The sequence below is a fragment of the Cryptomeria japonica genome, chromosome 4 (assembly GCF_030272615.1).
Source record: "Cryptomeria japonica chromosome 4, Sugi_1.0, whole genome shotgun sequence".
NCBI lineage: Eukaryota > Viridiplantae > Streptophyta > Pinopsida > Cupressales > Cupressaceae > Cryptomeria > Cryptomeria japonica.
The window spans coordinates 288328838-288400926 of NC_081408.1; the positions used below are offsets into that span (position 1 = coordinate 288328838).

The 72089-nt window shown below is 35.4% G+C and overlaps 1 pseudogene; it reads left to right on the forward strand.

The window, feature by feature from the left end:
- Positions 1 to 44849: 44849 nt before the first annotated feature.
- LOC131071702 (acidic endochitinase-like) lies at positions 44850 to 49166 on the forward strand (annotated as a pseudogene).
- The last annotated feature ends 22923 nt before the right edge of the window (positions 49167 to 72089 follow it).

Below are 72089 nucleotides of genomic sequence, written 5' to 3' on the forward strand. Positions count from 1 at the left end.
CATTGTTATCCCCCATTTTTAACCTAATTGAATGTAAACAATCAAATTTAGTTAACAAATTTAAACAATTAGGTATTTGATTTTTAAAAAAACCTAGTTTTCATGAAAAAAACCATATTTTCAATGAAAAATCAAATAAACATTAACAAAAAATACAAAAAATGATAGAAAATGATTGAAAATTATTGAAAACAATAAAATTCTTACCTTTCAATCTATTTTTTAGCAATTTTTTACCAAAACACCGGGATCGGGTGCACTGAATATCGAATTTTAATAAAATCATGCAGCCCGTGAGTTAAAAATGACTCACGGGCTGTCACTGTCGAAATATATTTGTCTCAAAAAATCGGATATCCGATTTTTATACTTAAATTGTTTTAAAATAACATATATTATATAATACATATTGTATTATATTATAAAATATAATTATATATTATATATATTATAATATAATATAATATTATATTATATTATATTATATATATTATAACATATAATATTATATTATATTATATTATACGTATTAAATAATATATTATATTATATTATATATTATATTATAATATATATTATATTATAATATATATAATATAATATTATATATTATATAATACGTATTATATAATATATAATATTATATTATATTATGTATTATATAATATATTATAATATATAATTATATTTTACAATATAATACAATACATATAATATAATATAATAATATTATTATATTATATTATACGTATTGTATTATATTATAAAATATAATTATATATTATATAATACGTATTATATTATATTGTAAAATATAATTATATATTATATAATATATAATATAATATAATATTTTATTATATAATACGTATTATATAATATATAATATTATTTATATTATATATTATATAATATAATATTTTTAATATAATACGTATTATATTATATTATATTATATATTATATTATATAATATGTATTATGTTATATATTATTATATTATATAATATATTATTACATTATATATATTATATAATATAATAATATATTGTATATTATATAATATGTAATATATAATATATAATATATTTTTTAAATTAAAATTACAAATAAAAATTGGATATCCGATTTGCATAGGTAATTACCAAGCCAAGGTTTACTGACACCCAGGCCAAGCAAAAAGTCAACACAGATTTTTGCATTTTTAGGCGAGTGAAGAAGGCTATTTTTTTCACATCGCCACTTTTTGGCCCCCTTGATCCTGCACTAACCCACTTCTTCAGGGTAAGATACAATACTTCTAATAGAAAGCCATCAATAAGGATGAACCATAAAGATATGCACCCATTGAAATGTTGATCATAGTTCACAATTAAAAATACATTAGAAATTATCTACATCACTGCTTTGATACACTTCTGGACCACTACATTGCTTCACATTCACTTAACACAAATTACACAGCTTATCAATCTCTTTCCACAATGATTTTTTCCTTTATATACCAATCACAACCTCAATTATATTAATTAGTTCAACCTAATTAGATGTAACCTACAAATACAACACCGTTGACCAAAAAAAAACTCTAATGCAATGTGAACGTAAAAATGAGAGATGTGTGGCACCATACCATGTTGCAACACTTTCTTGTTTATCCAAAATCATAACCTAGAGATCTGCATGTCATTGTACATATTGAAATATTATAGGTTAGGTGTAGAACATGATATTGTCAAAGCACACAATCAAAACTTTGCACAAACTCCAATGTAGATAGCTATGAGTACTTGGAGATGCTCGAGACAGAATTAAAAAATATAAACAATGCTAAACAATTGAGCCACATTAAAAATTACTAGCAGGTATTGGAATGCAACACATTCCTCTACATTAGCATCGAAACAGTCACACTAGAGTGAAAATCAGTTATGGATATTAGAAACCAACACCAAAGCTATAGAAACTTCAAGATACATCATTATAAGCATTAAAAAAACAACTACAAATAGATTATACAAATTTAAATAGTCATATATCTATCCCAGTGTAACTACATTGTACCAAACCACATCCAAATTGAGGAATGTAACTAGGTTGTACATCTGGATCTTGACAAATTTGACATCAATGACAACAAGAACTCATATTTGCAACACTAAGTATGTAGACCATGTGCTTGTAAATGAAAAAGTATAATTACAAAGGTTCACTTTGTTAACTTCTTTATTTTTATTTTAAATATAGTTATGTTTGGTTTTGTCAAGGTTGTAGTGTTTTTAATTGTAGTGGGTATGTGCCCTATTTGATTAGAGAAAAGGGATTAGTGTTCTCTTTCGGTTTGTGCCCTAAATCAACTTTCTTTGTAAGAGGAAATTAGTGTTTCTTGAAGTATGGTGCCTTCAAATTGAATCTTCTTGTGAGGTTGGATTTTGGGTAGTAGATCCAAACAAATTGCTCACTGTGTTTTTTCCCATCTTAGGGTTTCCACGTAAATCCTATGTGACTGTTTTCATTATTTACATGCTTTCAGATTAATTTTAATGATATGTGAATGGTTGAAAAGTTTAAAAAATTAGGAGATTTGAAGATACACTAATTCATCCCCCCTCTCAGTGTATTGGTGTGTTCAACAATTTTGTCCCTATGGCGGTCATCTCAATCACAATTTCGCACATGATATTTATATTAATTCTTAGTAACTATTTCATGGCCTTTTGGAAGTTAATTTTTTTTGTCTATTTTTCTCACAACCTGTGCACTCCTAAGGTTTTTCAATATTTTCAACCATACTTGTTAGGTCTTCAAGTTCAGCTACTAAAATTTACTATTTTTTCTCATTGCTCATGTTCCCCTTATCTTATTGTCTTCTTCTTCTTCTTCGTCAACATATTTGTTGAGAATATTAAGCCCTTTTAGGGATTCTACTAGTGAGTATTTTAGGGAGGGGAATGGCCAAGAGCAGGAAGCGATTGGAACCCATAAATTGTGATGAACTCAAGAAGAATGAGACCATTTAGAGAATCCTTGATAAGGGGGGTGTTATGCCCTTTTTGAAGTAATGATTCCTCCATTATTTTCTCACTTTTATCACTTCCTCATTAAATGTGGAATCCTCTAAATGTTCCTCATTTTCTTCTTTAAGGGTTATTTTTCCATGTGTCACTACAATATTTTCCACAACCATAAGCTAGGATACTCTAATAGATCTCCTTTCCCATAAGGAGATTGTGATATCTTCCTTTACACATTGTCCAACAAAAATATCAATGATTGAAGAAGGGGGGAGTGATGTTGTCAATTTGTTTTCATGATTAATTTTATTAGTTTTCACCGAACCCACATTATTTTTTTTGCTACTACCTAGGGGGTGTAGTTCCTTTTTGCATTTATTGTGGGGTCAATTACGTGATGTATAGGGCCTAATTCAACAATTACAAGACAGGTTTCAACACCTAGGCTTAACTTCTATTTTAAGGAGTACACATCCAATTTAAGTGGATAATGACTATATTAGTGTAAGTACATCAATAAATGAATAGATAAGGTGATTTCATGAAAATTTGTGTGTCAAAGAATAAGGTGTGGCATAATTTTATAGGAATAATTTAATAGGAATATATGCATATAGATAAGTTAAAGATATCAAAATGAGGTCAAACTTTACATAAGATTATGCCACTAATTGATTTATGCATATATCTAGATATATCCTCGAAATGGGCAACAAACTAAATTAGAAAAAGCATGTGTATAAAATTTTCACCATTGTACTTGTCTAATATATCACAATAATAACATATTTATGAAAAATAACAATGGATTTTGAAGAGATTCTTGATCTTTTTCTTTATCAAGATAAATAATTTACTTTTAAACTAGTTATTAGTCCTTGTACCTTCCAACCAATCTAAATTTGATAGTCTGCTCTACCAATACTAAGATTAATTTAAGTTTCCTTAGTGAACATGTACATTTATTAATAATTCATTTTTATAAATTAACATATAAAATAAATAAAATATAATATAATAGTTATAATACATCTTTGGTGAGTTTCTCCATTTACCTTTGTCCTTAACTTAATGAAATATCTTAATACATTTAGAAAGTTATAAATGTCACACTTTTATAAATAGTAAGACCTATTTACCTAATCTTGTATGAAAGTAGGCATGTGATTATTTTTTATCCTTACTCTTATATGCACACAATCCATATCTATTGGGCCCACTTGTCTATTTTTTATTATTTATCTAAAACCATAATCTAATCTTATTGGATATAGATCTATCTTAGTTGTCTATTTTAGTTTTTGTCTTGAACACAAGGTTATCATTGTAGCCTTAATTTGATCCTTTCAATTAGAAAATTAAAATATATTTTTTTACTAACCTAACCTTAGACATTGATCATAAAATAATGATGCATAAATTTTTAGAACTTTTTATTATTTTATGTATAAAAAGACATTCATTGTATTCAATTGTATCAAAAGAATAACAATTCATAATTTTCACATTAGATCACAAAAAAATTCTAATGCATATCTGTCATTTAGAAAATATTATAGAATATGTGTACATGTTTGAAGTTTAGTTTTTATCAAAATATTTTATGTACTACTAATTTGACAAAAACCCAAATAGTGGGATAAAAAAATCACTATCCAACACTATATTTTTCAAGAGTTTACAAGTTGGACTTTTGAGTTCTCATTATAGATCAAATTTACATGCATTGAGTGAGTTCACATGTGTGAACTAGTTCTCAAAACACAAGGCAACAAGCATAGATCAAAATGAAATATTCTAATTGTAAGCCATATATAATAAACTATTTTTAGATTCCATGGAATGTAGATCGCATTGTCTTTACAAAATGAAAATCATTCTATAGTCACAAATCCAAGCGAACACCTCTTCATTTACCATTGTTGATAATATAATTGCACTTTCTATCAAATATTCGTTGCTTTGGTCCCTATCAATCTACTGTCCACAACTTAGTCAAATTTTATTTGTTTTTAAATGTTTAATTATTTATTTTATTCTTTTAAAATTTTCTAGATTGGATTGTGTGTATTTATTTTAATTTATATTTTTACTTTTTGAAGAGATATTTTACTATACTATGTTTATTTTTAGGCAAAGTTTGTAAATTTTAACAAAAAAAAATTAATATTCTGAAAGACAAATATAATGTTATGATATTGTTGGTAAACCGATTTGTCACTATGGTCGTTTATCTGAAACTGGCCATGTTTGCTCAATGAGCAGTGAAAAACGTTCCAACTGTTGGAGAGATTGAAGTGAAACCACAATCTTCCTCTACAGTTGAGAGGGGCAGCTCCCTCATATGATAGGGGTAATTAGGATTTTTGTGTACTTTCAACCTGAAAGTACATAAAGGAGGAAACATAAAACTAAAAAAGAAATAAATATAGAAACCCTTAACAATAGACATACGACCATCAACTGATATTTCTCAACATTAGCAACAAATTACAAGGGGAGTTTATAAGGTAATATGCTTAGCAATGAGATGACGATAAAGAAGAATGACAAATCCTAACATACGAAGAGATAAGATACTTCAACACATTCAAACTGAGATACCAAAGGTTGCTTGTGCATCATCACATCAATTGTACAAATTACATATGCATAAAAAGACTACCAATTTGACATACAAGAAATCAGCAATGATAACACATGAATACATTTAGAACACACGAACTAAGACGTATTCTTCATTATCCTTTTAGAAATATACAAGTCCAAAATCCTTTCTATACATAGTGAAAATCAAAATGTAATTACAAGTTTCTCTTAGAATTCCAACAGAGTTTTCCCCTCTGTAAAAAGTCCCCCTTACATTACAAATAGCCTTGTATTTATAGGCTTCTCAGAATAACCACCTTAGTAACTAACTTGGATAAGTTAATAACTAACTCATTTTTATGCAAAAAGAGCTTAGTTAGAAACTACATCACTTTTGCATGAATAAGGTTCACTTTCTAATCTTTAGTTACAATGAGTGACAAAAGTCACATTTACAAAAAGAACCACTTGAAACATTGTAATTTTCAAGTTATGGATCTTGCTGAAGTAGTTCTCCATCATCATTTGCTTCATTCGCTGTCATCTAATCACTTAAGGATACAAAACATATATATTCATTTGAAAAGAAAATAGAACTTTGAGCCTCTTCATAAGGATGGAAAAGGATCATGTGTTGTAAGTATCCATAACTTGAGCTATATCCATTGTAGACGCCTAAAATTGTCCAATCTAATTAAATAAATATCTTTATTTATTTAATTATCTTAGCCTAATTCTTCTATTAATTGAATAAATCTTTATTTATTTAATTCATTCATTTATCCTCTTCTAGCCTTATTTCTCATTTAAATAAATACATTTATTTATTTAAATTATCCTATTCCCAAATTAAATAAATATCTTATTTATTTAATTGATCCCACTTCCTCTATTAATTAAATAAATCTTTATTTATTTAATTAATTCATTAGCCTTTTCTACCCATGACACATGTCATTCATCTCTTAATTCCTACACTACCTACCCTTTCATTATTTTATTATTTCTTCTACCTACCCTTTAATCATAGCCGACCTCTTTTACACCTCTCAATCTTATCCCTCCATTTCATATAGTGTCTTCTATATAAGGAGATGCTTCCTTCATTATAAAACCCTGACAAAAACTCACTATACATTCAGCCCTGACTACACTTTCGAACTTGCATATGCAATCAAGCCTACTTGCAACCACATTTCCGTTCTTTGTTGAGCTCTTGTGCACACATAAAATCTGAGAGCAAATATATCAAGCAAGATCAATGGAGATAGGAAGAATGGAGATCCAAACCCTATTAGACATGTGATGGTATAATCTTTGTTATTTCATTTGATTTGCATTGTCTTAGGTAATCTTCATATGTTATGGTGGATCTTTGTTATTGTTAGGCTAGGGTTTTGTGGTTGAATTCATTTAGTCTTTCAACATTGTTGTTATCCATTTTCACCATATACATTTTGGCAGGCCCGGTGGGACATGGATTTTTGTTAGATCTGTATTTTTTTGCAGGTTTTTCTAACCCTATATTGTTGTTTTGTAAAACAATTTGGAGAATAACCTTGTGCAGCTAGGGTTTTGGACACAAAATCAAGATCTTGGAGAGATTCAAGCATATCTCACAAACGGCTTGGAAATTTTGCACCAAATTTTTTTTACAAGTAGAAGATAGTATTGAAAGCTCTCAAAGAAAAATTCAGATCTATTAGAGCATATTTTAATTTTCTATGAATTTTTTATGAATTTTCATAAAAAATTATTTTTGAGAGAAAATGAGCGAATTTTTCAGATTTTCTTATATTTTTGGAAATCTCTCATAATTATACATAGGATCTATTCTTTGTGATTTTAATTTTGATGCAAAATATTTACCTAAAAATTAGATCTTTAAAAATTAGGGTTTTTCCTTATTTTGATCAGATCTCACAAACGGCTATGACTTTTGGTATCAAATTGTTTTTCAGCTCAGGAAAAGTATCATAAATGTTCAGTAAAAATTTCAGATTTTTTGGATCAAAGTTTCATTTTATATGAATTTTTTATGATTTTTCATAAAAAATTAATTTTGAGAGAAAAGTAGCGAATTTTTCAGATTTTCTTACATTTTTGGAAAGCTCTCAGAATTATACATAGGATCTATTCTTTGTGATTTTAAATTTGATGCAAAATCTTTCCTCAAAAATTGGATCTTTGAAAATTAGGGATTTACATTATTTTACTCATATCTCACAAACTACTTGGATTTATTGTAGAAATGTTTTTATGTAGGTTTGGAAGACCATCAAGACTGTCTAGTAAAATTTTCAGATTTTTTGGATCGATTTTGCATTTTATATGAATTGTTTATGATTTTTCATAAAAAATTAATTTTTGGAGCAAATTAGCAAGTTTTTTGGATTTTCTTACATTTCTGGAAATCTCTTGAAATTTTACAAGTGGGATTTTTTTATGATGAATCAGATCTTTGAATTGGTCAACAAAATGCATTGTTGAAGGCCCCTATTTCACAAAGTCTTTTGGATCTAAAATTTACCTAACTTGTGTGCTTGCAGGAAGGGGTGATTATTTGAAACAATTCAAACTACTAATAGATCTTTGTTGCAGGACCTTGGCAAGGGTTTTTGATATTTTTTGTGTGCTTTGTTTTCATAGACTAGAAAATACTTCCATTGGTGCACTAAAATTGAACTATTGTCTTTTGCGTCTTGAGCAATAGGCTCTTTTTGTTTCATATTTAGAGGGCCTGTCTCCCCGTGTGGTCATTAGGACTACTAGTGAGGAAAGAAAGACCCAAGTGATAGAAAAAGAAAAGCCATCTTCTTCCAAACCACTATAAATAACTGTATTCATGGTGAAAACTATGGATAACGTGTGTTGATTAGTTCATACCGACACTATGTCTCCCCATAAACCCGTTTGATCAAATTTATTTGATCATTTGTAGGGCGTAACCTCTACCAGCTGGGAGCCTTCTATATTTATAGAGCTGAAAGTGCCGCATGTATGGCCACACGAGCGGATGCCCTTACTAGCACCTTTTTGTTTTAGAAGCCAAAATCCTTCTAGTTGTTGAGGCAGGAGGTCGGACCTCTGGTAGCGGCCCACACACATACGGTTCTTAGTAGAGATACAAAGTTTGCCATGAGGAGTTTTTGTGGGGACTGATGTTTGGCTGCCTTGAGAAGTGAGTGCCGAGGGTGGAGTCAGTGGGGTCAAGCATCTAAGTATCCGCTCTGAATAGCATAGCCTCGGGGGAAACTCCATGTGGGATCTGTATATGGTGAAAATGGATAACAATAATAACAATATTGAAAGGCTAAATGAATTCAACCACTAAACCCTAGCCTAACAATCAACAAAGATCCACCATAACATATGAAGATTACCTAAGACAATGCAAATCACATGAAATCACAAAGATTATACCATCACATGCCCAATAGGGTTTTGATCTCCATTCTTCCTATCTCCATTGATCTTGCTTGATATATTTGCTCTCAGATTTTATATGCACAAGAGCTCAACAAAGAACGGAATGTGGTTGCAAGTAGGATCGTAGTGTAGCCAAGTCCTCCAAATTAGGTCATTAGCATGAGTGATTAGGGTGCATAGAATGATTAGGATCATTGATTAGAATGCATAGAATGATTAGAAATGATTGATTAGGAATGAATGATTAGGGTTTGATAATGAAGAAGGCATCTCCTTAAATAGAAGACACAATATGAAATTGAGGGATAAGATTGAGAGGTGTAAAAAGGAGGTCGGCTAGGATTAGAGGGTAGGTAAAGGAAATAATAAAATAATGAAAGGGGTAGGTAGTGTATGAATTAAGAGATGAATGACATGTGTCATGGGTAGAAAAAGCTAATGAATTAATTAAATAAATAAAGATTTATTTAATAAATAGAAGAAGTAGGATAATTAAATAAATAAAAATATTTATTTAATTTAGGAAAAGGATAATTTAAATAAATAAATGTATTTATTTAAATGAGAAATAAGGCTAGAAGAGGATAAATGAATTAATTAAATAAATAAAGATTTATTTAATTAATAGAAGAATTAGGCTTAGGTAATTAAATAAATAAAATATTTATTTAATTAGACTGGACAATTTTAGGTGTCTACATTTTGCCCCTCTTTGAGACAATGCGGCTTGTCGCGTTGTTTCAAAGAAGATAAGATGAACTAATATAGAGTTGCCCCAGAATGGGAATGATATGCCCCCTCGAGAGATTGGATGAAAATGTCTGAAAAGATTGCAGACAATCTCTCGATAAGAAAGAGAGGCTAGAATGGACTGACCGGATAAAGTGACAAAGTCACAGGATAAAGAAGACTGACTCGGGAAACGAAGGCTAGGGGTAGTCTATAAGATAGACCATGGGAGAAAATACATCCTCATTGTCATCTACACATCCACAAGAGCATAGTGCAGAGCGAAAATAAAGCAGCAACAGTCAGCAGCGATGGCTTTTGTGCATAGATTCGACCGTGTTCATCGATTTCAGAGGCCAGCAGAGGCAGGAGAGCCAGTAAGTACCACAAAACCTCCTTGTACTTTGATGCATTTATTGTTGTCATTAATGCATACTAGGTAATGTAATAAATGCACGTTTATGTCAGGAAAGCGCATTTGCATTTGAAAAGTATGAATTTACATCTTCTAGGTCAAATCGACAGTTCTGTGATGAACATACGCTGTCAATTGGATAAGCTGCTGAGAGGATACACTCAAGAAGGTCCTCTAGGAAGACTAGGATAGATCAAGGCACTTTGTGATGAACAGTGAGTACCAAGATAAAGTACTTTGTGATGAACAGGGAGTACTAAAATATGAGCAGCACTTTGTGATGAACAGGGAGTGCAAATGTGAGTAACACTTTGTGATGAATAGTGAGTGTCACGCACGTAGTACTTTGTGATGAACAGGGAGTACTACTAGGATAGATAGCAACACTTTGTGATGAACAGTGAGTGTCACTAGGATAAATAGCTATGTGCATTTAGATAGCGAGTAGCATTTTGTGATAAATAGTGAATGCCACTATGACTGACATGATTTGATTTGCTTGACTGCAGGAGTACTTGCCGATGTTGGAGTCACGGGAGAGATTCCCATTGACTCAGAGGTTGCGACCTGAGTTGACAGCCGAGGACTAAGCTGCGATTGAGGTTATGGAATTGAGATACATTCTGTATGTGCCTGAGTTTCGGGTGAACATGGGATTGTTGACTACACTGGCTGAGAGATGGCACTCAGAGACTTGTAGTTTGTATTTGCCGATGGGTGAGATGACAGTCACCTTGGAGGATGTATATAGGATTCTACGGATACCGATCGATGGGGAGTTAGTACCCTATGATCGAGACGGAGATAGGGATGCACTGAGACGAGTGTTCTAGGATCCAGGACTGGAGATGAGGGTGGGACACGTGGCATGGGATACCATGACATGGATAGGATTAGCACTACCAATAGTGTTGGCAGGAGTGATCAGTGAGTTCCTCTGTATCAGTTTTGTACCATTTTGTATAATGATGTAGACACCTATGGGTGATTGTAGCCATATGATTTTGACATCATTGTATCATGACACTTTATATATATATGAGATGATGCATCTTTGCGGAAGCTATATGCATGTGTACCTATGTGATGAGATGTTCTTATGTGATGCTTATGATATGGATGCAAATATGTATATGATGCAATGCAATATTTTTTTTTTGTTCGTTTATGTTTTATATGTGTATGCATGATGCAAATGTGAATGTATGTAATGCAGATGAATATGATAATGCAGATGTAAATTGTGCTAATAGGTGTTGTGTGCAGGATGTGATGCAGTTGTGATATCTATATGTATGTATGAAATACTTATATGTGGTAATGTAGGTGCAACTACATGAAATGCAAATGTTTTTGGTGTGTCATTATACTCAGTCATGTGATAGGAGGCTACGCGGACTCGAGAAGGACGATGGAAGTCAATCAAGAAAGGGGGATGAAAGATAGAAGATATGAACGTGAAAGAGCTTCTTGTGCGTTATCATCATTGAGCTTTATTATGGCAAGTAGGTTATGACAATCGAGGCATATGTTTGACCCAGAAAGTCATTGTACCCGTTTGCATGGAGATAAGACAGTCACAAACAAGGAATGTCCCAGTTCATACTAGACTCACAGTGTTCTCATATCCTTGGACAAGTCATAGCATTACTAAGAGACAATCCACAGACAGCAAATGCAAATAGGTGACGATACCCCATCCTCGCCTTTCTAGTCAAAGACATCCTGGAGATAGAAGCTCTAGTCAGAGACATCCCGGAAAAGCTAAAAGACATGTCACCAAAAAAGATGAAATCAAAAGAAAACCAAGACTCGACACCAACATCCACTGTAGTCCTCAAGTTTAGTGTCTCTTGTCACCTGTATAAGTCTTATTTGATTGTGGTCACAATGTTTACTTTCACAAAAAGGATAGATAGCACTGAACCATAATGTTGTCTGAGTCTGTTGAAAGATTTGATTTGTTGAAGCCCATTGTTTTTGCTATCTCATCTGAAATTGACTGAATCCATGAAACTGATACTTTATTGCGGAGAAGATGAAACTTTATTGCGGATCTGTGATGCAGATGTTGCTTTATTGCGGATTGTGCGCAGATAGACTGAAGAAAGCTGGAAGAAACTGTACTCCTCGAAACATGTGACATTCTCAGTTCCACCCCCATCACTAGACGTAGGATTTGCCTTAGCCACAGATAGGATCTGATTTATTATGGATGGAAAGGGATGTGAAAAGGGAGATTTATTATGAATGGCTAACCAATCTTGGGTAGATCAATAACAAGCCATGATGGGACTGGGTAAGTTTATTATGGATGAATAGGTTGTGAGTGTGTGCGAAGTGAAAGGATGAAAGTGAATCCTGAAGGAGGGAGGAGCAATGTCTCTACGCATGGCACTGGTGACCCAGTTTTCACCATGGTACTTGCCCAGGGCGCCACCGAAGTGGTTTTCACCATTGGACGAAATTATTTCTCTTTACTTTTTTTGATTTTTCAATGTTTTTTGTGTCACAAGGTGCCTGTTTGCCAGGTTTTCACCAAGTAATGATTTTTTTGTTTGTTTTATAAATTTTTTTGTATTTTTGAAAATTTTGATTTTTTTGTGTTTTTGAATTAGGATACTCTGAAGAGCCATGTGTAAAACCTGTGAAGGTGCATGCTATTGATAGGATCCTCCAAAGGTTCACCTTCTGTAGTTGAGAGCTGATATGCCCAGAGCCATATACTACTGTAATAATGTAAGGACCAAGCCAGTTTGGTTCAAACTTGCCCTTCTTCTCTCTGTCTTGCTGATTCTTGGGGTTTTCTTGGAGAACCAAGTCACCTACCTCAAATGTGCGAGGCTTGACTTTTTGATTGTAGTTGTATTGTTTCTTGACTGAATGATGTGTAGCTTGAGTGTCTGTCTTCCTTGATAAAGGAACTAAGATAGGATTACTAATGTGTGGACTACACAGGCCCGTATGCGTGTCACTTGAAGAAGTCTGGGCATCCCTGATAACAAAGTCCTTCGAGGAAGCTCCATTAAAGGTCCATGATGTATCGCTAGAAGGGGATGGATGTGTGGAACAAGTGGAAGAGTTATGAAGGCTTATGATTGTGAAAAGAAGTGAAAGTAGGATAGCATGATGGAGACTTAGGATCAACAAGTATGCTTTTTGACTTAAAATTGTAGAACTTTTGCCCCCAGTTATTTTGATATTAGGGGAGATCAACTCTTTCTCTTTTTGCTTCATATGAGTTTTATCCTTGACTTTGATTTTTGTAGAGTCCAATAGCTTTTGATTTTGATTTGGACTGAAGCACTTTTCTTTATTTTTGACTTTTAAATTTTTCTTTTCAAAGCTTGATTTTTGATCCCTAATGAGTAAGGGCTTTTGTGATTCTTGTTGATCCAAGTCTGGGAGTGGAGTGGAAATGGAATGAGTGGATGAAATGGTAAAGCTATGTGAGTTCTCAAGAGGGTTGGCGATACGCTCAATAGATTCTTTGTTGGAACCATTCTTAGGACTATTGATATCAAGAGATGCTTGCACCACTAGAGGAGATTTGCATTCAGACTTAGTAGCCACAACACTAGGTGGTTCACACCCAATTCCTTGCAAATTGTTTATAGATTGTTCTTGTAGACTGAATGTCTTAGGAGACAGTGGGAGTTGATCAACATGAAAGATATACTCACCACATCCCGTGTCTTTAATCTTGAACTTGTCTTTGAGCTCTGCTTGTTTGGATGTAGAAGCTTTTAAGGATTCAGGATCCACATATGCTGATGAAGGAACAGCTTCGCGATTGACTCGGATTGTTATTTCTGATTGAGGTTGCAGATTGTTGCAATATATGAATGGATTTGGATCTGCTTTGATGGTCACTTCAACTCCATTGTGTGGAAACTTGATACATCGATGATATGTAGATGGGACTGCGCTCATCTCATGAATCCATGGACGTCCCAAGAGTATGTTGTATGTGAGATCTAGATCAAGGATTTGACAAACCACATCCTTTGTAACTGGCCCAACTCTGAGAGGTAAGGTGACTATGCCCTTGGATGAACGCTCTTCACCATCATATGCCTTGATGGTGATTTTGTTTGTAGAATTCATAGCTTTATCAGAATATCCCAATTGTTTAATGGTGTTCAATGTACAAATGTTTAGACCAGCTCCTCCATCTAGCAGGACTCGCTTTATTCGATGTTTGTGTATGAAGGCTTCAATATGTAATGGTGCATTATGTGGCTAACTTACAGAGGCGTCATCGGCTTCTGTGAATGTAAGGGAGTGTGGAATGGAAAGGTATCCCACCATGGCTTGAAACTGGTCCACGTTCAGATCAGTAGGAACAGCAGTATCTCTCAAGATTTTGTCAAGAATAGCTTTATGAGCGGGGGATATACGTAAGAGCTCAAGTATGGAGATTAGTGCGGGTGTCTTCCCTAACTGTTCTACAAGGTCATACTCAGGTTTGGTTGATGAAGAAGCGGTGTTTTTAGTTGAAGCACCTGGCAAAGTAATTTTACCTCGACGGGTTGTAACATGACATTCAGAGGTAGGTTCAGAAGAAGATCCAACACCTTTTAGAACAATCTTGGGTCTTTGGGTAGAATTCTCAGACGCTTTGTCCTTGATGATAATAGTAGAGACATAATTGTCCGTCGAGATGTGATTGATAGTTGAATCATAGTTATAAGATGCTCTTGTATAGTTGGTTTGGTCATCTATGGCTTTAGCTTTTCCCTTGTCATGCTTTGGGAATGGTTCCTTAAACATCTCATGTTCTTGATTAGACGAATGTCCCTCAATCTCAATGTCACCTCTATCAATGAGATCTTGTATGATGTTCTTCAGTCGATGACAATTTCCTATCTTATGACCCTTGCTCTTATGAAATTCACAATACTCATCATCATTCCACCAATTCGGCTTAACCTTTGGTTCATATGGTAGGAAATCTGGAATTGTGATCACCTTGTTTGCCACAAGCTTCTTGAAAACTGACTCAAGTGGTTCTCCCAATGGAGTGTACTTCCTTCGTGATCTGGAAGTTGTTTGAGTATTTACTTGATTGTTTGTAGAACTTGATCCTGAAAAGATGAATTTGGGTTGCACTGTGTTGGCATCAACAACACCATCATTGACTGTATTCTTGTTTTTATTCCAAAATCTTGGCTTGTCTTTTCCTTTAAAGTCATCTTTGTTTTCCTTAAATATCTTAATGACTCCTTGTTCAATTAGGACCTTTTCTATTGCTAAGCCTTTTTTGATAACGTCCTTGAAGGTAGACAAACAAGCTTTCCTGAGATCATAGCCAATATCCTTGTTAACGTTTTGAGTGAACATTTCTACCATTTGTTTCTGTCGGATTTCACAAGAGCATCTGCTAGCTAGATTTCTCCATCTTTGTAAAAATGACGCAAAAGATTCTCCCTCTTTTTGCTTAGTATTGCATAGAGTAGTGACTGAGATATCTGTTTCTATATTGTAGGAGAAATGCTGAATGAATGCCTCTGCTAAGTCACCCCATGACTTAATACCTGGAGGTAATTGAGAAAACCATTCCATAGCTTGATCTCCTAAGCTCTGCGGGAACAACCTCATCAAATATGTTTCTTCTGCCGCTACCTCAATGCAAGCTGTGAAAAATTGTCTTATGTGTGCCTTGGGGTCTCCTTTTCCTCTATACTTATCAAATTTTGGTGTCACAAAGTGTGCAGGAAATGGAGGCATTGGGATGCTCTTATCAAATGGATAAGGACATATATCTCTCATAGTGTATGTTGGTTTTGGTGTACTCATGTCCTCCATTTTCTTTTGTAAATCTCTTATTTGTTGCTCCAAATTGCTCTTGGGAGGAGATCTATTTCTTGTAACATACCCCGTGTTTGAAACACCCATTTGAGGAGGAGCTTGTTGCATGTATGGATGATACTGATCGTAGACATGTCTATATGGAGGTCTATATTGATGCGGCATATAGGGAGCACTTGGCATAGCTTCATGTTGAGGAACCCCATATCTATTTTGTGCATATATACCATATTCAATAGCCACGTCATGTTCTATTGTGTTGCCCCCAAATTTGACATGAGGTTTCCTTATGTCCAAATTTTGAGGATGCCTTTGAGTATCCACTTGTTTTGATTGATCCATAGCTAGAGCATGTGATTGAGCATATCTATCTGCATAAGGCTTCCATAATGGTCTTCGAAGGTAAGTATCATATGTTTGAGCTTGTGTATGTGGGACCTCTAGTTTTTGAAGCAAAGCTGATGGTGATTCAGGTACCATATGCGGTCCTCTATTTCCTCCACTATTTGGTCTCCTTTGATCCATGTTGGATTGAGTTTGTTGCGAGGGTCGATTTTCCATAAGTTGAGACATGTCAAAGTCATGAGGTATTTTAGCTCCACTTTGTGCCATCATGTGTAAGAAGTATTGTCTATCTCTCCTCATTATCTCTTCAACCAATCTATTGAAATGAGGATTCATTATGAATTCTTCTACATATGTTGATTGTATTGAAAAGTTGTCCACATTGTCATTGTGTGTAGCCTTGTTGTTTGTAGTGTCTGTGTTTTCCACATTTGGAATGTGTCTATAAACATCCATGTCAGGCAATGTAGTGTGCTCAGGATTGAAGAATAAATCATTGTCATACTCATAAGAACTCATGTTTGCGGATTCTTGAGCTTCTTTAGCTTTTCTCCTAGATTTTTGAAGGCGGGTTTCAACCATGAACTAGGTGTTTGACCAAGATGTGAGAGACTAGATGAAAAATGAAAAGAGTATGGAAGACCAAGAGTTGTATGGAATGTAAATGAATCTTGAGGTGTACTTGCAATGTCCAAAGTGTAAGACCAAGTATGTATGTAGTAGAGCAGGTGTGACTTCCAAAGAGAGGATAGTTTCTCTTGATGAGGTAAGCTGACCTTGACTCTAAGTAAAACCAAATGAGACCCAAAGGTAAGAAACCTTGATGAGGGACCACGTAGCAAAGTGTTGTTGTATGTAGTGTGTTGACAAAGTATGATGAGGACAAGCAAGTGACCTTTTGACTCAAGTTTAGACAAATGTGAATGTAATGTAAGGTGTAAAGCAATGATGGACTGTATGAGACCCAAGGACAGGTTGAATGCTAGATGAAACCTGAAGAAACAACCTAGGAAGCTCAAGTATTCCGAAACTGATTTCTTGTGTTTGCTGGACTGTGAAATTTTTCTTGCAATTTCTAACACAGACTCGACTATATACTGCACAGACGCGATTCCTAGACACAAACGTGTCTCTGTTCGACACAGACGCTTCTAAAAACACAGACGATATTCTGCCCTTCACAGACGCGCTTAGATTACCCAGACACGGTTAAAACAGACACAGACGCGTTTCTGTAAACTTCGTGCAATTTTTCCAATCTGTGAAGTTGTTTTGTTGTGACCAAATCCAACTGTTTGACTGTTTTTCGTGACAAGAGGACACAATGTTGATGAGGACTCAATGTTTGCAAGTGTTTAGACTCCAAAATGACTCCAAGAAAAGTGTGTTGTTTGATGTAAAATATTTTGCATACACTTGAAGGCACAAAAGACACAATGTTTTGTTGTTTGGTCTTGATTTGTTTTGAATGTTTAACATAAGTCAAGCACAATTCTTATGGCTGGCCAAGACAATAGTTGTTGATCCCACATGGGGTTTTACCCCCGAGGCTACGCTATTCAGAGCGGATACTTAGATGCTTGACCTCACTGGCTCCACCCTCGGCACTCACTTCTCGGGTCAGCCAAGCATCAATCCCCATGAAAACTCCCCATGGCGAACTTTGTATCTCTACTAAGAACCGTATGTGTGTGGGCCGCTACCAGAGGTCCGACCTCCTGCCCCAACAACTAGAAGGATTTGGGCCTCTAAAACCAAATGGTGCTAGTAAGGGCATCCGCTCGTGTGGCCATACATGCGGCACTTTTAGCTCTGTAAATACAGAAGGCTCCCAGCCGGTAGGGGTTACGCCCTACAAATGATCAAATAAATTTGATCAAACGGGTTTATGGGGAGACATAGTGTCGATATGAACTAATCAGCACACGTTATCCATAGTTTTCACCATGAATACATTTGATTATAGTGGTTCAGAAGAGGTGGGTTTTCCTCGCTACCACTTGGGTCATTCTCTTCTCACTAGTAGTCCTAATGACCACACGGGAAGACAGGCCCTCTAAAGATTGAACAAAAAGAGCCTATTGCTCAAGACACAAAAGACAATGATTCAATTTTAGTGCACCAATTGAAGTGTTTGCTAGTCTATGAAAACAAGGCACACAATAAAAATCCAAAAACCCTTGCCAAGGATCTGTAGCAAAGATTTATTAGTAGTTTGGATTGTTTGAAATAATCACCCCTTCCTGCAAGCACACAAGTTAGGTAAATTTTAGATCCAAAGACTTTGTGAAATAGGGGCCTTCAATAATGCGTTTTATTGACCAATTCAAAGATTTGATTCATCATAAAAAAAGACCACCTGTAAAATTTCAAGAGATTTCTAGAAATGTAAGAAAATCCAAAAAATTTGCTAATTTGCTCCAAAAATTAATTTTTTATGAAAAATCATAAAAAATTCATATAAAATGCAAAATTGATCCAAAAAATCTGAAATTTTTATTGGAGAGTCTTGATGGTCTTCCAAACTTGCACAAAAAATTTTCTGCAACAAATCCAAACAGTTTGTGAGATATGAGTAAAATAATGCAAAACCCTAATTTTCAAAGATCTGATTTTTTAGGAATGATTTTGCATCAAATTTAAAATAACAAAGAACAGATCCTGTGTATAATTTTGAGAGATTTCCAAAAATGTAAGAAAATCCGAAAAATTTGCTAATTTTCTCTCAAAATTAATTTTTTATGAAAAATCATAAAAAATTCATACAAAATGAAAAATAGATCCAAAAAATCTAAAATTTTTACTGAATCTTTCTGATACGTATCCTGACCTGCACAAAAATTTTATGTCAAAATTAGAAATGGTTTGTGAGATCTGATCAAAATAAGGAAAAACCCTAATTTTTAAAGATCCGATTTTTAGGGAAATATTTTGCATCAAAATTAAAATCACAAAGAACAGATCCTATGTATAATTATGAGAAATTTCCAAAAATGTAAGAAAATCCAAAAAAGTCTCTCATTTTCTCTCAAAATTAATTTTTTATGAAAAATCATAAAAAATTCATAGAAAATGAAAATGTGCTCCAAAAATTCTGAATTTTGGCTTGAGAGCTCCTGATACTTTCTTCAACCTGCAAAAAAAATTTGGTGCAAGATTTTGTAGCCGTTTGTGAGATATGATCAAATCTCTCCAAGATCTTGATTTTGTGTCCAAAACCCTAGCTGCACAAGGTTATTCTCCAAATTGTTTTACAAAATAGCAATATAGGGTTAGAAAAATCTGCAAAAAAAACATAGATCTAAGAAAAATCCATGTCCCACCGGGCATGCCAAAATGTATATGGTGAAAATGGATAACAATAATAACAATATTGAAAGGCTAAACGAATTCAACCACTAAACCCTAGCTTAACAATCAACAAAGATCCACCATAACATATGAAGATTACCTAAGACAATGCAAATCACATGAAATCACAAAGATTATACCATCACATGCCCAATAGGGTTTTGATCTCCATTCTTCAATCTCCATTGATCTTGTTTGATATATTTGCTCTCAGATTTTATATGCACAAGAGTTCAACAAAGAACGGAATGTGGTTGCAAGTAGGATCGTAGTGTAGCCAAGTCCTCCAAATTAGGTCATTAGCATGAGTGATTAGGGTGCATAGAATGATTAGGATCATTGATTAGAATGCATAGAATGATTAGAAATGATTGATTAGGAATGAATGATTAGGGTTTGATAATGAAGAAGGCATCTCCTTAAATAGAAGACACAATATGAAATGGAGGGATAAGATTGAGAGGTGTAAAAAGGAGGTCGGCTAGGATTAGAGGGTAGGTAAAGGAAATAATAAAATAATGAAAGGGGTAGGTAGTGTATGAATTAAGAGATGAATGACATGTGTCATGGGTAGAAAAAACTAATGAATTAATTAAATAAATAAAGATTTATTTAATAAATAGAAGAAGTAGGATAATTAAATAAATAAAAATATTTATTTAATTTAGGAAAAGGATAATTTAAATAAATAAATGTATATATTTAAATGAGAAATAAGGCTAGAAGAGGATAAATGAATTAATTAAATAAATAAAGATTTATTTAATTAATAGAAGAATTAGGCTTAGGTAATTAAATAAATAAAATATTTATTTAATTAGACTGGACAATTTTAGGTGTCTACAGGATCAACAACTATTGTCTTGGCCAACCATAAGAATTGTGCTTGTCTTATTTTGAACTATCAAACATTCAAGACCAAACATTAAAACATTGTGTCTTTTGTGTCTTCAAGTGTATGCAAAACAAATTTTTACATCAAACAACACATTTTTCTTTGAGTCATTTTGAGTCTAGATACTTGCAAACATTGAGTCTTCATCAACATTGTGTCCTCTTGTCACGGAAATACAGTCAAAATTTCAAATTGGGTCACAACAAAACAACTTCACAAATTGGAAAAATTTACAATCCAACAAACAAGAGCAATCAGTTTCAGAATTCTTGAGCTTCCTAAGTTATTTCTCTATATTTTCATCTAGCATTCAACCTATCGTTGGGTCTCACAAAGTCCATCATTGCTTTACACCTTGCATTACATTCACATTTGTCTAAACTTGAGTCAAAAGGTCACTTGCTTGTCCTCATCATACTTTGTCAACACACTGCATACAACAACATTTTGCTAAGTGGTCCCTCATCAAGGTCTATCACCTTTGGGTCTCATTTGGTCTTACTTAGAGTCAAGGTCAACTTACCTCATCAAGAGAAACTATCATCTCTTTGGAAGCCACACCTACTCTACTACATGCATACTTAGTCTTATACTTTGGACATTGCAAGTACACCTCAGATTCATTTACATTCCATCCAAACTCTTGGTCTTCCATACTCTTTCCATTTTCATCTAGTCTCACACATCTTGGTCAATACCTAGTTCATGGTTGAAACTCATTCCCAAAAGTCTAGGAGAGAAGCTAAAGAGGCTCAAGAGTCCACAAACATGAGTGTCTATGAGTATGACAATGATGTCTTTTTCAATTCTGATCATACTACATTACCTGACATGGATGCCTATAGAAACATTCCAAATATTGAGAACATGGACACTACAAACAACAATGATACACACAATGACAATATGGACAACATTTCAATACATTCAGCAGAAGTGGAAGACTCCATTATGGATCCCCGTTTCAATCGATTGGTTGAGGAAATAATAAGGAGAGATAGACAATATTTCTTACAAGTGATGGCACAAAGTGGAGCCAAGATACCTCATGATTTTGACATGTCTCAAATAATGGAAAATCGACCTTTGCAAAAAACTCACTCCAACATGGATCAAAGGAGGCCTAATAGTGGAGGCAATAGAGGACCGCATCTTGTGCCTGAATCACCATCATCTTTGTTTCAAAAACTAGAGGTACCACATACACATGGTCAAGGATATGATACTCACCTTCGCAGACCATTATGGAAGTCTTATGCAGAAAAATATAATCAATCACATACCAATGCTAAGGACCAACCACCAAAGCAATTGGATATACAAAGGCATGATCAAAATTTGGACACAAGGAAACCCCGCGTCAAATTTGGGGGCAACACACTAGAACAAACTCATGACATTCATGTAGAGTATGGTATACATGGACAAAGCAGATATTCCATTCCTCACCATGACTCTATATCAAATGGTCCATATACGCAGCATCATTATAGACCTCCTCCATATGAACATGTGTATGATCAATATCATCCATATATGCAACAGGCTGCTCCTCCACACATTGGTTCAAGCATGGGGTATGGTCCAAGAACTCGGTCTCCATCTAAGAACAATTTGGAATAGCAAATTAAGGACTTACAAAAGAAAATGGAGGACATAAATACACTGAAGCCAACTTACACAATGAGAGACATATGTCCCTATCCATTTGACAAGAGCATTCCAATGCCTCCATTTCCTACACACTTTCTGACACCTAAGTTTGATAAGTATAGAGGCAAAGGGGATCCTAAGGCACATATAAGATAGTTTTTCATAGCTTGCATTGAGGTAGCAGCAGAAGAGACATATGTGATGAGATTACTCCCACAAAGCTTAGGTGATCAAGCTATGGAATGGTTCTCCCAACTTCCACCTGGTATTAAGTCATGGGGTGACTTAGCAGAGGCATTTATTCAACATTTCTCCTACAACATAGAGACAGACATATCAGTCACTACTTTGTGCAACACCAAGCAAAAAGATGGAGAGTCTTTTTCATCATTTTTACAAAGATGGAGGAATCTAGCTAACAGATGCTCTTGTGAAATTCCACAAAAACAAATGGTAGAGATGTTCACCCAAAATGTTAACAAAGACATTGGTTATGACTTAAGAAAAGTTTGTTTGTCCACCTTCAAGGACGTCATTGAAAAAGGCTTAGCGATAGAAAAGGTCCTAATTGAGCAAGGCATCGTCAAAATATTCAAGGAAAACAAAGATGACTTTAAAGGAAAAGATAAGCCAAGATTTTGGAATAAAAACAAGAACACAGTCAATGATGGTGTTGTTGATGTCAATACGGTATGACCCAAAATCATTTTTTCTGGATCAAGTTTTACAAACAATCAAGTGAATACTCAAACAACTTCCAAATCACGAAGGAAGTACACCCCATTGGGAGAACCACTTGAATCAATTTTCAAGAAGCTAGTGGAAAACAAGGTAATCACAATTCCAGATTTTCCTCCATATGAACCAAAGGTCAAACCAAATTGGTGGAATGATGATGAATATTTTGAATTTCATAATAGCAAGGGTCATAAGACAGGAAATTGCCATCGACTAAAGAACATCATACAAGATCTCATTGATAGAGGTGACATTGAGATTGAAGGACACTCATCCAATCAAGAACATGAGATGTTTAAGGAACCATTCCCAAAATATGACAAGGGAAAAGCTAAAGCCACAGATGGCCAAACCAACTATACCAGAGCATCTTATAACTATGATTTAACTATCAATCACATCTCAATGGACAATTATGTCTCTACCATTATCATCAAGGACAAAACACCTGAGAATTCTACCCAAAGACCCAAGATTGTCCTAAAAGGCATTGGATCTTCTTCCGAACCTACCCCTGAATGTAATGTCACAACCCGTCAAGGTAAATTCACCTTGCAAGGTGCTCCAGCTAAAAACACCGCTTCCTCATCAACCAAGCCTGAGTATGACCTTGTAGAACAGTTAGGGAAGACACCCGCGCTCATCTCAATCCTTGAGCTCTTACGCATATCCCCCGCACATAAAGCCATTCTTGACAAAATCTTGAGAGACACTTTTGTCCCTACTAATTTGAACGTGGACCAGTTTCAAGCCATGGTGGGATACCTTTCCATTCCACACTCTCTCCTATTTACAAAAGTCGATGACGCCTTTGTAAGTTAGCCACATAATGCACCTTTACACATTGAAGCCTTCCTACACAAACATCGAATAAAACGAGTTCTGATAGATGGAGGAGTAGGTCTGAACATTTGTACATTGAGCACTATTAAACAATTGGGATATTCTGACAAAGTTGTGAATTCTACAAACAAAATTACCATCAAAGCATATGATGATGAAGAGCGTTCATCCAAAGGCATATTCACCTTACCTCTCAGAGTTGGGCCGATTACAAAAGATGTGGTTTGTCAAGTCCTAGACCTCGATCTCACATACAACATACTTTTGGGACGTCCATGGATTCATGAGATGAGCGTAGTCCCATCTACATATCATCTGTGTATCAAGTTTCCACACAATGGAGTTGAAGTGACCATCAAAGTTGACCCAAATCCGTTTATATATTGCAATAACCTATGCCATAGATTAGAAATAACAATCCTAGTCAATCAAGAAGCTATTCCTTCATCAGCATATGTGGATCCAGAATCAGTGAAAGCTTCTACACCAAAACAAGCAGAGATCAAAGAAAAGTTCAAGATTAAAGACCTGGGATGCGGTGAGTATATCTTTCATGTTGATCAACTCCCACTATCTCCTAAGGTATTCAGTCAACATGAACAATCTATAAACAATTTGCAAGGAATTGGGTATGAACCACCTAGTGTTGTGGCTACTAAGTCTGAATGCAAATCTCCTCTAGTGGTGCAAGCATCTCTTGATATTAATAGTCCTAAGAGTGGTTCCAACAAAGAGTCTATTGAGCATATCACCAGCCCTCTTGAGAGCTCACATAGCTTTACCATTTCATCCACTCATTCCATTTCCACTTCTCTCCCAGACTTGGATCAACAAGAATCACAAAAGCCCTTACTAATTGGGGATGAAAAATCAAGCTTTGAAAAGAAAAATCTAAAATTCAAAACTAAAGAGAAGTCCTTTAGTCCAAATCAAAATCAAAAGCTATTGGACTCTGCAAAAATCAAAGTCAAGGATAAAAATCCTATAAATGAAAAAGAATAAGAGTTGATCTCCCCTAATATCAAAATAACTGGGGGCAAAAGTTCTAAAATTTCAAGTCATAAAGCATACTTATTGATCCTAAGTCTCCATCATGCTATCCTACTTTCACTTCTTTTCACAATCATAAGCCTTCATCACTCATCTACTTGTTCCACACATCCATCCCCTTTTGGTGATACATCATGGACCTTTAATGGAGCTTCCTCAAGGGACTTTGTTATCAGGGGTGCCCAAACTTCTTTAGGTGACATGCATATGGGCCTTTGTAGTCCACACACTAGTAATTCTATCTCAGTTCCTTTATCAAGGAAGATAGTCACTCAAGCTACACATCATTCAGTCAAGGAGCATGCAGTTACAATCATAAAGTCAAGCCTCGCACATTTGAGGTGGGTACCTTAGTTCTCAAAGAAAATCCTAAAAATCAATAAGACAGAGAGAAGAAGGGCAAGTTCGAACCGAACTGGCTTGGTCCTTACATCATCATAGCAGCATATGGATTTGGTACATATCAGCTCTCAACTATAGACGGTGAACCTTTGGAGGATCCTATCAACAACATGCACCTTCGCATGTTTTACACATAGCTCTTTAGAGTATCATAATATCAAAAATACAAAAAAAAAAAAATTAAAAATCAAAAATACAAAAAAATCATAAAACATAAAAAATCGTTACTTGGTGAAAACTTGGCAAACAGGCGCCTTATGACACAAAAAAAAAATTGAAAAACAAAAAAAAAAAAAAAAAATTCGTCCAACGGTGAAAACCACTTCGGTGGCTCCCTGGGCAAGTACCATGGTGAAAAGTGGGTTACCAGCGGCATGTGTAGAGACATTGCTCCTCCCTCCTTCAGGATTCCATTTCATCCTTTCACTTTGCACAACCTCACATCCTATCCATCCATAATAAACTTACATATTCCCATCATGGCTTGTTATTGATCTACCTAAGATTGGTTAGCCATTCATAATAAACCTTCCTTTTCACCCCTTTCCATTCACAATAAATCAGCTCCTATCGATGGCTAAGGCTAATCCTAAGTCTAGTAATGGGTGTGGAACTGAGAGCATCACATGTTTCAAGGAGTACAGTTTCTTCCACTTTTCTTCAGTCTATCCGCACACAATCCACAATAAAGCATCATTTGTATCACAATCCGTAATAAAGTTTCATCTTCTCCACAATAAAGTATCAGCTGCATGGATTCAGTCAGTTTCAGATGAGGCACAGCAGCAACAATGGGCATCAACAAATCAAATCTTTCAACAAACTCAAACAACATTATGGTTCAGTGTTATCTACCCTTTTTGTGCAAGTAAACATTGTGACCACAATCAAATAAGACTTATACAAGTGACAAGAGACACTAAACTTGAGGACTACAGTGGATGTTGGTGTCTAGTCTTGGTTTTCTTTTGATTTTATCTTTTTGGTGACATGTCTTTTAGCTTTTCCAGGATGTCTCTGACTAGAGATTTTATCTCCAGGATGTCTTTGACTAGAAAGGTGAGGATGGGGCATCATCACCTATTTTTCTTTGTTGTCTGTGGATTGTCTCTTAGTAATGCTATGACTTGTCCAAGGATATGAGGACACTGTGAGTCTAGTATGACCTGGGCCTTCTTTGTTTGCAACTGTCTTATCTCCATGCAAACAGGTACAATGACTTTCTCGGTCGAACATATGCCTCGATTGTCATAACCTATTTTACCATAATAAAGCTCAATAATGATAACGCACAAGAAGCTCTTTCACTTCCATATCTTCTATCTTCCATCCCCCTTTCTTGATTGACTTTCATCATCCTTCTTGAGTCCATGTAGCCTGCTATCACATGACTGAGTATAATGACACACCAAAAACATTTGCATTTCATGTAGTTGCACCTACATTACCACATATAAGCATTTCATACACACATATAGATATCACAATTGCACCACATCCTACACACAACACACGTTAGCAATCTTACATTTTAATCATGTAAATAGTTCTTTGCATTATCATATTCATTTGTGTTTCATACATTCACATTTGCATTGGCATAACATTTATAAAACATAAAAGAACAAAAATATTGCATTTCATCATATACATATTTGCATCCATATCATAATCATCACATAGAAACATACATTATAAAACATCTCATCACATAGGTACACATGCATATAGCTACCGCAAAGATGAATCATCTCATATATATATATATATATATATATCATAAGTGTCATGATATAATGATGTCAAAATACATATAGCTACAGCCAATCCTCATGTCACCCTATCCGGACAAAGGAACCCACTGATCACTCCTGCCAATACTGCTGGTAGTGCTAATCATGTCCGTGTCATGGTGTCCTAAGCCATGTGTCCATCCCTCATCTCCAATCCTAGATCTTGAAACACTCATCTCAGTGCATCCCTATCTCTGTCTCGATCGTAAGGAACTAACTCCCCATCGATCGGTATCCTCAGAATCCTGTACACATCCTCCAAGGTGACTGTCATCTCACCCATCGACAAATGGAAAGTACAAGTCTCTGAGCACCATCTCTCAGCTAGCGTAGTCAGTAATCCCATGTTCGCCCAAAACTCAGGCACATACAAAATATGTCGCAAGCCCATAACCTCAATCGCGGCTCTGTCCTCAAATATCAGCTCTGGTCATAACCTCTGAGTTGATGGGAGTCTCTCTCGTGACTCCAACATAGGTAGATACTCCTGCAGTCAAGCAAATCAATCACGTCAGTCATAGTGCCATTCACTGTTCATCACAAAATGTTGCTTTTTATCTAAGTGCTTATGATACTCTATCCTAGTGACGCTCACTGTTCATCACAAAGTGTTGTTGTTTATCCTAGTGGTACTCCCTGTTCATCACAAAGTACTACGTGTTTTTGCACTCCCTGTTCATCACAAAGTGCTGCTCATAATTGCACTCCCTGTTCATCACAAAGTGTTGCTCATATTAGTACTCCCTGTTCATCACAAAGTACTATGTCTTGGTACTCACTGCTCATCACAAAGTGCCTTGATCTATCCTGGTCTTCCCTAGAGGACCTACTTGAGTGTATCCTCTCAGCAGCTTATCCAGTCGACAGCGTATGTTTATCACAGAACTGTTGATTCGACCTTGAAGACATAAACGTGCAATCATGACGCAGACACGCCTTGACGTTTTTACCCGCTTCACATTTTTCTAGACATACCTAATGCATTTATTATGCTACCTAGCATGCATTTATTGTGCTACCTAAGATGCATTAATTACAACATTTATTGCAACAAAAATGTACAAGGAGGTTATGTGGTACTCACCAGCTCTCTGCATCTGCTGGCCTCTAAAATCAGCGAACGTGATCGAATCTATGCACCAATGCCATCGCTGCTGACTGTTGCTGCTCTATTCTCTCTCTGCACTTTGATCTCTTGGATGTGTGGATGACAATGAGGATGTTTTTCCCTCGTGATCTATCTTATAGACTACCCTAGCCTTAGCCCTAGCCCTCGCCCGAGTCAGTCTTCATTATCCTGTGACTCTGTCACTCTATTCTATCCGGTAAATCCATTCTAGCCTTTCTTTCTTATCAAGAGATTGTCTGTGACCTTTCCAGACATTTTCATCCAATCTCTTGAGGGGGCATATCATTCCCATCTTGGGGCAACTTTGTATCAGTTCATCTTATCTTCTTTGAAACAATGCGACAAGTTGCATTGTCTCAAAGAGGGGCAAAATGTAGACACCTAAAATTGTCCAGTCTAATTAAATAAATATCTTTATTTATTTAATTATCTTAGCCTAGTTCTTCTATTAATTAAATAAATCTTTATTTATTTAATTAATTCATTTATCCTCTTCTAGCCTTATTTCTCATTTAAATAAATACATTTATTTATTTAAATTATTCTTTTCCTGAATTAAATAAATATCTTATTTATTTAATTGATCCCACTTCCTCTATTAATTAAATAAATCTTTATTTATTTAATTAATTCATTAGCCTTTTCTACCCATGACACATGTTATTCATCTCTTAATCCCTACACTACCTACCCTTTCATTATTTTATTATTTCTTCTACCTACCCTCTAATCATAGCTGACCTCTTTTACACCTCTCAATCTTATCCCTCCATTTCATATAGTGTCTTCTATATAAGGAGATGCTTCCTTCATTATAAAACCCTGACAAAAACTCACTATGCATTCAGCCTCGACTACGCTTTCGAACTTGCATATGCAATCAAGCCTACTTGCAACCACATTTCCATTCTTTGTTGAGCTCTTGTGCACACATAAAATCTGAGAGCAAATATATCAAGCAAGATCAATGGAGATAGGAAGAATGGAGATCCAAACCCTATTGGACATGTGATGGTATAATCTTTGTTATTTCATTTGATTTGCATTGTCTTAGGTAATCTTCATATGTTATGGTGGATCTTTGTTGTTGTTAGGCTAGGGTTTTGTGGTTGAATTCATTTATTCTTTCAACATTGTTGTTATCCATTTTCACCATATACATCCATCATTGACATAAATTATCCTTTCACCAACATGCTGCTACTTCATTACACTTAGACATGCACATTGTATGTGTGATGTAGCAACCTATCAATCCTTTACATTGAACATATTCTAAAATAAAGGTGGTCTTCTTTGATTTAGAGTAGCTTCTATTTGAAATATGCACATTCATTCCTATCAGAGATAACTCTATCTGGCCACTTTCATTCTAGTCACAAAATTATCTCCTCGCTATATTTTGTCTAGCTCTCGTCATGCATTGTCAACATCTTCACATTTCACACATAGGCCACTTATGAATATCAAGTACTTTCACTAGATAACTATTACCAACTTCTTCACCAACATTTGAAGAGATTTTCACTTGTCAAGAATCATTACCATTATATTTTGATTAGTACTTTAAACAAATCCTCCAAGATGGTGCTTTATGATTTTCCTTTCATTGGTATTTTGGAAGTTCTTCGAAACTTTGTAAGGTTTACTTGCATTTTTAGTAAACCGTTATCTACTTTTGAACTTTCATTCACACTTCACACAAAGCTTACAATATCAAAGGTCATATTTCTTTGAGGCTCTTTGTCCAACAGTTCATGGATTTTGGTTTATATTTCTGCAATTTACATACATTAATACCCCATTTCCCATATGTTTTGCAATAAGATCGCAATCATAAGATGACATCACTTCAGGGCATTCTGTCATATAGTTCACTTGCCTTGTGTGAGCTTCCATGATGTGCAACATTATCTACCAGAGAAGCTGTGACTACAATATCTAACGCAATTCCTCCACCCTTTAATCTTTGATAAATGCCCATACCACGTAAGGAACTGGCAAAGATTATTGCGTTCAAATTTACACCTGTCGTTTTGAATTTGAAAGCATTTTCAAGAAATCCATTTTCTGCATATCCTGCAATCATTGCATTACATGAAATGATACCTCTTTGAAACATTCTCTCAAACGGTTTGCTTGCCTTGGCTACACTCCCATGATTTGCATTTGTCCAACGCATCATGGCATTGTGTATGCTTCCATAATCTGCATTCATATCTACGAGGTGTCTTCAAGGTAGCTGACATGGGCATAAGACAAGTTCGTTCTCAATGAACTAATATGCATTCATTCTGAGAAAGTAACAAATTCTTGAACAAACACATTTTGTGAATTCTTCTTTCAAAATAATGAAGAGGGAAAAATAGATTTGAAAGGTAAACTGATCAAAACATAATGAAATAAACATGCAAAATGCTAAAATATCATAAAAGACCATTTCACCTTGCTATTTTACCTTCTCCCTCAGATTGAGCTTGATGAAGTGAAGGTGCCCCTTGATAATGCTCCACTTGATGTGCTCCTTTGATTGCTGGATGTGGATGGCTCTCTAATATTGTGCACAAATGATAAGGATGAATGATAAGGATGAGATGATCAAGTTGCCAAGATGATTTCCTGGGCTCAAAAGGGTAGCATAAGTTTACTGGATTTCAAGATGTTTTGAATGAAGGGATGGAACCCTATTTTATAGGAAGAGGAGAGGAAAACAGATGGCTAGGATGAATTCGAGATGAAGGGCTAAGATTTACTTGTGAGGTCACACGGTCCAAGAGAGGGTGTAGAGACCAAGAAATATGCCTTAAAGGCATTTCGTATCTCCACACTCTACAAGATGCATTGGAGGAATTAAAAATTCTCCAAAAACCAATATTATGGGGATTAGAAGAATAAAAAGGAATTAAAAATTCTTTGGGAGAGGGAAATGCCTAGAGGAATGTGAGATTTTGAAAATCTTACATTCATCTAGAAAAAGAGCATTTAAAGGTAGTGGCTGGATGAAAGGACAAAGAGTTGACTTTGTGGCTAATCATGATGATTAGCCATTAACGACTCATTAGGAGGGGAATTAGAGGAAATGTTAGGTGGGATTTATATTTGTAGGAGAATTTGACTAGGAGAGAGAATGAGTGGAGGGATTAAAAAATTAGAAGAATAATGTTAAGTGAGTTTAGGGAGTTTCTAGAAGAATTATTAGGTTAATGATGAATTAAGAAGATGATTTGTAGGAATCATGTAAGTTAACTAATTAATTGAAATTAATTAGCTAAGAGGAAGATTTGTGAGGATTTAATTTTTTAGAAGAATAAAGAAAGGGATTGATTTATTAAATAAATCAATCATATGCTATAGTGACAATATTAATTATATTTAATTAATATTGAGAAGAATTTTAATTAACATAATTAATTAATTAATTATGTGAGGAATTAAAAATAATTAAAATAATTATTTAAGTGTCTACATTTTGCCTTTCTTTGAAGCGAGGTGTAATGACGCATTGATTCAAAGAATAATCTTGTTTTGATGTTGATATTGGTTTGATAGGATGCCCCGGCTCTTGATTTATAGATTACGGTATGGTGATGCCCCCTCTGGAGATCAATTGAGGTATTTGATCTTTGGAGTTTTGCGAAATTGATATCTTGATAGATTTTATTTGATTTGATTGATAAGATCTAGATTCAGTCTGGTTTCAAGAAGAATTCATCCTGTATAAGACATGATTGATCATAACGTCTGGTTTCAGAAAGGATTCATCCTGTATAAGACATGATAAGAGCGTCTGGTTTCAGGAAGGATTCATCCTGTATAAGACATGATTGATCACAACCTCTAGTTTCAGAAAGTATTCATCTTGTATAAGACATGATAAGAGTGTCTGGTTTCAGGAAGGATTCATCCTGTATAAGACATGATTGATCACAACGTCTGGTTTCAGAAAGGATTCATCCTGTATAAGACATGATCGATCACAACGAATGTCTGGTTTCAGGAAGGATTCATCCTATATAAGACATGATCAGAGCGTCTGGTTTCAGGAAGGATTCATCCTGTATAAGACATGATCAGCTCGTCTGGTTTCAGGAAGGATTCATCCTGTATAAGACATGATCAGATCACAACGTCTAGTTTCAGGAAGGATTCATCCTGTATAAGACATGATCAGATCACAACGTCTGGTTTCAGGAAGGATACATCCTGTATAAGACATGATCAATCACAATGTCTAGTTTTAGGAAGGATTCATCCTGTATAAGACATGATCAGATCACAACGTTTGGTTTCAGGAAGGATTCATCCTGTATAAGACATGATCAAAATCAGAATTGATTATGTGAGGAAAAAAAAGAAAAATAGAGGAAGAAAAATTAGGGTGGAAGGGATAAATGAGGAAGATATATGAAGTAGTCGTGAGGTATTTGGAAAGAAGAATAAGAGATGCGAGACTGTGGAGGAAAATGGGGGCAATTGAGAACTCTATGGGATTGTTGAGTTTAGGATTTGATGGAATGATGGTGAGATTTTGTGCACAAAAAATGTGGAGAGCCAACCTAGTTTGATGTTGCCCTGAGTGACTTGCACCACTACTTATAGAAATTAGGATGCCATGAGAAACCTAGGGTGTGGACTGACTCTGCAGACAAACGGGAATTTCTTGCACACAACAATGCAAGTGTTAAGAAACACTAATACAAAGTTGTGGGTTCATGCAAGGGAACCCTCAAACACACCGATACCTCTTGTACATGAGAAGGTAAGTGTTGATAAACACTAGTACCAGGTCACCAGTTTATACAAGAAGGATCCAAAACATGCCATACTATGAAATATGCCCCAGTATGCACCTATCATAACATACCTGGATATGGAAGAACCCAGGCACTCGTAAATAGTGGCAGTTGTAGGGAAAAAGATGCAAGCCTATATGAAAAGATCTAACAAAATCTAACAAGTCTCTTCCTTGCGACCAAATGATACCTCTTGCCAAGAGTAGAACTAGGATGGACTTGGGATTGTTTCTCAAGACTTCTTGAAGCTTATACAGAGGCATAAAAGCTCAGTTTCACTGGGACATTTCTTGTTCATGACTTAGGCGAAGACTCATCATCATACGCATGTTTTATTGGGAGGCGGAAAAGAAGGAATGTTGTGCATGGGTGGGCTGGATGGCAGATGATTTGTAGTATCGACATGATAGACAGTGGATCCGGTTATTTACCTTGGCACCTGCACAGAGGTTTTCATCAAGATACTTGCCCATAGCGCCACGAATTGTTTTCTTTCTTTTTCTGATTTTTTCTTTTTTTCTTAATTTTTTTGTATCATAAGGTTCCTGTTTGCCAAGTTTGCACCAAAGTGACAATTTTTTCAAGATCTTTTTTTTTCATTTTTTTTATTTTTTTGACAATTTAAGACTTTCTGAGGACTAAGCATAAAACCTTTTGAGGTGCATGATATTCATCGGATCATCCAAAGGATCGCCTTTAGGAGTAGCCAACTGATAAGCTCCTGATCCATATTTCGCTATGATTACATATGGTCCAAGCCAATTAGGCTCAAACTTGCCTTTCTTTTCTCTTTCTTGTAGATTTTTCTGATTCTCCATGAGGTCAAGATCACCAACTTGGAATTCTTGGGTTCTGACTTTTTTATGATAACTCATGTGCAGACGGTTTTGATATACCCAGAGATGATTCAATGCCTTGAGGCGCCTTTCATCTAACAATTCTAGCTCTTGTAAGCAGGCAATTTTGTATTCTTCCTCTGGTAGGATGTTTTGCAGTGATACCCTTAGAGAGGGGATCTCGATCTCAAGGGGAAGGATAGCTTCAGAACCAAATACTAGGGAATAAGGAGTGGCACCTGTGGGGGTGTAGATGGAGGTGTGGTAGGCCCACAATGCAGGATGGATTTGGAGGTGCCAATCACGGCCTGCTTCATTGACTGTCTTTTTGAGGATTTTTATTAGGGTTTTATTAGAAGCCTCAGCTTGGCCATTGCCTTGGGGATAATATGGAGTGGAGAAGCGGTGTTGGATGTTGAATTTTTGGTAGAGTTCTTTGACATCCTAGTTTTTAAATTGTTTACCATTATCTGTGATGATAACTTTTGGGATGCCATATCGGCAAATTAGGTAGTTCAGGATGAATTTGGATATTTTCTTACCGGTGGTGAAAGTAAGAGGGATAGCCTCTACCCACTTGGTGAAGTATTCGGTGGCGATGATAATGAATTTATGTCCGTTGGAAGATGAAGGGTGGATTTTCCCAATGAGATCGAGCCCCCACTGCGAGAAGGGCCATGGTGTAATGAATGGCTACAATTCTTGTGATGGTGCATGAATCTTGTCACCATGCTACTGGTAAGGGATGCATTTCTTCACATAGTTGTATGCATCACCTTCCATTTTAGGCCAATAGTATCCTGTTCTCAAAAGTTTTTTAGCCAATGTGAGTCCACTTGAGTGTGCCCCACAGATGCCCTCATGTACTTTGCGTAATGCCCATTCGGCTTCTTGTTTATCTAAACACCTTAGGAGGGAACCATCAAAATGCCTTCTGAACAAGGTGTCTGCAAGGATGGTGTAACGGGCACATCGGCGGATGAAAGTTTGTTGTTGGGTTTTGGTGAGATGTGGGGGAATGGTGTTGTCTTTGAGGAAAGCGAAGGTTTCTTGGTACCAAGGGGACTCGGGACCAACGAGAACACACACCATTTCAGATTCTGGTAGGTTGTATGCCGATATAAACAATTGCTTGACCAAGAACTCGCACTTCTGATTGTGTACTGGCATTTGAAGGAGGGAGTCAATGGTGGCCATTGCATCTACAACCCTGTTGCTTGTTCGTGGGATTTGATCAAACTTGATTGCCATGAAATGTTGCTTAAGATCTTCAACCATGGTACGGTAGGGAAGGAGTTTATCATCTTTTGTCTGGTATTCATCATTGACTTATTTTATGATGAGCTGGGAATCGCCATAGACTTGTAATTCCTTTATTTTCCAATGAATAGCCAAGCGTAAACCTGTGATGAGGGCCTTGTATTCTGCTATGTTATTAGTACATGCAAAGGCTATCTTGTATGATTTGGGGATGCCATCACCTTGAGGTGTGACCAATAATATTCCTGCCCCCGATCCATTTTGAGTGTAGGAGCCATCAAAATACAATTTCCATGTGGAGGATGTGGCAACAGTCATAATGAACTCATCTGGTAATTCTGTGAGAAGAGGATGGTCGCCTGGAAGTGGAGCTTCAGCCAACTGATCTGCAATAACTTGTCCCTTGATTGCTTTTCTGTCCACATATTCGATGTCAAACTCACTTAGAAGCATGACCCATTTAGCCGTTCTGCCAGTGAGAGTAGCTTTTGACAGGAGATATTTAAGTGGATCAATTTTAGCAATTAATTGTGTCTTGTTGTTTAGCATATAGTATTGTAGTTTCTATGTGCTGAATACTAATGCCAAACATGCTCTTTCAATGCGGGTGTAGTTGAGTTCATATCCTACCAACGTCCGACTGATGTAGTAAATGACGGGTTCCTTCCCTTGATCATCTGTTTGCGCCAATAATGCCCCCAATGCCACTGTAGTAGCACATATGTACAAAATGAGGGGTTTTCCAGGGGTAGGTGGCATCAAAACTGGAGGTGATGCTAGATATTCTTTTAATTTTTCAAAGGCCTTTTGATAGAGGCAATCCCATTTGAATTTTGTGTCTTTACGTAACAAATGTGCAAATGGATGGCACTTGTCGGCTAGCTATGAAGTGAAATGCCTGACAGACTGGAGTTTTCCCTAGAGACTGCGTAGTTGTTTGAGAGTTTTTGGTGGAGGCATTTCCATAATAGCTTTTACTTTTGCGGGATCAACCTCGATGCCTTTGCGGGAAACAATGAATCCTAGTAGATTTCCCGATGTGACGCCAAACACACACTTTTTGGGATTTAGGCGCAGCTTCTATTTTTCCAATCTTTCGAAGATCTGTTTTAGAATAGGGATGTGCTCTTGTCTTGTCTTGGATTTGCCTAGCAAATCATCCACATAGTCCTCCATAATTTTGTGCAAGAGGTCATGAAAAATTGTTGTCATTGCCCATTGATATGTAGCTCCAGCATTTTTAAGGCCAAAAGGCATGACCCGATAACAGAAAGTACCCCATGGTGTTGTGAATGCAGTTTTATGTTGATCCTCATCTGCTATCCTGATTTGGTTGTATCCAGAAAACCCATCCATTAGCGATAGCATTTCATGTCCTGCTGTAAGATCCACAATCATATCTATGTTTGGGAGCGGTAAATCGTCTTTAGGACAAGCTATATTTAGATCTCAAAAATTTGTGCAAATGTGGATGCCCCCAGCAGGTTTGCCAACAGGCACAATGTTGGAGACCCATTCAGCATAGTCTATGGGCTTGATAAATTCTGCGTCTAACAACTTTTGAATTTCTGCCTTGACCAAGAGAGCAATATGCGGGTGCATTTTGCGGAGTTTTTGTTTTACAAGTTTTGCATCTGGGTGGATGGCGAGATTGTGAACCACCAAAGCAGGATCTAACCCTAGCATATCGGAATAGGACCATGCAAAATTGATTTTAACCTCTGTAAAAAAGTTGATGAAGTCTTGTTTCTCGATTTCGGTGAGGGATTTGGCAATGAGCACATTTTTTGGAATGACTTTGGTGCCCATGTTGATGTTGTCTGTTTCTTCTATCAACAAATTTGATTTGTCCTATGGAAGATAACTAATGGTAGGGAAGTCAAATCCCTCATCGTCAAGTGCCTTTTCTAGGTTTTCACTTTCAGATACGCCCTTTGTTTTTATTTCTTGTTCATCCAAAGGCGCCTCAGGGAGGTTTTCACCTAGGAAATCATATCTTTTTCTTTTACTATCTTTTTTGTGGATAAGGGCATTGACTTGACTACCAAAGTATCCCTTTTCGTGTAGTTGAATACCCTCAATTCTATTAGTCTTCCATATTTTGCGTTGTTAGGAGAGTAATGAGAGCATTATCGTCGACGCAGATATCTAAATTGGGTTTGTCTCGTTGGCCCCAGTCAATGAGTTCAGGATGGACAAGATGTAGCTCATGTGAAGTGGGAGGGGTTACGGGGGTGATGGTATTGATGTAAGCATCGAAGAAGGTATCTTTCTCATATTCATAAGGCATTTCGTGGAATTCCTCTTTGTCAGTGCTTTTGATATCCAAAGAAGGACTAGAAGGGGCACCGGCGATAGTGATCTTAGGCACCGGGGTGTACCCCAAGCCTTTGTTGTATCTGTAGGAGATAGGATTTATGGGTGCTTTTCTTCCTTTCTCCTCTGGTCCCAGACCGTGTCCTTTGTAACCCATTTTTTCAACTATGGCAAATGTTTTTGGATACATTTCTTTGGATATTCTTGTTGGATCATCATCCTCTTCTTGATACAGCCGTGAAGAGATATCTGCTTCGAGGTTCTCGTTATCAAGTGGGCCCCATTACTGGAAGGTGGTGTTTTGGCATTGCATAACTGGTTTCGGGTCCTTTTTTAGCTCTTTTGGTTTGCCAAATGACTTAGGAGAGAGAGGGAGGTTGCCTATTAATAAGATGTCCTCCAATTTGTATTCTCCCCAGCCATTGTCTAAGATATTGATTTGATTATTTGGTTGGGATGATATGGAGGCAACATTCGATGTGTCAGATGGAGGCATTGGCGAAGGTCTATTTAGTGGCCAATGATACGGATGCTTCCCTTCTAATAGTTTGCAATATTGAAAAGGTTGGGGATCACCTTTGATAGTGATCACTTTTCCATTATAGGGGAATTTGATGCATTGGTGATAGGTGGAGGGTACGGCCTACAAGGAATGAATCCATGGCCTCCTGAGGAGAATGTTGTAGGGGAGATCAAGATCGAGTACTTGGCAAGGGGTTTCAATTGTAATGGGGCCCACTTGAAGAGGTAAGGTGATCACGCCCTTTGAAATTCTTTCCGCATCATCATATGCCTTTATTGTGATCCTTCCTGATGTGTCTATCAGATCCTCAGAAAGTCTCAATTGTTTTATTAATTTGTATGTACACAGATTAAGCCCGGATCCACCGTCTATCAGGATATGTTTGACCTTATGCTTGTGGATGAGAGTTTCGATGTGCAAAGGTTTGTTATGGTCCTCATCTGCGGGAGCATCTTGGGAGTTAAATACAATGTGTTGTTGGGCAGCAAGGTTTCTAGTGAGGGTTTGAAATTGAGTGGTGTTGATGTTATCAAGAATGCGTGATTGGAGAAGGGCTTGTTCCAAAATTTCTTTATGGACCAGAGAAGTCTTGAGAAGTTCCAAAATGGAGATCTGCGCGGGTGTCTTCCCAAGTTGATCAAGGAGGTCATATCGGTGGGTGGAAGACATGGGTGGGGGGTTTGGTGGGGGAGGAACTCCTTGGATGGTGACTCTTCCTCGACGTGTAGTTGCATTACAGTCATTCTGGAAATGGGAGGTGGAAGGCGTGGCACCTTGAATGACTATTCTAGCCGGATTTGGTCTGCTTTGGGAAGAAGGAGGATTAACTCCTTGGATGGTTATGACATTGACATGATTGTCTGCAGGTTCAATGCAACTTGCTAAAAAATCAAAACCGATTACGTGATTAGCGTAGTCATAATCCATTGTGTTAGATGATGGGCCTTTTCCTTTATCATGCTTTGGGAAGGGTTCCTGGTACATTTTGAGTTTGTCATTGTTATTACCAGGTTTTGCATTTGCTACCTCAATCTCACCTCTATCAATGAGATCTTGTATGTAGATCTTCAGTTTCATACACTTTCATGTATCATGTCCCTTGATACGATGGTATTCACAATACTCCTTTTCATTATACCATCTTGGTTTAGGTTGATTGGGATCAAATGGGCGAGTGATTGGAAAAACCACTATACCTGCTTGGACAAGTTTTTGAAACACCACTTCAATAGGCTTGGCAAGAGGAGTGAAATCTCTTGGAGTCTTGTTATTCGATTGGGGTGGTCGTCCTTAGATTGAGACATTGTTGTGAGGTTTTTTAGATTGATTTGAATTGTTTTGATTGTTGAATTGATGAATATTGGTGGTGGATTTTGGGGGAGCAGCCACAGTTTGGACCCGCTTTGCATCAGTTACACCATCATTGACCACATTTTTATTTTTAGCCCAAAATTTTGGCTTGTCGTTATGATAAGAGGAAGAACTTTGTGATGACTTCTGGTAATGTTTCAAGGTTCCTTCCTCCAACAAGACACGTTCGAGGGTGAGGCCCTTATCGGTCAATTTTTGGAAGGATTTGATACATTGAGATATTAAAGGTCTTGAAAGTTCAAGCACCAAGTTCTTTTGAAATAGTTCAATTTGATGTTGTTCTGGCATGTCCCACTGGAATTTTTTGATAAGATGTCACCATCTTTGTAGGAAATTGGCAAAGCTTTCTCTAGGCCTTTGTTTTGTACTACATAGGTCCATCATAGAAACATCATTACCCATGTTGTATGCATAGTGGGCCACAAATTTTTCTAACAAATTTGGAAAAGAGATGATGGAACCTTGTGGTAAAGATGAGAACCATGTCAGGGCGTCTCCCGTGAGACTCTTGGGAAAGAGTCTGCGAAGATAAAGGTCACTATAGGAGACTTCTTGGCATAAGATGTGGAATTCTCGGACATGGTCGCGGGGGTCTCCTTTGCCTTCATACTTGGTGAATTCAGGGATCTCAAATCTCAGGGGATATGGTGCAACTAATATAGATGGGTTGTAAGGACAAGGGAAAAACTCTTCGAATGAGTGAGCTTTCCTTTTATTAGTCTTTTCTTTCATGTTTTTGATGATATTCTTCATGTCTTGAATTTCCTTGATGAGGTCTTGTTGTGGACTTTGATATTGATGAATTATATCTGCCCCAAGAATTGGATGAACTAAAGAAGGTGCACCACCACCAATATATTGATATGATGAGGAGGTGGGAACATGGGATGTGATGACCAATGTCACTGGGGTTCGTGTGATGGTTGGTTGCGGTCTGCCAACTGTTGTGACGGGATTGAATGCGGTTTGGATAAAATTTGCGACATTGTTGGGAGAAAAGGAAGTTTGTGGAATAAAAATATGTGGTTGAATAGAAGGAGGTGGTATAGAAGTTTGTTGGAGAATGGATGAGATTGGATTTGATAGTGGTATGGATGGTAAGGAGGAAGAAGGCGGGATGGAGACCGTGGTGGGAGGTGTCGCGGGTGGCATTGATTGGGCTTGGATGATTGATGGGGTTGCAATTGATTGAGTTTGAATAGTAGGTGCAGCACTTTGTGTGGGAGTGAGGTCTCCTTGTGGTTGTTGGACGAGAGCGGATCTATTAAATTCAGGTGGAAGTTGAGCTCCGTGTTCAAGAAGAGTTTTCAGAAGAGCAGTAGGATTGTGTTTAATAAACTTTTCTATCATCTCTTGGTTATAAGAATCCACTAGGAAAGTTTGCAATTCTGGACAAAGTTCATCTTGGTTAACCATGTCAAGATTTTGGCTTTGATCTTGATCGCTTGGTTGCCCACTTTGTGTATGATCTTGTGTGGGATCTTCATATAGGACACCAATGTCTAGCATGCCATATTGTTGATCAGCCATCTTTTTCTTTTGGGATCGAGTTGCGACCATACACGATATTTGTGATGAAAAGACTTAGGAAAAATGTGATGAAATGACTTAGAAAATTTGTGATGGGAGGATTTTAGAAACTTGTAATGAAAGGACTTAAGAAATTTGAGGATGAAAGGACTTAAGAAATTTGTGATGAAAGGACTTAAGAAATTTGTGGATGAAAGGACTTAAGAAATTTGTGATGAAAGGACTTAAGAAATCTGAGGATGAAAGGACTTAAGAAATTTGTGATGAAAGGACTTAAGAAATTTGAGGATGATTGATGAAGAAGGTATGGTAGTGATGGTTTAGAAGAAAACTTGATGACTAGGTTGTCTTTGGCATGAACATGAAGGATCTATTTAAATGGCAAGTTGTATGAAGGGATATGACCACCCTGATTTGGAAGATAGTAGGTGTTTCAAAGGACAAACTTGAATGTTGACGTAGAGGATAAACTCTTAGCTTCTCTCTTAGGCTTATGAAAAATGGGACGGATAGAGTTTTGACGCAGTTTTGGACTTGGTGTGGGTAATGACTTTGGACAATTTTGTTTGTGTCTTGACAAATATTTTTGCAAAGTGTTTGGGGATAGTGATGTGTTTTTAGTCTACTCTTGGCAAGTATGTATCAAACAAAGCAAACGCAATGATTAAATGCATATTATCTCAAAGAAACTCATACTCATATACAGCATTCTTAAGGCTGGCAAGGACAATAGTCATTGAATCCCAATTTAAATCCCATCTACGCTTACCCAGAGCAGACACTTAGATGCTTGACCCCACTGGCTCCCCTCCACGGCACTCACTTCTCGGGGCAGCCAAGCATCAATTCCCATGAAAACTCCTCATGGCGAACTTTGTGTCTCTACTAAGGGTCGTAAGAATATGGGCCGCTTCAGAGGTCCGACCTCCTACACCAATGACTAGAGTGTTTTTGGCCACTATGACAAGGTATTTAGTAAGTCTTTCTGTTAGGAGCTACCCTTCGAAGTTGCGCAAGCGCAATTGAGGCCTATAGCCCAACGAAGCACAAAGAACTTAGTAGTCACGCAAGCATGATTGAGATCTCTAGGATCCTACTAAGCACCCAATGTGAGAGTGAACTCTCATATAGCCCCAACCATTAACCCTTTCATAGTGAATGGCCTATTTATTATAGTGAGTTGGGAACCCCAGATCCGGGTGTACTCACTTGGGTCGTTCCCCTCTTACCTTCTCAAAGAGCAAGTTGGGAGGGCAGGTCCACTAGAGGTAAACACACAATCAAACAAGAAAAGGTTGGAGGGTCTGGATTTCTGATCATCTAGTAAGACAAGAGCATACTTTCCTACCTTTACGCTTTTCTTAAAGACACATAAGACAATGGTTCATTCCATTTTAATTAATATCTAGGTGCCTAATTTAAATAAATGCATAATATTTGGCTGAATCAGCTAGGCAACCTGCAAAACCACTTGATCAGTAGTTTGAAAAATGGAGTCTTCAAAAAGCGTCCTGCAAAACAACTTGATTAGTAGTTTGGAAAAATAGTCTTCAACAAGCGTCGTGCAAAAATCAACAAAATGACAAAAATATTATTTTTATTTTATTTTTTGGGAATGAATAGAAAAACATGAATAAAAACTTTTTTACTAATGACAAATGTGGATTTGAAGAAAGCTTTCATGGGTAAATGGGGTTTGACTAGGTTTTTACCACTTTCTAAGGAATAGGCAAGCGAAAAATGGGGATTTTGGAGGAGAGATGAAGGAATGGGAAAATTTGTCCAAGAGGGACAAAGAAGCAAAAGTTGAAGATGGATAGTATGGGAAAAAATTGGAGGTGATTGGATGAAAAGGGAAGAAGTTATGGCAAACCCTAAAAATAGAGAAATATGGGATTTTGGGCTTCAAAAAGTGGATTTTTGAGATAAGGCCTCCAGGGAAGAAAATGTGGAAAATGGCAATGTGGAGAATCTGGTGAAATTTGAAGGGAAATGGAGTCAAGATAAAGAAGATATGGCGAAAAAACAGAAAAAAAAATTTACTTTAAAAAAAAAATTAACCCTAGATTTAACGGAACAGAAAACCTAAATTTAACATAACAGAAACCCTAAATTTAACATAACAGAAACCCTAAATTTAACAAAACAGAAACCCTAGATTTAACAGAGCAGACAGAAAACCTAGATTTAACAGAGCAAATTGTCGCATTAAACAGAATAAAATAAAAATGTCAAAGGTCTAGATTTCTGATTGTCTAGATAGACAAGAGCATACTCTCTACTTTCACACATTCCTGCGGGCGGATAGATTATATTTAAACAGAGCAGATAACAGGAAATAAATAAATTAAATGCAGACTACCAGTTAGCGCCTAAATTTTTTAGACAGATTAACAGAGCAGACAGTAGCACTACACAGATAGAAAAGTGTCAAAGGTCCGGATTTCTGATTGTCTAGATAGACAAGAGCATACTCTCCTATTTTCACACTTTCTTACGGTCAAAGCATACAGTCGTGCTAAACAGAATAGAAAAGTGAAAGGTCTGGATTTCTGATTGTCTATATAGACAAGAGCATACTCTCCTACTTTCACATAGATTATACTAAAACAAAACAAACAACAAATCAAATAACAAATCAGATAACAGAGTTGTCATACTGCAACAAAAATAGAAACAAAACAGAATAAGGAGGAGTTGTCGCGCAGAAATGCAGAGCTGCGATTCTGGAACCTGCGAAAAAGATATATATATATATATATTTATTTATTTTTCTGCAATCGCGGTATTTTGGAACCTACATCTCACAACTCACAAAAACCTAAAAAAAAAAACATTAGTTCTCAAGGACGTGAGTCCCACCGGGCATGCCAAAATGAAGAGAGAAAAATAGATTTGAAAGGTAAACTAATCAAAACATAACGAAATAAACATGCAGAATGCTTAAATATCATAAAAGACCATTTCACCTTGCTATTTTACCTTCTCTTTCGAATTGAGCTTGATGAAGTGAAGGCACCCCTTGATAATGCTCCACTTGATGTGCTCCTTTGATTGCTGGATGTGGATGGCTCTCTAATATTGTGCACAAATGATAAGGATGAGATAATCAAGTTGCCAAGATGATTTCCTGGGCTCAAAAGGGCAGCATAAGCTTACTGGATTTCAAGATGTTTTGAATGAAGGGATGGAACCCTATTTTATAGGAAGAGGAGAGGAAAATGGATGGCTAGGATGAATTCGAGATGAAGGGCTAAGATTTACTTGTGAGGTCACACAAGTTCCAAGAGAGGGTGTGGAGACCAAGAAATATGCCTTAAAGGCATTTCGTATCTCCACACTCTACAAGATGCATTGGAGGAATTAAAAATTCTCCAAAAATGGATATTATGGGGATTGGAAGAATAAAAAGGAATTAAAAATTCCTTGGGAGAGGGAAATGCCTAGAGGAATGTGAGATTTCGAAAATCTTACATTCATCTAGAAAAAGAGCATTTAAAGGTAGTGGCTGGATGAAAGGACAAAGAGTTGACTTTGTGGCTAATCATGATGATTAGCCATTAACGAATCATTAGGAGGGGAATTAGAGGAAATGTTAGGTGGGATTTATATTTGTAGGAGAATTTGACTAGGAGAGAGAATGAGTGGAGGGAATAAAAAATTAGAAGAATAATGTTAAGTGAGTTTAGGGAGTTTCTAGAAGAATTTAGTAGGTTAATGATGAATTAAGAAGATGATTTGTAGGAATCATGTAGGTTAACTAATTAATTGAAATTAATTAGCTAAGAGGAAGATTTGTGAGGATTTGATTTTTTAGAAGAATAAAGAAAGGGATTGATTTATTTAATTAATCAATCATATGCTATAGTGACAATATTAATTATATTTAATTAATATTGAGAAGAATTTTAATTAACATAATTAATTAATTAATTATGTGAGGAATAAAAAATAATTATTTTCTACAAATAATCGAGCCAAAATTTACACAGACACCATCGGCCATATAATCCCATATATAGCATGACTGCTAAAATGACAATGCTTTTTCTTGGAAGCCTTTAAATACTTTCGAATGGTTTCATTTTGTGTATCATTGCACAAACTTGTCTCTTGAATTGCCTTCACAAGATGGGTAATTCCCAGATGGAATTTAACGGTTTCTAATCATGTAGCGCAATGTTCCCTTAACATCTGTTGCATATTCTCTACTCAAAGGAAAGTGAAGAAGAACATGCATTATTCCCCCAATACCTCATCATCAGACACCTTATCTGCTAGGCTAAACATGTTTAAATTGCCTGGAATTTTCCCCACCACATGGAACGTATTGGATTGCACAAGTGTTTGAAAAATATCAAAATGTCCATGTCAATTAGATGGCACTGTTTATGTCAATTATATCTTCCTCCATATCATATCCATGGGGTTTACTAAAATGACAACTTTCTATGTGCCTTCGCTATTTACATTTTCAAAGACATCCAAATCTACTTCTACACAATGCCCATGTTAGCAAAATATTTTACTTTTATTCACAATTCTATCATGCCATTTCTAGTGCAGACAGGGAGGATAGTGAAAGACAAAGTGGAATTGGTTCTAAACTGTTTTAAACCCGCAAACTGCTAAAGTCATTTCAACAAATCCATTTGTGTATAACCTACCATCGCGGCATGTCAGGAATCATATCTTTGAAGCAATATTTCAAATGGCTTATATGCCCTGGGTATGCTTCTGACTTACATGCATGGCTTGATGTATGCAGTTGCAATTACAACATTTGAAAAAATTCCTCTATCATTGCGGTTTGATCTTATGCATATCCTGTGATCATTGCATGAAATGAGACCATATTTATTTAAAGCATTCAGTCAAACAATTCGCATGCCGTGTCTGAGCTTTGCACATTCTACCTAAGTATTCTGTGAAACAAATCACGTGCGTTGTCTATACATTCACAATCTGCATCCATGTCTACAAGATCAGTTGCAACTACAACATCTGACGAAAATCCTCTATCTTCTACAATGCATTTATGAATGCTCATAACCTATTGTTTGAAGTTTTCTTCTTTTTTTTTTATTTTAAAAAAAACTTTTACGGAAGAGGTTAAGAATGTTGTAGAACGGAGCATTTCTAACATTCTTGACAAAGTGGGGCCCACAAGGTTAAGAAATGAGGTTAGAAATGCTCAATTTTGGAGCATTCCTAATGTTTTCATGAGAGGTTAGAAGTATGGGTTAAGAATTCTCAAAAACTGAGCATTTCTAACCTTTTTTTTGGCAAAAGGTTAAGAATGCTCAAAAAGTGAGCATTTCTAACCTTCTGCTTCAAAGACTATGATTTTGACCTCGAAAACCATTGATCATGGAGAGGAATCAAGGAGGAATGTAATTGATGTTTTTAGACAACTTTTTATCGCAAATGACCAGACATATTAAAATAATTTAAAATATTAAATTATTATTTGAGAAATAATTTAAATATTTTAAATTTATTGCTTTGGCTGGAGAAAAATGACATAACTTTCAAACGGTAGGGATTTAGGTCCTTAAATTTGAGACACGTGTCAATGGTAGGTAAATGGGTCCACACAATTATTTACACCTCATGACGAATTCTAGGATGAGATATTTTAATCATTTTTGGGTGACAAATACCAAAATTTGAAGGTTTAATATATGACAAATTACAAACTGGGTTCAAACGAAAATTGGCCACATGACACAAAATGATGCTAACGACATGTCTATCAAATTGTTTCCCTCAATTCTTGGTAATTTCCAAAATTCATCCCTTTTTCATATTTTAACTAGCAACAACCTTGGATTGTGTGTTCACTGTTTACGCGTAAACACGTATTAGATCTTCATTCAACATTGAGATCGATTTGAAATTAAAATTTTAGGTATGCCAAATATGGGGGCAACAAATACAAAGCATGATATTTTTTGTATTGAAAACATAAAACTTAAATACAATTTAATAACACATAATTAGGTAAACTAATTTTTAAATGTTTCAATAGAAATCATACATAAGCTAGCATATATAGTTTTAGAATAATATAGGTTAAGTACACTTAAAAATATCATATATGTTCATTATTCCACTTTAAAAAAATTATTATCTTATTATATTGTAATTAATATTAAATTAATATAATATTATTATATTATAAAAAATATTAATTTTTTACAGATATAATTGTATTATTATGTTTTAATATATATTTTTTTATTATGAAATTATTATTATATTTTTATTTTATATTCCCTCTTATTCTTATGTAGGGACACTTTCAATCCCCCATAGTTAATAATATTAGATGGAGATATTTACAAAGTTAATTTATGGAGATAGACAAATTGATTGATCACTTAAATTTGATAAAATAATTAAATATTTTTTTGCTTTTCATAGATTTAAATGTGGCAAACAAGTCAAATTAACTGCTTTAAGTTTTTATTGATAGACATTTTTATATTCATATGTGAGTAGAATGTGCTTTCAGCATAACTATTAAAATAACTTCAGTTAGATACAATCATGTATCCTAAAATATGCTCAATTTAGCAAATAATTCAAAAGGATTGCAATATAAATGTTGATATGACAACCAAAATATCTTATAATCTTAAAAATTATAAATTACATAAAATTTTCAGTATTCAATATAAATGTTGATATGACAACCAAAATATCTTATAATCTTAAAAATTATAAATTACATAAAATTTTCAGTATTCATTATATCTCTGTAATTATGACCTACGACCTTATTATATTGTAATTTAATTTTAAAAATTATTGTTATCCTCACTTTACATAAATTATTGGAGATATAATTTCCAACAAGTGCAGTTTCTAAATTCAATTATGTGAAAAAAATTACATCAACATTTGAAATCATACTTTGAAAATGGAGGAGAAAATAATTTCATTTCAATATATACTATATTTTTTATTAATTAAAATAAAAAATAAATAAAAGTGATATGGTTACTAGATACTACCCACCTTGCTTCATATCAGATTGATCCCTGTGATTGATAAATTTACACCCAGGTGACTGGTCAATGGACTCGGATCCTGATTCCCCGTATCTGCTTTTGGAATTGGAGTGTTACTCGCGCTTGTCCTATGTGCGCATCGGTTTGTTCTTGCCATCTTGATCCAGCCCATCATTGATTTGTTTAAGGTCGAGGTTCATGTGCATTGCATTTCTTTAAATATTATCGCCAAAGCCGTCTGCAAGTCCATAGGATTTCGCGGAAAAACTCATTATTGCGCGAACACGAGGCCCACATAGAGGCGGCTTAGTCTAGATAAGCAGTTATTATCAACTGCCCATCCCAGGAATTCAAACACTGTCACAGACTCTATATAGATATATATGGGGGTAGGGATTGAAGCATTGCTCAATTCATTTCAAGTACAATGGAGATGAATAAGATCAATTACAGAGCTGCGGCAACTGCCCTTATTCTGGCCACCTGTATCGTGTGGAGGGCCTCTGCAGCTGAAAGCATAGCCATATACTGGGGCCAAAACGGCAACGAAGCCTCTCTTACCCAAACCTGCGCCACCGGTAATTTCAAATATGTCATACTCGCATTTCTTCCCGTGTTTGGAAACGGCCAAACACCGCAGCTGAATATGGCGGGTCACTGCGAGCCCTCTTCTGGCGGCTGCAAAAATCTGAGCAGCGAAATAAAGTCATGCCAGCAGAAAAACATAAAGGTGTTTCTGTCCTTGGGAGGAGGCGTTGGAAACTATTCCATCGCCTCTGCCCAAGATGCACAGAACGTCGCAAACTATCTGTGGAATAATTTCCTGGGCGGGAAATCTGCATCGCGGCCTCTGGGCGACGCCGTTTTAGACGGAGTCGACTTCGACATCGAGGCAACGACTGCGCACTGGGACGACCTCGCCAAAGCGGTGTCTGCGCTTTCCTATCGCGGCGGCAAAAAGGTGTTGCTCAGCGCTGCTCCTCAATGTCCTTTTCCCGACGCCTATGTGGGAAAGGCTCTGCAGACTGGGCTTTTTGACTATGTTTGGATTCAGTTCTACAACAACCCCCCTTGCCAATACGCCAATGGAGACGCTTCCAATCTGGTGAGCTCATGGAACAAGTGGATAACTTCTGTACCCAAAACTACGAGTTTCTTTCTAGGGCTTTCTGCTTCCAGTAGCGCTGCAGGAAGTGGGTTCATTCCCGCGGCTACGCTGAAGTCGAAGGTGCTGCCTCAGATCAAGAAGTCGTCGAAGTATGCGGGAGTGATGCTGTGGTCCAAGTTCTATGACGAGCAGACTAAATACAGCTCATCTCTTAGATCTTCTGTCTGAGGAGAGATGATCATCACTCACTTTTGCTAGAGGCGTCTAGTATAATTAGTACTAAATAATACTCGCGCCTACTCAACTGGTGTTTAAACTTTGAATAATTACGATCCCGAAACAGTACTACAGTCGGGATCAACACACGTAAAAAGATAAGTGTTATAAGTAAGAGAGTTGCCGTGACCCTTCCAAGGCCTCACCTTATATCTAAGGGTTTAAAATTGAAACAGGCTACCATTAATCTTTTCTTTGGCGAATAAATTATTAACGAGCACTTGTACCCCTATAGGGTTCAAGATATAAGCCGATAGGAAAGTAAAGGTACGATTTAGATATATTTTAATACTATATAAATAAATATATTTTGGTGTAAAAACTATGCATATTAAATTATATGAATAAATACAATTGTATTTGATTTTTTTAAACTATGCTTTAAATTTGTATAGGAGAATATGAAACCATTTTTTTTTGTTCTCTTTGTGATGTGTGTGTTTTACTACTTGAATTGTACTACTTAATGTTGGTGGCTTATTTATTTTGAAAATTTTCTTGTCTTCAGGTTTTTCTCATGGTTTGATTATCTAACCAAATAACCTGCATTTTTTTTACAACCATCAACTATTAAAGAAAATGTATACAAAATATGAGTATATTGACAAATCCTTATAAAATACAATGAAAAAATCTTTTGTGATATCATATGTTTTGTAATTGATTTGAATATTCCAATAAATGATTTATAATTTAATATTTTTTTTAAGAAAATTAAATGACTTCAAGTCAGCAATAAAGGACATCATATGATGTATTTTGAAACCTCCACAATCCTTAATTTTGTAAAATCAAGTTCCTAGCTAGAACCACCTCCAACCACTCAACTCCTAATGCCCCAAACAAGCATACTTTTTTAAAGCAATGCCATAAAGGTGATCCATCAGTGGTTGGCTAAATAGAGAAGGAAAAAACATAAATAAGGAATCTAGACAAGCACACCAGATCACACCTAAGCCATTCTTGATAATGTTTCCATCGATATATACATTACATTAACATCTGATTGTATGGGGATTTAGTATTGTTCTATTTCCCTTACTATTGAATTCATTCCAGCCATTTGAATTAGATTTCAAAGGAAGCTATGACAAATAATCAAACAAATGATATTGTCTATAAATGTAGTTGTTAGTCATATTAATGCATCTCTGTTGAAAGTATACAATTGAGAATTAATAAAAGATAAACATCGAATTGTATTTTGATTGACTGCTAAATAAGGTAGTAGAGAAAAAAAATTAGTAAATAAGCATTAACCCTGTGTAAATTCCATATCCTTTCTCAGCTAAATGAGGTTCTATTTCCTGCATGTTGAAGAAAGCCAACCTATATTGTGAGAAAATATAGTATTTAAGTATATAGATATGTATTGAAATGAATGCAAATATTTCTTGGAATAAATTCGACACAAAAATTCCTAAAGTCAAAATAAAAGAAACCATCAATTACTATATATAACATAGGCAATCTTGATATGAGAAAATGGATCACTGTAAATGAAACATTACTAAGCATGCAAAAAAATATTTTACCATTTTCAAATTGTGACCAGCAACCCCCATTTTCAAGCTTACAACAACCTATACTAATGCAAGATTACCAAGATACAATTATCCACTATCCTTATTATGATGAACATACCTCTACGAGTGTTGCACACATAAAGGCAGATGACTCTTGCAAAATTTCAAGTGCAATCGTCGATGTTGGTGAGATCTGGGGAGCTGCCTCTACATAGCTAAAGTCTCGAGTGGTGGTGGCATGTAATGTTAGTGAGTGGTCCATAGAGATATTGAACCTTAAATAATTTTAACCAGAGAACTTAGAAGAGTTCATTCTGATTAGAATTGTTCATATGAAAAATCTCTTATGAGTCTTTGCAATAAGGTCTATTGTCTTATAAAGAAGAGTGATTGACTTTATTCCTTTCATTTTGACAAATCATTTATTTGTAATATTGTCAAAATGACCATATACACCTTTTTGAAGAGCCCCATATTAAAAAGGGAATCTAAGTTATTAAAGTCACATGTACATTTAGGAATTTAGTTTTCATTTAAATCTACGCGTGTCTTAGCTCATGAAGAAATCATAACAGGTGTCATTAACAACTCTAGAAGCCATGATGATATAGGTGAGAAAAATTATTGCAATGGTTAGATATGCAGAAGAGCGTCCATAAGGATGAAATCAAATAGAAGGGACTATTAAAACAAAATCATTTACCTAACCATGGCGCAAATGAGATCATTTCTAGTCTACAAACATTGAGAAGACACCCACAATTGTAGATGTGATCACTTTGTTGGCAACAAGGCAGCAAACTGAGAGTGTGGGGTGAATCAATTTGCACAAAAATCTTTACTCAACTTAAACACCAATTCAGATCTAATTAATGAAAGCAAAAGCATAAATCAACACCACATCAATAACACATTTAACACCAAGATTTTTGACATGGAAAACCTGGTTAAGAGAAAAACCATGGTGGGAACCTACCCATAATGAGATGATACCCTATTAGAAGTATATAAAGTATTACAATGGGGAATGCACATGCATTCAGGCATACTGCCTAGAACTCACTACTCAAATACAATAACAAAGAGGGCTATGACCCTTGGGAAGACTCACTATCTTACAAAAAGATTCAGATTACATCCGAAAGATCATGAACTAATAAAATAGCATTTCCTCATGCCCGATTACAGTTTCAGTTAAGCTCATATACTGCTTTGCTACACTTCTTCACACTTCTTCTCTGCTACCGAAATATTAAAGCATTATTCACTCATTACACACTGATATTGTAGATACATCCACAACAAGATATTACACCAATTTACATATATCATCAACGTATATTTCAAGGTCAAATCAACCCACAACACAAATTATTAAATATAACCATACACGCTACAATAACACATGCGGACCAAAACAATGTCATCTAAGGCATAGTTTGGAACTAATTCAACTCCTCGAACATGCAACTCCTCCAATAATTATGCCTCGAACATCCACAACATGCTACAATCATCATGTTGGCCAAGAACATGAAGAACACCACCAGAATAAAAAAAATCATCTATAACGCACACAATGATCAATGCGGACCATCAACACAAATAGGACACGATCTAGAAACATCCACAAGAAATGTGAATTACCACAAAAACAACCGCAATATCATCATTTACTAGAATCTCCATCACCATTATACCGAACCTCAAGAACACTAACTGAACTAACTGTCAAACTGAAAGATACACTTGCGGATCTCCAAATCATGAACCATCTAAATTGAGGACACACCAGAACATCCCAAACACTTTTCCAAATCCACAAACCAAGATATTGCAATTTTAGAGCAATGTGGAGCAAAATCCAAAACACTGATCAACAATGAACAATTGAAAACCAACCTCAATATTGGACCTCACAACTCAACCAAATCACCATGTGGACCATGGAAACTTCTACTGAATCAACTAGAGATACCTAACATAAAGCCCTTTAATCTACAACAACTCATCTGCAACACACTGACCAAACCAACTTACTTAATCTGACTACAACACTGGAACACATAGAGGAATATGTTGATATCAATGAGAACAACACATTCCAACAAATGTCTCAATAATATCCAATAACTTTTACTATATGTGTCGATGGGAGTGCCTTCAACAATAGCAGAAAGATGCAACTTTGCAACAACTATATAAAGATTTTGCAAGAGAGAAAAAATAAGAGATGGATTATGAGAATCTAAAGCAATGCAAGATAGAATGAAAGACATGAATATTGGTGAGCAACATATGTTAGATGTCAAATGTGAAATAAATTTGTAAAAATGTATTTAGATGATGGATGCTCTTTATATACAATTATTGTTAAATACTTGTTTGCTCAAAAAATTGCTTATTTGAGTTTATCCAGAATTCACCTAATATTCCTTGATTTCTTGATTTAAGATTTCATGTATCTGTAAATGCTTATCTAAGGTGCTTGACATTATCAAATATCTTTGCAGTAATGATTTTCTATTTCAACCCAATAATATTATGCGGGTATCGACAATTGTAATTTAGGGTTGAAAGGTTTTGATTCATCTAGCAGAATTGGGTTTGTGGGTAGGTAGGGTGTTGTAATTTATGATTCAAAGGTTGAAATTTGTCATTTTGATTTTTCTCAGTTCATCAAGCATCTTTATTTCAGGAATCACTGGGATTCTAGCATTGCAACCGATTGTCCTCTACCTATCTATCTACCTCTCCAAACACAATATCTTGAGTACTAATGATCATGATTGCCAAGTGTCTTCAACATGGTTGGTGTTTAGAAATCTTAAGAGAATGTGATCCAGATGCATCTCCACCCATTTTTGCATACAGTGGAAGGATACTGGAAAAAGTTGGGAAGTTTGGTCTTACACCTTCCAATTGCATTCGCTTAAAAAAATTTAAGGCCTCTAAGACATCTAATGGAAGTCCACATTCAATTATGATTTGATGGATAGCCTTACCCTGTTTTAATATGCCCATTTTAAAAATTAAATCATTACCTTATCATACAACTTATCTTTAACAGAAACAGAAAATACTTCCCAGTGACAGAAGTTTAGCAAAATGGACGGTGCTGACTAGCGTGAGACATTTTAGGTGGGCAAAGCCCACGTAAAACAAGACTATTGGCTAATAATTTATTTTAATTAAAATTTATAGTAATAATCTTAAATTAGTTCATAAATTAAATTATGTGTGAAGTTTTGAGAAGAAATAAACTTTATAGTAGAAAGGAAATGGCCATCTATTTCTTTGAATGCACCAAGGCATCAATATCCTCATTATAAAAAGGACTAGATAGTCTTTTTTTTTTAAACTAGTTTCATGTTTACAAACTTTGTCAAAAAACAAACATCAAATATACTGAAAAATTATTACTGTAAATTGTCTCATCATTACTACAAGTTTGTCTACTACTTTTCTATTACAAGATCTAAATTGTAAAATGATATCATAACTTAATCATTGCTACAAATTACCTACTATTTTTCTTCCAAGCTGATTGGATCTCTTACTCATTCTATGAAGTCTCTTTCTCATTTCAATTAAGCCAATCTATGCATTGAAATTATAAGATACCACAATCCAAGGAGTATAAAAAATAGAATGAAGGGGGTTGTGTCGTGTTGTGTTGTGTGTGCACTTCCACATTGTTTTTTTGTGTGCACTTCCACTTTTTTTTTTGTTTTTTTTTTTTGTAATTTCTTATAACATCATGAATGCCATTTAATTATCACCATCCAAAAATTACTATGCAAATCATGCTTAAGAAAAACATCTATATAGGATAATGAAGGGTAATGGGTTCAACCTGTTGATGATGAAGCTAAAGAAAAATCGTTTACAAAGTGTGACTTAAGATATCTAGATTAATGTATTTTAAAATTTCTCAAGAACACCTCATAAAGTTATTTGTAGCACTCACTTTTTCTTTCCTATTGTTAGTCATATTTTCAATTTCCTATATCTTCCTTTATATATTTTTATGCATTTAGAAAAAAGAATTTTTAATTTATTTTCATCTTTATGATGTTTGTATGGCTTTTTCATCCAAATCTTTTGCAACTTTATTCAATTATACTGAGAGGTGTATTATATGCATTCAATTTTTATTATTAATTTTTATAAAGAAAATTTAAAAAGAAAAAAAATACAAAAATTTATTGACCTCTCTATAAAAGAAAAAAACAAAACACAATCTACTTTTATTATTACATTTTATAAAGATAATTTAAAAACAAGCAAACAAACAAACAAAAAAGTTTTCCTTTGATAAATTTTATGTGAGTCAATAAGATTCATCTTTTTGGTTAATATTTTTATCAATCAAATAAAAAAGAAAAAGAAAAGTCATCCTAAATACAACATTTTTTTTGTTTTAAAAACAAAAGTATATAAATGCTTTGTTTAAAAAAATAGAAATTATATCAACTTTGGAGCATTTAGAGTTCTATTTAAACATAGCAGGAAAAGAAACCATTACAATATCATTTGTTCCATCTCATAAGAGTTTGACAACTAAAGTTAGGAGGCATTAGGAATCGAAATTATGCATCAGATATGATTGAATCCTTATTATTTCTCAATATCATTCTCTTACTTATACCTCACACATTTCATGAACTCACTATGAATACATAAATTTAGGAAAGGAGAATAAAAGTTAGAAAGATCTACTAGGGTTCAAAAACTAGTTAATCATGTGTTGTTTTGTGTTTGGATCACTGTATTGTGAAGAGAGTGAGAAAATATTGATTATTGTGAGGTTTTTATTCATGATTTTTTATGATATTGTTGTGTGCTTCGCTAAGATGTTTTGGTGCATGATTAGATTCTTCATCACGTTTGTAACATGTGAGCTACTTTAGTTCTTGTTTTGGTTTTTGGTTTTTGGTTGTGTTTTTTTGTTTTCTGTTTTTGTTTTTTAAACTCTTTATGAGCATTTTTTGTGTGAAAAATGAAGCAATGCATTTTTTTTTAAGAAATTAAGAAATTTATGTTGTGGATTTAGTTTTTGTAGACCTAAATTTTGTTGTAGTTATTTTGATTCTATTAATGGTGGTTTAGGACTCAATAAATGACGTAAATGACCATTTATTTGTTCTTGTCCTACTTTAAATTTATTTGCTTTTGGCTTTTTAGAATTTGATTGTGGATGTATAATTTGAGGAATTCATACTTTGTGTCGAAACTAAGAATCCTAGATTGTGGTTTAAAATATTGTAGACTAAAATTTAGTTCTAATAAAAATAATTGCACTTTTGGAATGCATGCCCCTGAAGAGATTATTTTTCTGGAACAATTCAGATTTGATGATCAATAATGGACCATTTTATGCCTAATAATGAATGCACGGCTACATCATACTGAGTTGTTGTTCTTATCATGTCATTACCTTTGTTTCTTCGTTTATATTAAGCAATTATTATCAACAATCCATCCAAAGAATTCAAACATTGTCACAGACTATATATTTATGGGGGTATGGATTGAAGCATTGATTAATTTATTTCAAGTACAATGGAGATGAATAAGATAAATTTCAAAGATGTAGAAATTTTGTGTTGTGGCCTTAAGGCAATGCTATCCTAGATGGCATAGACTTCGATATTGATGGATTACCTTGTCAAAGCGGTGTCTATGCTTTCCTCTCGTGGTGGCAATAAAAAGGTGTATCTTAGCATTTCTCTACAATTCCCTTATCTCAGCGCCTCTTTAGGAAATGCCCTACAGGTGAGACAGTTTGACTATGTTTAGATTCAATTCTTCAATAATCCCCCTTGAGTATGGAGATGCTTCCATTCTGATTAGCTCATGGACCTGGTGGACAACTTCCACCAGCACTACAGGTAGTAGCTTTATTCCTACCGCTATGCTAAAGTCAAAGATACTACCTGAGATCCAGAAGTCATTGAAATATGCAAGAGTGGTGTTGTGGTCAAATTTATATGACGAGAACACTCAATACAACTCATCTATTAAATCTTTTGTCTGAGATGAGAGGTATTCCTTACTTGAGCTACAGGGATATAGTTCCTATATCTAGTACTAAATATTAGCACTTGCATTTTAATGAGGTATAATAGTTACACAAGATATACTTTAGTGTTATATTATGAATATGTAGTCGTTCTTTTTTTTTTTAATAATGCCTGGTAAACTTTTTAACGTGACCGGAGACGCTGGCATGACACGCCCTTCGGCTTCACATGAAACACTTTTGGCTCGGAGCTATGAACCGGTGAGGCCACAACCAAGGGACCTCATCCTCACACTTCACTTGTTCAAACCCATGTAATGCCCCGACAGGAACCCTAAACAAAAACAACACAACTAGGCAACTAAAGGGTGAAATAATTTATTTTTTTTAGATTTAGTGCATTAATTATAACCATTGCACGTCCAATAACACAGCGGAAGACTAACACATGATTTCCTAAGGGTTACCAATGAAGATTAATCGTAGATTATATTAACACCATGGTTAATCCAATTGTCCATTTAATTAGATAAAGTAAATACTTAAGTTCAAAACTACACATACATCTAAATTCCATAATGAAAGAAATCAAAGTATTCCAATGCATTCAATTTTCCATAAATCATTTATGCATAGATCAAAGCAACTGAATTAACATACATTCCACTGACATAATATTACAATATCCATAAATACATGGCTTCCAAAAATGCCACAAATACAAAGTTACAATATCAAGGTTACAAAGTCTGATACAATGACCACAAGGTCTCAACTGAACAGTGATCACGAATATGAGCTGGTACATGAACCAGGAACCAAGAAACACCAGCGAAGCCTTTCCTCGCCTGAAGATACAATCCAGAACATCCGATGGGAAGTGGCACTACCACCCGACCATGTGATCCTGAAATGGAACCACCCCACCGTGCTAGGAGATAGTAGAAAACCCTCAAGCAAGCAAAGTAAGACAAGTACAAAAGAACTACAAGACTCCACAAACATCCATGTGACTCAACTCACAAAACACTAGTGACTCTAAGGAGAGAGTGTCATCGTATAGCTTGATGGTTACCATGGTAGGCCTCCTAGGTCCCGGCTCTCTATCCTGGTAACCTCTCCTGGCTTCCGGCTCCAACTAAGTCTCATGTGGACCCTACCAATCCTTTCGTGAAGACAAGGTGGTAAGTTTGCCATTCCAGGCCTTCTCGTAGCATTATGAGCCCTGTACAAGCACTGCACCTATGCACGAGGTACATTATATTAATTAATATTTATTCTACCCACCCCCTAATCAATTATTAGGTTATCACTTTTTAACTGACTTCCGACGGGTTATCCTATCATCCACTTCGGGCACGACCCCTGCTCAAAAGTCATTCTCTCTCATAGGACACTAACAAGAAAGGTCTCTCTCTACGAGAACTCTATGGCAAAACAGACAGCCATAACTAATCCTGACAAAGCACAGGTGAAGGATACACAATCACTAACCCAAGATTGACCATTTGGACAAAAACACACAATGGCTCACATCAATAAGGTTATACAACACTTGACCAAGGAGATATAACAACATAGGACACAATGACAACTCAACCAGAATTGCAATGAAATTAAGCTTGGCTGGAAACACCATTTAGACAAGATCCTAATACAGGCAATCTTTTCTTAAAATAGCCAAAAGCATAAATAACTTGCAATTAAAGATTTTCCAGACAATAAGAATTACAACTATATTAAATAAATCAATTTTGTCATTTGTCCAATAAGTTAAATAAAATCACATAAAAATTAATCTCCTAATGTATTGCCCAACATACATACAAAATCTAATATTTATAAGCTTTTTCGGAAATTAACAAACTCTAAATTATATATATATATATGTATGTATGTATGTATGTATGTATGTATGTATATATATATATATATATATATATATATATATATATATATATATATATATATATATATATATATATATATATATATATATATTATTCTTATAATCATATTATAAAATATATTTATAGGCAACTCATGAATTAATTTCCATAGTATTAAAATAAAGCTAAAATAATATAACACCCATAATAATAATATTAAAAAAAACTTATATATAAACATATATATATATTATAAACTAATAAATCACTCAAATTACCCAACCCCCAGGCACGAAACCCAAAAGTATCATGTCACAGTACGCACAGGGAACAAAGAAAAAAAAAATTTAATTGCTGCCACTACGCATGGTAGCACGGTTCCTAGCGGGGCATTACAACCCACGAGCACAACGGCCTAGCAAAGACACAAGGCCTACGAGTACAATGGCCCAAGAGGGATTTGAACCTTGGTGGTTGCTTCACCAATGAAGTGTTTTAACCGCAACACTACATGTCTGAAGACATTATGAATATGTAGTCTTTCTCTTCATTTTATTTTTTTTATTTATTTATTTTTTTAATACGAGGTTCTATGATATATGCTATGTATCTTAAAGACTTATATAGCAAAAACAATGAGATGGTTAGATCTATAGACTTGGTGTCATATGTGGGAATAAAACTTGTAGCTTGAGTAAATAGATAATATGCATAATTATGTAAGAGGAAAATTAGACACATTCAAAGCACTAATATTTATTTTTGAAGTTTGAATTGGTAATAATCTGTGAGTATTTGGAAGAGAATTATAGAAAAGAAAAATGCGTAATGGTGGAACTGATCCTTCATGGATATTTGGAATAGATCTAAGGTAGAAAGGGTTGAGGGTTGCGTACCTTCATTTCTTAGAGACAAAGTTGCTACAATTGAGCTTCCTATTTTTTCTCATAATTGTGTATATGGATTATTTTTTCATTTCGGAGTATCTCTCAAAGAAGAACGTTGGATGAATGAGAAGGTCATTTAACAACTTAACTCTGGATATGGCTGTAAATGTTAGTCCCCGCCTCTCTACTTTTCCAATTTTGATTGTTGCTTTATCTAACATTAGGCCTTGGGATTTGTTTATGGTGATGTCCCAAACCATTGTGAGCAGTATCTACCTTCAATTTCCTAGTGATATATGTATGATTGGTACACATTTACACGCTCATTCCATGGAAGCTCGCTATAATTTTTATCCTTGCTACAACATACATTGGAAGATCTAGTGGTTTTGAACTAAGGCTATAAATAATTTCAACAACTTTTCCAAGAGCTCCATTTACTAGTCCTGCTTATGTCCATATGTTGCTTGTGAGCATGATGTGTTTTCCTCTACAAAGTAGTACATGTTTTTCAAGTTGTTCATCATCCACTACAGTGTCTACTCTAGTCCTAGTGTTTGTTGTGGTACTTATTGCAACTAAATGATTTATCAATTCTAACATTATTTTGTTGTGTTATCTAACTAAATCATTGGTAGCAAATAGGTGCATTTAATTGTTGAATTGTTCTTTCTCGCTCGATTTGAGCTGATTTTTTATTCATGCCATTAAAATTTGATAATTTTCTTGTGTTGCTTCCACATTTCATATGTTTTGCAATATTTGACAAAATTGCCTTTGTGTCGGAGTCTTAGCTTGTTGATAAAATACTTTTTGTAAGGTGACAGCAATCATAAATTGGTCCCATAGTATTTTAGCATTTGAGTGAGATGTATAAATAGGTTTTTCCATTACAGGTGTTAGTTGTGCGAGGTCACCAATCAATATTTTAGACACTCCATCAAAGTTTAGATGTTGTTGTTGTGGGAAGGCCTCATGTAGTCTAGTGTCTATGTTCAATTATAACTTTGGCCATATGAAACTTATCTCATCAATCAATATGTATCTTAAGGGTTTCATCTCTTCTTGAAATGTTGTTAATGCTTGTCGTTGTACTGGATACATTTCTTTGATAGGAATATAGAGTGTTGAATGTATAGTTCATGCATGTAAGTTAAATGTAGCAACCCTTGTAGGGGCTAATATCGGTATTTATATTTTTTCTTCTGGGCTCTTACATTCAAATTCCTTTTGTATGCAAACAATCAGGTAGGATTTTTCTGTGCCTAGTGTTGTTTGAATAATCATGTGCAGTGGTTTATCTAAGGGACATTCATTGTGGTTGGTAATTATTGTGAGCGCTAATTTTTGTTTTGGTGATAGTGTATAGTTTGCGATATCAAAGTTTCCTAACATGGTCTATTCTTGGCTACATATCTTTTTCATGCTTATGAAATGTATTGTGATGTCATGAAGATCTCAGGGTACAACAATTTGATCTCATCTATAGTTCCCATCAAACTCATGCTTTCCAAGCATCTTGAGTTCATTTACAATAAAAAAAATTCAGGGGCCCATTTGTAAATATAATTCCCATTCATTTATTTCTATTGTGTACCTTCTATCCATCCCAATATTACACTCTTCTTCTTCTTCAGTGATTTTTTCCATTTTTATGGTATGATTAACAAGCCATACATCATATTTGGATTGCTTCTAATTTCCAATTATTATATCCTTGGTAAGTCCTATGTCAATTTCTATGGTTCAACAATATTTCTAAAATAGTAGCTCACTTTAGCAAAATGTTTCAAAGTGGTTAGAGTCCTCTTTTGGGATGTTGTAGAGCTTTGAGGAAACATTGACAAAATTCTTTTATCTCTCTCTTTCCATTTGCATCTTTTGTAACATGTAGAATAGAAGAAGCATCTTGCAGACTCAGGTAGTGCTATTATTTCTAATGATGGAGGTCAATTAATGTAGGAATGTAGGTAGCTAGATTGGATTTGGCTTTCACCTATTCCTTTTGTTATTCGATGAAACGTTTTTTGTCCAACATTTAAAGATGTTAAAGATCGATTAGAAACAATGAATGGAAAATTTTGAAGCATATGACATGTTTATTCTGGTCCAGGCTCTACTACAATATCTATTATGAAATTTTGATATGCTATGAGGGTTGGTTTATCTATTTTTTGGTTGAAAATATTCTTGTTAACATATCAATACAAGACTCGAATGCTCTCTCTTGTTTTGATGCATACTTGGTAATGTATTTTAGTACAGGTTCTCATGAGATAATTGGCTAGCAATCTTTGTTGTCTCCATATCAAAAGCATTTCTAGATTGTGTATGTTTATCTTATCCTCGTTCCTTGTATGTTCATATTTTTTCTTCTCACTATTGTCACATAAAAAGGTAGATACAATATGTTCTTTCTAAGGAGATTTGTATCGACACTCTTGCTTTTCCTCTTCTTGATAAGCATGTTCTCTCTTTGTATTTTGTGTGCCTCTAGACATGATTAATTATCTCTTTGTAGTCATGAGAAGGGTTTATAGTGAAGATCTCAATTGTGTCTAGCAAGCATGGATCATCTAATGGGGCTCGATATATTGTGTTGTTTCTATGTGATGCAACATGTGAGTTCCAAGCACTAACATGCTTTTCAAAGAATTTTTTTGCCTATTCAACTTTTGTGTTGTTCTCCCAATCAATTTTATGCATTTTTGGTACATTTTAGAGCCAAAGGAATCCATGTACATGTGTATTTCCTAGATGTTCCCATTCATATCTATACCAGTAATCTTCTACACCAAGAAGTTTCTCAATGACTTCTTCATGAAATATTGCAAACTACTAATGTAGTTATAATGATGTGATGTGGGGATTATTGATTATAATATCTAAGCATTGGTTATTTATTTTTATTTTCATTACCATGTAATTTGAGAGCAATCGTTGTAGATCCAACCACTTTATGTCTGCAACACTTAATGTAAAAAATAGAGTGGGAGATCCTATGTTGATCATATTCCCTAATTCACAATGACACTTGTTCCAATATGGTCTTGCTCCCTACATCATAGAATTAAAGTGCATGAACTCTTCAACTAATTGTGTATTGGGAATATTTTTCAAATATGCATAGAGGTTTTCAATAGTGGTTGGTATGTTTTCTTCTACATTTTTTTGATGAAAATTGCTACAAGTTCCTCTCTATGATGCCACATCATAAGATAAAACATAAAATATCAAAACCTTGGATGCATTCTAAATATTTGATAAAGAGATCTCATCAAGTGAAATGAATACTAATATATGTTAACTTCCCTAATTAGTGTCTACATGTGTAGTGTAGTTTCATTTTGAAAGAGCCTAAAAAATGTGATATCAATCAAGTATTTAGTATTATATCCATTTACTAGCAATGAGTGTTGGCAATTAACACTCATCTAGTGGATACCGATGCGTGATTATTGGTTTAGGGTTGTCATTGATGGCAACTCTTCATGGAAATAAGATCCCATAGTTATAGATCTTGATAACTGGAAGTTGATGTGAACCAATAACATGTTAACCGATATCTCTGGGTTGGACAGTGCATTTTTTGGTCCCGAAGCTTTCCAGTGATTCCAGTGTTGTGAATCGTGCATGAGATGATAGAGTCAACTTAGAGACATCACTTTATCATCATTTTGGTGATCCACACTTGTTTTTGGTAATCCAATCAAGCTGACTCAATTCCACATCTCATGAGGATCTAGTAGACATTGTTACACCAAGTGGTGACACCGATGCAACAGAGGCAGAGAAAGAAGATCTTGTGCAGGCTCCGGTGCAGGACAAGGCAATCGACGTAGATAAAGGGAAGAGAGTTGTCGATGCTCCGGCAATTGACACTCCTCTAGTCAAAAGGCCTAGAATTTTGCCCCAAATATCAATCAATTTTGACAGTCCATTAGATATTGGGAAGATGTCCCCAACTGAGAAACTGATGTTTGTTGCACAACAATACAGGCTCAAGCCAGTCAGAACCTGGTCAAATCAGAGAGTGAGGACAAGAAGTTGATCTAGATATCATTTGTGTTAGGATAATTGGTGAACAACTGAGAGGGGGCGGGGGTGAATCAGTTGTTAACAGATTATAACTTTTAATCCACAACACAACCTTTAACAAATCAAGTACCGATAAAGCACATACAGATGTCGATATGGAAAGATATCAGTAAACAATACAACTTAACAATTAACCAGATAATCAATGCAAAGCAACCATACCACATAACACCATGATTTGTACGTGGAAAACCCGGAAAGGGAAAAACCACAGTGGGAAGCCTACCCACAGTCAGATGATACTTCTGCAAAAAGTATGTGTTACAAGAGGGGCCTGCACTTGTAGGAAGGCACACTGCCTAGAGCATACTGCTCATTACAAAAGAGTCTCACTGACTACAGAGATGCTACAACCATCTCAAGATAAATGGAAAACAATCCAATAGAGTGAACTATTAGAAATAGCATCTACCATGTCTGATTATAGTCCCGGTTAAGCTTAGTGTCGAAGGACTAAATGCTCTTCTAAATCCAATTTGATCACCAATGATCGATCAACTCCTCTGCCTGAATGATATTACAATATTCGCACATTGCATTCCTTGATCATGACCTTTCCAATAACCATGATACTTTACAAAGAGTTTCTACCTCTTATTTATGCAAACCCTGAGGCCTAAACCAATTAGGTCGGCCACCTAAAGATATTACAATAAGATCATTAAATAATTCCATTTACAATGATATGCCATGTCGGCTTAAGACCAAAACAATAATAACAAATCCATAAATCATCTTGAATCATTCTGGTAACATGTAGAGTACATGTTAGCATGATATCGGTCCATAACCTAGATAGGTACCAGACCTATTCTGGGTCTGCCATGCTAAAGCAATGTCTTCAAGCAATTGAAGCACGATCAAAGAACATCTTTAGCATCCTGAAATCCATGAAGAAGTTGCACCAACACCAATTATGCATCCTATCATAATTTCTCAATGAAAGCTTTGTCGATAAAGCCTTAAACCAATGTCAGTAAGGGTTTACTAGAGTGTATGATAGCATCTGATTACCAAGCCATACCAACTGACCAAAACATGCTCATAAAGCATCTTTACTGATCCAAACATGCAGGAAGTGTCCAACAAATAGTCTCTTTTGTCGATAACACTAGATCTTCTACCGATAACCAAAACTTGTTTGTCGATAACCAACCATAACAGCTAATGTTGACATCAATGACAATGCAACACATAATCAATTCATCCATAATGCCAACAATCTCCCCCTTTGGCATTGATGGCAACACTAGATGTGAAAAATATCTAAGTACCAAGAAATTCCAAACAAGTCTCCCTTTGTGGAAGACAACCAACAATCAATAGCTCTCCCCCTATGAATGATATCTTTGTAAGGTTTTGAATGATTTTTCACATTACTATCACTCCCCCTTTGACATCAATGCCGGAAATCTGACAAAAATATCAAAGCAATTATATAAACCTCTAAATCTCAAAGCTGACTACTCCCCCTAAGTAGTAGCACCACTCATCAGTGCCGGAATGAATAATGTCTCTGATAATACATGTCGAACTCATGAAAAACTTCATCAATCAAGTCTCTATCGAAGGGGTAGAAACCCCTAATCTGTCTCTCAAATACTCAAATGATTCCTTAGACAGCGGTTTAGTGAATATGTCTACAATATTTTCTTTAGTGTTCACATAAACCAATTTGACTTCCTTTGCTTCAACCTTATCCTTCAGAAAGTTATACTTTATTGAAATATGCTTAGTCTTAGAGTGAAATACCGGATTCTTGGACATGTCAATAGCTGCACAGTAGATAACTACCGGTTCACTACAATTTACCCTGATATCCTTCAACATTTGCTTCATCCACAAGACTTGAGTGCAATTAGTGTTAGGGTTTCAAGCAAATCCGAAGCAAATATGAACTAACAATTATATGAAGATTTAAATACAAAAGATAAAGAAATGAAAAAGGACACAGATAACATAGAGATTTAACGTGGTTCACCCAGAATGGGTTATGTCCACCATACACAGCCGTCCAATCTTTCTTATTATCCAGCAAAAATAGTACATCAACCTTACAATGCCTTAAGCATCCCAGCCACTTATAACATGCATTTTTAGGGCAAAAACAAAGTCGGCCTTTTTAGGGTTTTATTACAATGTCAATTTTCATAAAAAAAATACATGTTGAGTGTACAGTACTTTGCTGATTAGTCGCCACATTTCAACAATCTCCCACTTGGAGACTGATCAGGCTCCACACCGAACAATCTCCCACTTGGAGACTGATACTACATGACACCACTTTATATTCAACATCCGTTGGATAAAACACTAGGACTCGATTGGTATAAATTTCACAATTATCAATCAAGAAGACCAACAAAAACTGATGAAGAAATCAACTTCTCCTATGGAACTCCCTTCATGAACATATTGGCGGGATTCTCACTTGTGTGAATTTTCTCAAGCCGTAACTAACCCTCCTCCAAAACAGTCTGGATGAAGTGGTATCTGAGCTGAATGTGCTTTGTCCTTGAATGAAAAGCAGAGTTCTTCGCAAGATGAATGGCACTCTGGCTATCAGTATACAATGGGCTATCCTCTTGTGTCTAACCCAATTCCTCCAGAAAACATTGCAACCAAATCATCTCCTTGCTAGCTTCTGTAGCAGCAACATACTCAGCTTCAGTGGTTGAAAGTGCAACAACCTTTTGCAGCCTAGAAATCCAACTGACTGCAGTTCCCCCTATAGTAAAAACATACCCTATAGTACTCCTCCGTGAATCAATACCACTCGCCAGATCAAAGTCAACAAATCCACTTAGAGCAGCATTAGATCCTTTGAAACATAATGCCTTCATAGTAGTTCCTTTCAAATACTGAAGAATCCATTTCACAGCATTCCAATGTTCCATACCTGGATTACTCATAAACCTGCTCACAACTCCCACTGTATGTGCAATATATGGCCTTGTGCATACCATTGCATACATCAGACTACCAACAGCTGATGAATATGGGATGTTAGACATTTTATTAACCTCTTCCTGTGCCTTTGGGCACATATCCTTGGTCAATTTGAAATGACTAGCCAAAGGTGTACTAACTGCTTTTGCATCCTGCATGTTAAATCTTTTCAACACCTTCTTTATATACTCACTTTGGGACAAATTCAAGGTTCTATTTTTCCTGTCTCATGTAATCCTCATACCGAGAATTTGCTTAGCTACACCCAAATCCTTCATAGCAAATGACCTGGCTAATTTCTGTTTAAGATCATTTATATGTTGCATGTTAGACCCAGCAATAAGCATGTCATCAACATAAAGCAACAGGATAATATAACTGCCATTATCAAACCTCTTAAAATATGCACAATGATTAGAATGACATCTATGATAACCATGTTCAGCCATGAAACTATCAAATTTTAAATACCATTGTTGGGGTGCTTGCTTTAGGCCATACAGACTTTTCTTCAACCTGCACACCAAGTTCTCCTTACCTTTGACCTCATATCCCTATGGTTGCAACATGTAAATTTCCTCCTCCAAATCTCCATGGAGAAAAGCTATTTTGGCATCTAATTGTTCAAGATGTAAATCATCTACAGCCACAAGACTAAGTACAGTTCTAATTGAAGTCATTTTTACAACTGGAGAAAATATTTCATCATAATCTATACCCTTTTTCTGTGCAAAACCTTTTACCACAAGTCTGGCCTTATATCTTTTCTGACCTCCTTCCTCCTCCTTCAGCCTATAAACCCATTTGTTGTTAGGCAATGCTCTTTTTTCTGCAGATAAATGGACTAAGTCCCAAGTCTTATTTTTCATCAAGGAGTCCATCTCCTCTTTCATGCCTAGCTCCCACTGTTGTTTGGCATCTTCCTGCATTGCTTCTTCATATTCTTCCAGTTCACCAGAATCCATTAATAAAATAGAATACAAAGAAGGAGAAAATCTTTCAAGGGGTCTACTTGACCTCATATAATGTCTAACACTTGCAGGAGTTTGTGGGACAATCTGTTGTTGCTGAGCATCAGGTACCTATGGCATTTCATTTTCAGGAATCTCATCCAACACCACATATTCTTGTTTGTCCTGTTCATGCTTCTTTTCCTACATATGTTCTTTATACATGACCTTCTCATTGAATATAACATCTCTACTTCTAATTATTTTCTTATTTTCAAAATCCCATAACCAATAGCCATATTCATCTATCCCATATCCAATGAAGGTACATTTCTGAGATTTAGCATCAAGTTTGGTTCTGTTTTCCTTATCAACATAGACAAAAGCTTCACAACCAAAGGTTTTCAGAAAAGAATAATTTACCTTTTTATCAGTTCATGCCTCCTCTGGAATACCACCATCTAAAGGGGTTGAAGGTACTCTATTTATCAAATAGACAGCAATATGTACAGCATCTGCCCAAAAATGTAAGGGCAATCTAGCATGCAATCTCATGCTCCTTGCACGTTCCATGATAGTCCTATTCATTCTCTCTGACACACCATTTTCCTATGGAGTTCTTGGAACTGTCTTCTGCTTTCGAATCTCATTTAAGGAGTAGTAATCTTCAAATACTTTGCTGCAATACTCACCTACATTATTTGATCTGAGACACTTCAACTTTTTCCTTGTCTCATTCTCAACCAAAGCTTTCCATTTCTTAAATTTCAAAAACATCTGATTTTTGTTTTAGGAAATATACCCATGTTTTTCTGGTTGAGTCATCAATAAAAATAACATAATAACAAGAGCCACCAAGAGATGATACCTGAGTCAATCCCCATACATCTAAATGTACAAGCTCTAACTTCTCACTCTTCTTCTCTTTCCTAACCTTGAGAAATCTGACTCTTTTCTGTTTACCATAAACACAATTTTCACATAAGTCTAAATCAATCTTCTTTAGTCCTGGCAATAAATTTTTGGAGTGAAGGTTTTTCATCCCTTTCTCACTCATGTGCCCAAGCCTATGGTGCCACATTATCGAATCTATTCTTGCAATATCTATTGTTGTTGTCCCTGCAGTAACTTTATCTGTAGCAGCTAGGGTAGAATAAATGTTACCTGTACACAGATATAATGTGCCTACCTTCGCACCTTTAGCTATTACTAATGATCCTTTACTGACCTTCCACATACTGTCTGAGAGAGTAACTATGCAACTTTCACTACCTAGTTGCCCAGCAGAAATTAAATTTTTTTTTAAATTAGGGACATGTCTTACCTCCTGCAGAAACCAGTCATTTCTATTCTGCAACTTGATCTTTATCTTTCCTTTTCCAACAATTTGACAAGGCTCATCATCACCCAAATATACCTATCCAAAATCACCTTGAACACAATCTATAAAATATTTTCTATGGGGTGTAGCATGAAATGAAGCCCTAGAATCTATTACCCAGGAATCATTAACATTATCCAAATATAAGATTAAAGCATCTTGTAAAGTATTACTTGCAATATTAGCTTCCTTACTGTCATTTTCATTTTTGTCTCCTTCTTTGTTTTTCCGAGACCAACAGTCTTTCTTTAGATGACCAGGCTTTCGACAGTACCAGCAATCTTTCTTTCCTCTAGATTGAGAGCGTCCTTTCTTTGACTTCCCTCGTGACTTCTCATTCCCAGGGCCTTTTCCTCTTTCCTTTGATCTTCCTCTATTCTCCACATTCAAAACACTACCCGATGATGTTGGAGTCTCACCTGTGCTTTTCCTTCGCATTTCCTCGCTTAGGATAACACCAACAATATCATCAAATACCAAAGTATTTTTACCAGAGACAGAGTTACTTACAGCCATAACCAAGCTATTCCAGCTTTCTGGCAAAGAACATAAAATCAAGAGAGCCCTAACCTCTTCTACAAAGGTAATTTTTACCGAAGACAGTTGACTGGTAATTGTATTAAATTCATTTAAGTGCTCTGCTACAGATTCTCCCTCACTCATTTTCAAATTAAACAAACGCTTCATAAGAAATACCTTATTCAAAGCCGAGGGTTTCTCATACAACTTTGCCAATGTCGCCATCAAATCTACAGTCGTTTTTGCTTATGTTATATTGAATGCTATAGACAGTGCAAGGCACAATCGAATGGATCCCAGTGCCTTTCTATCTAAAATGTCCCACTCTTCATCTGACATTGTGGTCACTTTCTTTGCCTTTCCTTCCAATGGTCGCCACAAATCCTTTTGATACAGGTAATCCTCCATCTGCATTTTCCATAATTGATAGTTCTGGCCGTTAAACTTTTCAACCTTGAATTTGGAATCCTCCATTGCTCCCACTCAAATCTGAGAGTCCTGCCAATTTACAGAAAACCTCGCTCTGATACCAATTGTTAGGGTTTCAAGCAGATCCGAAGCAAATATGAACTAACAATTATATGCAGATTTAAATACAAAAGATAAAGAAATGAAATAGGACACAGATAACATAGAGATTTAACGTGGTTCACCCAGAATGGGTTACATCCACCATACATAGTCATCCAATCTTTCTTATTATCCAGCAAAAACAGTACATCAACCTTACAATGCCTTAAGCATCCCAGCTGCTTATAACATGCATTTTTAGGGCAAAAACAAACTCGGCCTTTTTAGGGTTTTATTACAATGTCAGTTTTCATCAAAAAAAAATACCCAAAAAAATACTCAGCTTTGCCACATTTCAACAATTAGTTGTTGTTGCAACATACTCAGCTTCTACAATAGATAAAGAAATGCATGACTGGTTTTTGTTGATCAATGAAACCAGTTTCTTTCCAGGAAAGAAAGCTCCACCAGAAGTGTTTTTCTTGTCATCAGTATCACTTGACCAATCTAAGTCAGTATATGCACATAAAGTGAAATCATCATTTCTGGAATACCATAAACCATATTCTGTTGTTCCTTGCAAATATCGAAGTATCCTATTTACTGCACATTCATGATTTTTTTGAAGATTACTTTGATATCTTGAAACAATACTTGTTGCATTCATACTATCAGGTCTAGTCTGAGTTAGAAATAACGGACCACCAATCATAGACTTATACCTTGTCGGATTTACCGTTGTAGAAGTATCCTTGATAGATAATTTCTCACTTGTAGCCATAGGAGTACTTACCCGTTTGGAATTCTCCATACCAAAAATTTTCAACAATTCCCTTAGATGCTTAGTTTGACAGATAAAGATCCCTTTGTCAGTTTGAGTAATCTACAAACCTAAGAAAAATTTCATCTCACCAATCATGGACATTTCAAATTCATTCTTCATGTTTTTAGCAAATTTCATGGACAGTTTATCTTCTCCTCCAAAAATGATATCATCAACAAAAACTTCAATAATCAGAATATCATTATCAGTGAACTTATAATATAGATTACTATCAACACTGCCTTTAGTAAAACCAAGCTTCAAAAGATATTTATCCAACCTTGCATACCAAGCTCTATGAGCATGTTTCAATCCATATAAAGCTTTCTTCAATCTGCAAACCATATCTTTGTCATTTGTCAGTAAAAATCGATCAGGTTGCTCAATGTAAACTTCTTCCTCAAGCTCACCATTCAAAAATGCACATTTAACATCCATTTGATAAACCTTATAGTTCTTATAAGCTGCATAGGCAAGAAATAGTCTAACAGATTCAATTCTAGCTACAGGTGCAAATGTCTCACCATAATCAATTCCTTCCATTTAAGAATATCTTTTACAAACCAATCTAGCCTTGTTCCTTATAACTTGACCATCCTCATTCAGTTTATTCCTAAAAACTCATTTAGTTCCAATAACATTCTTATTTTTAGGCCGGGAAACTAAAGACCAAGTTTCATTCTTCTCTATTTGATCTAGTTCATCTTCCATAGCCTTTAACCAATGTTTATCATTACAAGCTTCAATAACAGTTGCCGGTTCAACTTGAGAAATAAGACATGCCTCTTCATTTGCCAGTTTTCTTCTAGTCATAACTCCCTTGTTTCTATCTCCAATAATTTGATCTTCGAAATGATTTAATCTTACATACCTTGGTGTCTTTTGAACTTCAGGTTCGTTGCTCTAATCACCAGTCACAGTTGAATTTTTTGATTGTGTCGGTGTAACTATCTCAGCTTCCTATACTGGTTGAGGCATTGTCGGTTCATTTATGATCATTTCCACTGCCGGTTCCCTGTCATATGATATAGAATGATTTTTGTACTACTCATCCACTTTCACATTAGCACTCTCCATAATTTTCTGCAATCTTTTGTTATAACATCCATATGCTTTGCTCTGAATTGAATAACCAAGAAATATCCCTTCATCACATCTAGGATCAAACTTTCCAATCGAATCATCTCTTTTGATATAGCATTTACTTCCAAAAAATCTGAAATACTTAATAGTAGGTGTATGTCCAAACCATAGTTCATAAGGGGTCTTAACGGTTTCACCTTTGATGTGAACTCTATTGAATGTGTAGACTATTGTA